The sequence below is a fragment of the Mytilus trossulus genome, chromosome 3 (genome assembly GCF_036588685.1).
Source record: "Mytilus trossulus isolate FHL-02 chromosome 3, PNRI_Mtr1.1.1.hap1, whole genome shotgun sequence".
NCBI lineage: Eukaryota > Metazoa > Mollusca > Bivalvia > Mytilida > Mytilidae > Mytilus > Mytilus trossulus.
This window is the reverse complement of record NC_086375.1, coordinates 93,151,424-93,217,907: the sequence shown is the minus strand read 5'-3', so window position 1 is coordinate 93,217,907 and position 66,484 is coordinate 93,151,424. Positions and strand designations below refer to the sequence as shown.

General features: G+C 32.2%; 2 protein-coding genes and 1 long non-coding RNA gene across 3 annotated transcripts; 2 read left to right on the top strand and 1 right to left on the bottom strand.

The window, feature by feature from the left end:
• The first annotated feature begins 6,831 nt into the window (after nucleotides 1-6,831).
• Nucleotides 6,832-10,365, top strand: LOC134709862 (uncharacterized). The gene is made up of 4 exons (XM_063569991.1): nucleotides 6,832-7,040; nucleotides 7,882-8,151; nucleotides 9,528-9,629; nucleotides 10,307-10,365. The coding sequence occupies exons 1-3, from the start codon at nucleotides 6,858-6,860 to the stop codon at nucleotides 9,603-9,605; spliced, it is 531 nt and encodes a 176-aa protein (XP_063426061.1). The 5' UTR covers nucleotides 6,832-6,857; the 3' UTR covers nucleotides 9,606-9,629; nucleotides 10,307-10,365.
• A 2,864-nt stretch (nucleotides 10,366-13,229) lies between these two features.
• LOC134711158 (CD109 antigen-like) lies at nucleotides 13,230-34,598 on the top strand. Its single transcript, XM_063571603.1, has 6 exons — nucleotides 13,230-13,417; nucleotides 29,370-29,519; nucleotides 30,873-30,953; nucleotides 31,451-31,511; nucleotides 33,147-33,366; nucleotides 34,430-34,598. The coding sequence occupies exons 1-6, from the start codon at nucleotides 13,265-13,267 to the stop codon at nucleotides 34,596-34,598; spliced, it is 834 nt and encodes a 277-aa protein (XP_063427673.1). The 5' UTR covers nucleotides 13,230-13,264.
• Nucleotides 34,599-57,381: 22,783 nt separating this feature from the next.
• Nucleotides 57,382-61,770, bottom strand: LOC134709861 (uncharacterized). Its single transcript, XR_010106068.1, has 3 exons — nucleotides 61,643-61,770; nucleotides 58,911-58,998; nucleotides 57,382-58,225 (listed from the first exon to the last, which is right to left on the bottom strand). It is a non-coding gene; the product is annotated as an uncharacterized LOC134709861 (long non-coding RNA).
• Nucleotides 61,771-66,484: the final 4,714 nt, after the last annotated feature.

The following is a 66,484-nucleotide window of genomic DNA, read 5'->3' as shown; positions in this document are numbered from 1 at the left end:
ATACTGCCAAAACTTAACAGTTAACACACTTGAATCATATAACCTTCTTTATTCCAGAGTGAAAAGAATTCAAAACGTTTCGATGTTCAACGTGTTGGTGAGTTAGAGCTTAGACAACAATACCTTGTCTTACATTAGGAGCATTAAAACATTGACAAAAGTCGTTAGTAGGTATCAAAGGTACAAAATGTATCAGGATAAAACATTGATAAAAGTAGTTAGTAGGTATCAAAGGTACAAAATGTATCAGGATAAAACATTGATAAAAGTCGTTAGTAGGTATCAAAGGTACAAAATGTATCAGGATAAAACATTGATAAAAGTCGTTAGTAGGTATCAAAGGTACAAAATGTATCAGGATAAAACATTGATAAAAGTCGTTAGTAGGTATCAAAGGTACAAAATGTATCAGGATAAAACATTGATAAAAGTCGTTAGTAGGTATCAAAGGTACAAAATGTATCAGGATAAAACATTGATAAAAGTCGATAGTAGGTATCAAAGGTACAAAATGTATCAGGATAAAACATTGATAAAAGTCGATAGTAGGTATCAAAGGTACAAAATGTATCAGGATAAAACATTGATAAAAGTAGTTAGTAGGTATCAAAGGTACAAAATGTATCAGGATAAAACATTGATAAAAGTCGTTAGTAGGTATCAAAGGTACAAAATGTATCAGGATAAAACATTGATAAAAGTCGTTAGTAGGTATCAAAGGTACAAAATGTATCAGGATAAAACATTGATAAAAGTCGTTAGTAGGTATCAAAGGTACAAAATGTATCAGGATAAAACATTGATAAAAGTCGTTAGTAGGTATCAAAGGTACAAAATGTATCAGGATAAAACATTGATAAAAGTCGATAGTAGGTATCAAAGGTACAAAATGTATCAGGATAAAACATTGATAAAAGTCGATAGTAGGTATCAAAGGTACAAAATGTATCAGGATAAAACATTGATAAAAGTAGTTAGTAGGTATCAAAGGTACAAAATGTATCAGGATAAAACATTGATAAAAGTAGTTAGTAGGTATCAAAGGTACAAAATGTATCAGGATAAAACATTGATAAAAGTAGTTAGTAGGTATCAAAGGTACAAAATGTATCAGGATTATAATTTAATACGCCAGACGTGTGTTTCGTCTCCATAATGTAAGACTCGTCAGGGACGCTCAGATAAAAATAGTTGTAAAGCCAATAAAAAGTGGAATAGCCTAACCCAAAATTCCAAGAGTCTACAATCCTATATAAATTAGACTGATTGTAGTAATATCTCTGTTTATTCGGTGATTTAAATGTCAGTTTGTATGATGTTCATCTATTGTTAGTCACCTATTTATGTCTGTAAACTATCAATTGATATCAACAGGTGTATTTTAAAATTTCATATTTGAAATCATTCACTTTACTTTTGAATGTATTTATATTAAAAAAAAAATAATACTGATTGCTAATGTGTTTATATTTAGTTTTACCTAAATTTGAAGTGAACGTTGTATTGCCACCATTTGAACTGAAAACTGACAGATTTTTCACAGTTACTATCAATGCGCTGTAAGTAATCATTTAGTGTTGATGCGTCTTTGATATCTTTGTTGTTAAGGATTGTCTCATGACGTATATAGTAACATCACAAAAATACTGAACTTCGAGGAAAATTCAAAACTGACAGTCCCTTATCAGATTTCAAAATCAAAAGAAAAATAAACACCAAACAAATGGATAACAACTGTCATATACCTGTACAGGCATTTTCTGAAAATGGTGAATTGAAAATGGTTTGATAGCTAGCTAAACCTCTCACTTGTCTGACAGTCGCAATTTCATGATGCATAATCAAAACAAACAGACACAAAAAGGTATGTCTTAATAAACGCTAATTATATTAGGGTGTGTAACTGACAACGAACTCATTTTATACTAAACAATTTTTGTTCACAAAAACTCTATTCAAATGATACTATGCTTTTATTTGCATACAAGTAGTACTTCTGTGGTAATTCCCAGAGAAACAAATAAAAAACATTGGACGTTAAAAGTAAAGAGCTTTTTATGTCATGAAATATTTATCAAAAAAATACAATTACATGCAAGACGATATGCCAACTGGGATCACGAGAATAATTTGTCAAAAACAAGTATATATGTACAAATGAAGTCAACTTTGTTGTGCGTAACAAGCAAGATTGAGTCTGGAGGTTTTGAAATAATGGATTATCATTTTAATAATTTTTTGAGAAATATAATCACTTACAATAACCCTTTAAATTTTATTCTTCCTTACTATTTTCTAACCTATCTGGACAAAAAGAGGCAAACATGCATTAAGGTAGCAACATTACCTTAGATAGTATTATCTTTTTTAAATAATTGATACACTGTTTTCAGACACAAATGTTACTTTTGTTTTATATTACCAAAATTATATAATACAATTATCCCTCAAACGTAGCATACGTAGGACAAATTCGCACAAACATAATATGCTAATGATTGTTGGTACAAGTTGATGCCATTTTCTGAAAAAAATGTAAATATTACTTACCAAAATCGATTGTCTACATCAATTGTTTACTATAACTTATACATGGAAAAATGGTTTATGTTTAGTTTTATCAATAACTCTCTAATTTGAATAAGCAGCTATTGTCTTATTTAAAAGATGATATATTGGCTTTTCGAGCATTTATCCCAAATTTGATACGTTATACAAAGGCTGTGTTTTTCGTAATATGATTTCCTTAATATAGGAATGCTGCTTAAAAGTTAACTACTTAAACCAAGAACTCAAACTTGTGAAGTTGAAATAATTCCTACATTTACGGACGCCATATTGAAATACTTGATCGTTACGGAATACCTGTATCACAGATGACGGCAGAAAGTGTTCAAATGCCGTCGTCTGTTTCCCTAATTTGTGCTATACCAAATAAGACCCATAACAATATTTGTACCGAGATAAGCAACAGTCAAATTGGCACATATGGAGCCTGATCAACTCATTCTTCCAGAGCATATGAAATCCCCACGATTTTTCGATTGGGCGAGTTTGATTCTCTCTTTGTGAAAAAAACATTTCGAACCGTTTTAAACATGTTTTATCATTTCATTTATTTTCTATCTAAACGTGGCCTATTTGTGTACACTTTCTTTTGTGAGTTCATACTTTCCGGTTTTTTGTGTAATGCATTGTGCGAATATATATTCATTTATTTGTAATTCTTATCGTTAAAATATGTACACAAGTTATACTTTATCATCTCAAAGAAAAGTGGACATTTAAAAGTACAGCTTACAGCGGATTGGGAAAACTTGACACAATCAAACATATTAATCAACACAAAAAGTGAGAAGAACTGTTTTATTTCCTAGAATTAATAGTTGATTAAACCTGGTCATATGACCAGTTACACCTTCCACTTGTATGGAAACTGTGTATAGCTCCGAAAGAAGCTACCAAGTGGTAAATGTTTGTTGTTTTAATTATATTTTTTCTCTTCATTGAGACATAACTCAAATAACTTCCATAGTCCTTGTAAAATGTAACCTTCCATTAAACTGATGTATAAAATGCTGTTGTATTATATATTAACCTTTACGTAAATCATTCATATTCAGGTATAATTTTGGGAAACCAGTTGAAGGGGATGCAGAACTGATCATTGAAAGTAAATGGAATACAGAAGATCAGATTATAAAGAAATTAAAGGTATTTATGAAAGTAAATGGAATACAGAAGATCAGATTATAAAGAAATTTAAGGTATTTATGAAAGTAAATGGAATACAGAAGATCAGATTATAAAGAAATTTAAGGTATTTATGAAAGTAAATGGAATACAGAAGATCAGATTATAAAGAAATTAAAGGTATTTATGAAAGTAAATGGAATACAGAAGATCAGATTATAAAGAAATTAAAGGTATTTATGAAAGTAAATGGGATACAGAAGATCAGATTATAAAGAAATTTAAGGTATTTATGAAAGTAAATGGAATACAGAAGATCAGATTATAAAGAAATTTAAGGTATTTATGAAAGTAAATGGAATACAGAAGATCAGATTATAAAGAAATTTAAGGTATTTATGAAAGTAAATGGAATACAGAAGATCAGATTATAAAGAAATTAAAGGTATTTATGAAAGTAAATGGAATACAGAAGATCAGATTATAAAGAAATTAAAGGTATTTATGAAAGTAAATGGAATACAGAAGATCAGATTATAAAGAAATTAAAGGTATTTATGAAAGTAAATGGAATACAGAAGATCAGATTATAAAGAAATTAAAGGTATTTATGAAAGTAAATGGAATACAGAAGATCAGATTATAAAGAAATTTAAGGTATTTATGAAAGTAAATGGAATACAGAAGATCAGATTATAAAGAAATTTAAGGTATTTATGAAAGTAAATGGAATACAGAAGATCAGATTATAAAGAAATTTAAGGTATTTATGAAAGTAAATGGAATACAGAAGATCAGATTATAAAGAAATTAAAGGTATTTATGAAAGTAAATGGAATACAGAAGATCAGATTATAAAGAAATTAAAGGTATTTATGAAAGTAAATGGAATACAGAAGATCAGATTATAAAGAAATTAAAGGTATTTATGAAAGTAAATGGAATACAGAAGATCAGATTATAAAGAAATTAAAGGTATTTATGAAAGTAAATGGAATACAGAAGATCAGATTATAAAGAAATTAAAGGTATTTATGAAAGTAAATGGAATACAGAAGATCAGATTATAAAGAAATTAAAGGTATTTATGAAAGTAAATGGAATACAGAAGATCAGATTATAAAGAAATTAAAGGTATTTATGAAAGTAAATGGAATACAGAAGATCAGATTATAAAGAAATTAAAGGTATTTATGAAAGTAAATGGAATACAGAAGATCAGATTATAAAGAAATTAAAGGTATTTATGAAAGTAAATGGAATACAGAAGATCAGATTATAAAGAAATTAAAGGTATTTATGAAAGTAAATGGAATACAGAAGATCAGATTATAAAGAAATTAAAGGTATTTATGAAAGTAAATGGAATACAGAAGATCAGATTATAAAGAAATTAAAGGTATTTATGAAAGTAAATGGAATACAGAAGATCAGATTATAAAGAAATTAAAGGTATTTATGAAAGTAAATGGAATACAGAAGATCAGATTATAAAGAAATTAAAGGTATTTATGAAAGTAAATGGAATACAGAAGATCAGATTATAAAGAAATTAAAGGTATTTATGAAAGTAAATGGAATACAGAAGATCAGATTATAAAGAAATTTAAGGTATTTATGAAAGTAAATGGAATACAGAAGATCAGATTGTAAAGAAATTTAAGGTATTTATGGAATACAGAAGATCAGATTATAAAGAAATTAAAGGTATTTATGAAAGTAAATGGAATACAGAAGATCAGATTGTAAAGAAATTTAAGGTATTTATGGAATACAGAAGATCAGATTATAAAGAAATTAAAGGTATTTATGAGCAAGTTTGTAAAATTATTTAGTTTGTCATTTTCTTTTTGTGTTAATGTTCTGACGAATTGATTAAGCACTATATCATAAAGTCATTATTGAATTGTATTTTGTAAAACGAGTCTCTTTCGAACAAATTAAATAAAGCTTGTGATGACAAACTATGTATGCACTTCAATCGACCAACAGCAAATTACTAGCAAATTATGTTATAGTGATTTATTATTTATTCTTGTCTTTCAGGTTTGCTTATGTACTTTGTCTTTACGTACTTTTGTGTTTCCTTGTTATCCATTTGTTTGTTTGTATAGTAATTGAGATTATCATAAAATATTTTAAAGTGTTGTACCCGTGTATTGACATATATAACTATAATATATGTATGTTTTGTTCAGACAAAGGGTCAATGTGTTTTAAATGTAATTGATAACTGTGAAGTACAATTATAAAATCTGCAATTTCATTACACCTTAGTGAAATTTGACCACTTTTGTCTATGTAATTAAATAGTTTCCAATTACTTTGCAAATGTAATTAATTACTTTCCAATTACTTTGTAAATGTAATTAATAACTTTAATCACTTTTGAAAGGAACATTCAGATAAAATATTTACATACATGTATTTATTATATAATATGTATATAAGTAACATAAATCGAAATAACAATCGAGATCTACAGCAAATATTTTTAAATTCAGCTAGTACCAAAGAAGTGATTATAAAAAACCTATATGGTGGGTAAGAGGACAAAATTACATAAATAGATGCATACATAACTATTATTTAAAATAAGTACACACAATGAATAAAGAATCGTTCGGGCTACATGCTTATCTTAATTTAAACGCATTATTATACTAGATACAATAACACATTTAATACTAAGTGCACAGTACATTTGATAGTTTAAAATTTTGATTTTATATTCTTACAACAAGCCTTATGTTCTATTGTTTCTTTGTACTTCATTCTGAAATGTCATTTTCGCGGTATTGTTAAAATTGAAACATCAGTGGCCACCAATAAAGCTATGTTTAACCCATCATTTTTTCTTAACATATCGTGTACCAATAAAATTGAAAATGAAAATAGGGAGTAAGGAATATTCCTGATGTTATCCAATAATTCGTTCCAATGTAGGTTGGGGTTTATTTTTGTTACCGTTCACTGCTTCTGTTGTTTCGTTGTTTTCTTCTTAATAATCATGTGTTTTCCTCGGATTTGTTTTTGCGTAATCGATTTAGGACTATCGAACAGTGGTTTCCTATTTTTGCCTTTATTTATAAAGATAACTGCATATGCTATATTTGTGCTTACCTTTTATATAGATAAATGGAAAAGCAACAATTAAAGTCTTGATGAGTGACGTTGTATCTAAACTGGGAACCTACATAAAGGTTATCGCTAAAGTGAATGAAACAATAACTGGGATTTCGGTAAATAATACAGGAAATGTTGAAATATATGACAGAGATGAAGAACTAACGTTTTCCTCAAGTATGTCGAATGTATTCAAACCAGGACTAGATTATACGATAATGGTAAGTGGCTGTAAATCCAGTGAGATGTTTGATGTTTAATACTGTATCGCTTAACATAAAACATAAAACAAACAATAGGTGCGTCACATATTTTCTCTCAGATGTGCACATTATTGATATATCTATATAAAGTCTTCATATCGTAAGACGCTAAAATATCAAACCGAACGAATTACTAAATTTCAATAGGAAGGAAGGAATATTTACAGAAGCACGAAATCCAATCATTACGAAAAAAAGGAACTTGGTTTTCTCAAAACTTATTGAGTCACAATAGTTAATAACATTATTTTGATGTGACTAGATGTTAAGTAAAATTATCATCTTTCAAATACAGCAAGTCACACCCTTCCAGTAATGTGGCATTTACTGTTTGACAAACGAAAGATAAAGCAAACGATGCGAGGCAATACTTGACCAACACAAGCTTAAAGTCAGGTACATTGCCTAGGGCGACAGCTATATATATATATGTTCTGAAAATGTAATTGAAGCAAAGTTTCAAATCCTGTTAAAAGTGTTTTAGCAAAATGCATAAAATGCACAAGGGTGTTGAAAAAATGTCAATACCGGCTTATATTAAAAGGAAAACATTTTAAAACTGTTATTTAATGAAATACTTCATCTTTTGATACAAGCAATGAACTAGTTATGCTGAACTTTTAGTGTATGTATTATACAATAAACATAACCGAAATCTAAACACACGAGGATTGTTTTTATATATAGTACATTTGTTAATTCCTGCTGAGTTCAATTCTTAATTTGTTTTGTTTAGAAAAAAAGACATCTCACTCTTTTCACGTTTCTTATGCTTTTTCTTTGAATGATGGTACTTTAGTTGAAAGCTACAAGGCGAGATGGAAGTAATTTAAAATCATCATTAGACTCTGTTAACATAACGGTCAAGTATACAGTAACAGGTACAAAGAAACAACCAAAGTGGTCTCCAACTGGGGGCAATAATCAGGTTATGCCGTTTGGACGATTTTCTCAACGTATCAACGAGGACACAAAAGTATTGTGGACACGTTTGGAACAAATCCCTAAATCAGGAATAATTGAACTCTCAGCTAGATTCCCTAAAGCAGCACTATCTGGTAGATTTGAGGTATTACATGTATTTACCAAACATATAGACAAACAAGAAAATTAACAGATATATGTCCTTTACATCATTGCTCACTTTGCTCAGTTTGATAAACATCACCTGACATTTGTTTCTTGAACATTAAGGACAAAATAATTTACAAAAAAATCGTCATTTTGTGCATTTTGTCAACTAGAATGAAGAGTAAAACACTTAGAAGCACCTTAGTAGCAATATATCAAACTTCACATGAATTAGGGATCTATATTTCTCATATTATTCGATATCCCAGAGTTTTCAGCTCCTACTTAGATTTTGTAAAACGTAACCAGCGTCTAGACAGAGAGCTGATAACCAGAGATATGTAAAAGAACGCCTTATTCATAAAAGAGTTCATCGGAAGGTTAAAAGACCATGTTGACAAATATTCTAAATCAACTGCACAAATATTACACGATGGTCTTGAAGAATATATTCTGCGTACTATCGTTGTTTATCATTTAAATAATGTGTTATTATATTGTTTTATTTGCCTTGATTAAAATTACTGTCAAGTCTCTGTTTGTGATATCCATTCGACGTGATTATAAATAGTTTTTAAAAGTACCAGGATTAAAATTTAGTACGCCAGACGCGTGTTTCGTCTACATAAGACTCATCTGTGACTCTCATATCAAAATAGTAGTAAAGCCAAACTAATACGAAGTTGAAGAGCATTGTGGATCCAAAATTCCAAAAAGTTTTGCCAAATACGGCTAAGGTGATCGATATCTGGAATATGAAAATCCTGAATTTTTTGAAAAATTCAAAGTTTTCTATTTCTATTATGTATCTTGACGACAAACTTGTTTTTTTTTGTTTTTTTTTGTAATTTTACTTTTACTGGTAAAAGTTTACTGTTTTTGTGATATCCATTTTACACGACTATCTACTTATACACCCGTCCTTTTTTGAACGTTAACATTATTTTATATCTAGCTTTGTGGCGTAAAACACGCAGCTCTACGCCTGTACTTAAATCTTACTATCCATTATAGATAAATAAAATCGTATAATAAAAAGGCAAAAGAAGGATGCAGCTCGAAGTTTAAGCGTTGTTAATTGACATAGAAAACACAAAAAAATGTATATTTCATCAAATTTGATAAGGGACTTTCGGTTTTAAATATTCCTCGAAGTTCAGTATTTTTGTTATTTTACTTTTTGCACTGACACTGGAAATATAGTTTGATAGGATAGGTAATTGTCCAGCAAAAGGTCTCAAAGCATTTGTGCTTGATGTGTCTAATGTTGCGTATAGATTAGCAATCTTTATTTACGGGATATCAAATTTAATCTTCAATTCAGACCGGACGAAAGAATAAATTAATAAAAGCACTAATTATTTTTCACAACAGGCATTTTATCGCAAAGCAAGAACGTCAAAGTATTTGTCCCGAGCAGAATCACCAAGCAGAAACTTTATAAAAGTGTAAGTTAAAGACAACAAAAATGCAAAGGTAAAGTGCAAACAGTGAAGGGGTACAGAGCTGTCAGGTCTCATTTACATGTAATTAAAATCAGAGAATCAATTTTGAAGTATTGCTTGGTATATGACCCATATGAATTAAATCTGACGTAAGTGTAAAAGATGAAATAGATGCACAAATCAGAATATTCAAATCGTGTTCATAATATATATATATAGTACTGAATCACATTATATGAGCCATCGCCCTGTAAAATATTTTGAATTGTAGATGAAAATTATTTTTACAAATACAATATCTTTGAAGTAAAATTATCTTACTGGCATACTGTAGCATGAACTCTGAACTTATTTGTAACAGCATGTCGACATTGAAACACTAAGATGCACCTGAAAAAGATGAATAAAAAACTGCCTAAAAGTACAAAAAAACTACTTTTTATAGAATAACACATAAAGAAAACAACAAAGAAATGATTATGAACAATAGAAAAACACAACAAAATAATATTTTCCCGAATCATAAAAAGGACTTAGTATAAATCATTATCCTATTAGATATAAATCTCACAATGAAAAAAGAACAAAATAAAATGTCTCTTTGTTTGTTTGTGTAATGTTGCATTGCAGTATTACAATGAAAGCTGTGAACATTATCAAACGTGTTACCAACAAGTCGTATTATAACTTTTATAAATTTATTTTCAGCCTGGAAGAAGATTACCATTAGTTATACAATGTACAGAAAAGATCCGCGTCTGCAATTACAAAGTATGTGAATGAACTACTAGTATAACAGAAATATAAATAAATTAGATATTTAATATTCAAAATTATAATTTTGAGTCTAATACAGTGGCAATATGTCTATCCATTTGATCAAGCAATGCGTTCAATGATACGGTATATAATGTTTTTTATGACCTACGGAAACTTAGAAACTCCGTATTAATCTTCAGTAACGAGGATTTACACAACAATTTGTCAATGAGAATTATAAGTACAACGACTGAAAACGACACTTAAAACGTCACGATTGGAATGACTAATACAAGGGACAGTCACATACATACAGAATTTTGCGAGGTTACACATGTCAGCGGGATCATAACATATGACAGTTGTAAAACAGTACAACATAATACCGAACTATTAAAATCAGTTGAAAAAGGCTTAACTCATCAGATGGATAAAAATACAAATGTCAATGGACGTGGCCTGTACTTGTACATCCCAACAACAAAAATACATTAAGTACAGATCTGAAAGTATTTGCAGTTACTGACAGCTAGTCCAAAGCCACTAACAACTAATAAAAAAATTCATACATCTAAGACTAAATTATCAATCAGTACACCTTCAACATCCAATGGATTAAGTGTAAGGATGTCATAAATATTGAGAGAAAAAAAGGTATCAACAGATTGTAGATCCAAGAATGTGAATAGGTTTATAATAATAATATTTAGTTTGCTTTTAATTTACTGATAAAAAAATCAATATTAATACCAATAAAACAATATTTAATGATCTAATTACATTTTTGAAATTGTTATATTTTAGAATAAGTCTATTTAAAGGGTCGTTTCTATGATTCCGAATACAGTAAACAACATTTCCATAGCAATTAGGAGGTACTATCCTGTTTGAAATAAGTTTTGTACAGATAAATCAAATTTCAAAACCAAATATTTATATCTATGGAAGAATTTAGTAAAGGTTTTAAATAATTTGTGATAACGAAATCCCTGGTATCAATGATAAGTTTATATGCTATAACTTCGACTGAAAAAAAACAGACGTCGCCTTGGTGACGTTATTATGCCCCACCTACGATAGTGGAGGGGCATTATGTTTTCTGGTCCGTGCGTCCGTCAGTTCGTTCGTCCGTTCGTTCGTCTGCTCGTCCGTTCGTACCGCTTCAGGTTAAAGGTTTTTGGTCAAGGCAGTTTTTGATAAAGTTGACGTCCTATCAATTTTAAACTTAGTACACATGGTACCCATGAGATGATCTTTCTACTTTCAATGCCAAATTAAAGTGTTGACCCCAATTTCACGGTCCACTGAACATAGAAAAAGGATAGTACGAAGTGCAGGTTAAAGTTTTTGGTCAAGGTAGTTTTTGATTAAGTTGAAGTCCAATCAACTTAAAACTTAGTACACATGTTTCCTATGATATGATCTTTCTCATTAGAATGTCAAATTTAAGTTATGACCCCAATTTCACTGTCTACTGATCATGGAAAATGATAGTACGAGTGGGGCATCCGTGTATTATGAACACATTCTAGTTTATTTTGTAGTGTAAAAGAATTCTTGGTATATACTGTGAAAGGACTTTAATTAGTGGTTATCAATTTTCTTGGTTTGAACAACATTTACATGTTCTTTGGTTTTTAAATTCTTAGTCCTTTGTTTTCTAAAAAGAATAATTGAAATATTGAAAAATTGAAGCCACTAGAAACGAAGGTTACAGATACTCTGAAATGGAAGAAATTGCAAGATAAACATTGACCCGTGTAAATCTTAATTATCACACTACAGTTATCCTGAGAAAGAGTGATCAACCTCAGTTGCCTGAAGATTTCATAATTATAGTGAGAAATAATACTACTAAAAATATTTTATTCCCATCATTTTGTCGCTATAATTATGATAATAATACTACTAAAGATTTTTATTTCCCCCTTTTTTCCACTATAATTATGAAATCTTTCAGCGACTGTAGATCAACGAATAAAGAGTTATCAAAGGTACCAGGATTATAATTTAGTATGCCAAACGCGCGTTTCGTCTACATAAGACTCATCAGTGACGCTCATATTAAAATATTTATAAAGCCAAACAAGTACAAAGTTGCAGAGCATTGAGGATCCAAAATTCCAAAAAGTTGCGACAAATACGGCTAAGGTGATCTATTCCTTGGATACGAAAATCCTTATTTTTTCGAAAAATTCAAAGTTTTGTAAACAGGAAATTTATAAAAATGACCACATAATTGAAATTCATGTCAACACCGAAGTGCTGACTACTGGGCTGGTGATACCCTCGAGTAATTATCAAATAGGTCATAAACATGTCACCTAGAGAAAACAGTTACATAAACGAATGCTATAAATGTATTTTGAATTGTAAAATAATTCTTATCAAAAGCAAGCGTACGAATGAGAAATATGAGGATATAAAATGAACACTTCATCATAGCATATCAAAAACCTGAAATCTGAATTTCATCGATCAAAAATATATCTTTTATGAGAATTAAGGAAAAAAGTCGACAGTTTATGTTTTTAAATATTAAATGGGTATAATCCTGCCTGCAGCTGTAGTTTATAGTGCGTTTGTCTCTCGTCTTCTATTGTTATAGTATACTCAGATTCTGAGAATTTCAATATATTCTGTAGATTATAGCAGTAGAGAAACCTACAAAGGGATCTTTCCATGTGTTCATTTAGACAACAGTTGTTTTATTTTGTTGAACACTTTAATTCGTTGATAAGGTCATCCACGAAAACCACGAAAATTGGTTCCCACGTATTAAATTACTTTCACAGCATATATTGAGTTTAATTATTGTGTACTTTTAGCAAATGTTTTTAAAGGACTTTCTTTTCTTGACAATAGTTTTTTTTAAAAGATTCACTTATAACACAAGGGCGATTTAGAATGAGAAATAGAAAACAGCAAGACCAGAATCTTAGAATAACATATGCAATGGTTCCTCAAGCAAAGTTACTAATTTATTATGTTAGACGAAGAAATGGCGAAGTTGTAGCTGATGCTATAACATTTCCGATTGAGGACATATTTGATAATGAAGTGAGTATATGTAAGACTAAGATCGACACTGACTCCCTTATCTGGGTAGTCATAGGTCTGTTCTTAGTTTCTTTGGAATTTTAACCAAAGATGATGAACTGGATCTTTCATCACTGTATTGGATACCAAAACTGCATAAATGTCCTTTATAAACAACGATATATTGCTGGGTCTTCCAAGGGCTCCACGAAACCTCGTTCTAAATTATTAAAATCTATTTAATCAACAATCAAAAACGGGCCTTAAATTTGCTGTGAAACTGCCTTTTCTAGAGGTGGTGTGAATCAGATGTGGATACTTAAAAATTCCAAATATCTTTTAGAGTGCTTACAATTTAACTCTCTTTCATCCTGTAATAGTATTAAAATAACATGAACGGTACCAATTTTCCTGCACTTGCTCATTCCAATGGGAATGAATTGTGTCCCTCTTCTTGTCTACTTGTGTCTTTATTATTCTGAGGATGACTTCATACAAGAACTTCTTAGGAAAAAAGATAAGATAAGATAAGTTAGCAATATCGTTTAACTCACTTTCCGCTAAATAGATGATTTTTTTTCACTAAATAATTCAAAATTTGGTGACTATGTCGAACGCATCTATCCCATTGAACTAGAGATAAAGGATATAATAGATACAGTTAAGTCGGTCTCATATCTTAACATATGAGGGTCGATTGAAAACAAAACTTCACGACAAAAGAGATGATTTCAGCTTTATAATTGTGAACTTTCCATTTCTAAGTAGCAACATTCCAGCAGCACCTGCATACTGGGTATATATCTCTCAATTAGTACGATATTCCCGTGCTTGCATTTTCTATCAACAATTTATTGATAGAGGGTCGTTGCTCACAAGGAAGATTTTAAAACAAAAGTTCCAAATGGTGAAGTTGAAATCATCTCTTTGTTAATTTTACGGACGTTATCACGAGTTGGTTGTCTGTTATAGAATTACCGTTTCACATATGATATCGGATATGTTCCTTTCATCGTAACTTCAATCCTCTTCACGTTAATGAATATGACCTACTGAATACGACTATTTACCGGATTTGTTATAACATAAACAACATGATGGGTGCCACATGTGGAGCAAGATCTGCTCACCCTTCCAGAGCACCTGAGATCACCCCTAGTTTTTGGAAGGATTATTCTTTAGTTTTCTATGTTCTGGACTGTCCCTCTGGTATCATTTGTCCTTCTTTCACATTCTTCTGTACTTATATATATATATATATATATAAACGAGTCTAAATTGAAAACTACGTTCAAACCTATGACTGCGTTGGATAAAAACCGCAATTTTTATACGTGTGCATGTCAAACAAATTTCGTTGTAGAAGGGTCTAAAAACAGCACAAACAACATTTTCCAAAAGACCAAAAGCGTGAAAAAGTATATTTAAACAAAACGCATTTGACTAACAGGTCGAACAACTGATGTTCTTTAACCCTGCTGACTGCCATTGACGATTGCCAAATAAAACTGATCACAAGATGTTAATATAAATTTAATACGTCACAGAAAAAAAAAATTGTTAACTTGTGGACAGGATGTTGTGCCACAAACATTCGGTGTCAATATTTCTTTAGTACACCATATCCGGATTTCGACAATAAATGTCTCTTCAGTGATGTTAGGGATCGAAACGGTATTTGGAAGGCCATATAAAAAGTACCCTCATTTTTTAGAGAATATACCCTCATTTTTAGATTAACTCTTGAATTTTAAGAGTCAATATATAGGATGAACGGATCATATAAACCGGAGGGAAAATATGATACATGCCCAAACAAAAAATATAAACGAGTCTAAATTGAAAACTACGTTCAAACCTATGACTGCGTTGGATAAAAACCGCAATTTTTATACGTATATATATATATATACAACTCGTCTAAACATCAACCCAACAATGTTAGATCTGTAAATTTGCTTTCGCAAATTTTTGGTTCTTCCCTCGCCGGGATTCGAACCCATGCTACTGTGATATCGTGACACCAAATCGCCTGCACTGCAGCCGTCCCGCTAGACCACACGACCACCTGGGCTCTCAAAAAAAGAGCTTTCGGTGGGCATATGTTACCTTTCCACGTCAGTTTTAATCTAGCGGCGTACTACAGTACATGATATATAAGGCATATATATATATATAAACGCCTAAAAAGTGTACATAACAACACCAATAACACAAAAAGGAACTATAAATGTAATTATTTATAAATATTTCGGATAACTGATATCCTTCGTCAGTCAGATTCTGATGTTAAATGAATCATCTTTAAGTCTTCTTAGATTAAACTTTTACTAAATCTTGAAATTTATACAATAAAAAAGGCAAACCGAACATCAGTTTAGACGCTTGCATCATTGCAAAAATATGTTGAATATGAAATAGGTTATATGACTAATTATATCAGAGAGTTCAAATAAATGTTTTAAATAAAAATAATAATGTGCGATATGAACTAGCACAATTCTAAAGCTTTAACAGTGTCGATTATTATGATGTTACAAGAAAGATTGCGTCAATAAGAATTCCAAATAAACAGCATTGAACGGTCTTAATTCTAAATTAACAGCACTGAACGGTCAAAATTTCTAAATATTTCAGATTTAACAACTGTAGTGTAGTTACATTAGAGTCTGCGATGTTTAAAACAAACGGCGGTTTAAAAAAAATAACAAATTTTGACTAAAGTAAAATAGTTGGACGTGGCTTGGTACTTATACATCCCTCAAAAAATTAAGCAATTTAGATTGTTATATTCAACAGATATATTTAAGAAATGAGTAAGGATAGAAATAAAGACGGGGACTGTAATAATAAGTAATATAACCCAGATGTGAAGCACTGCATGGTGTCGAATTACATCTTTTCATTTATCCCATTTGGTGCCAAAGTTGTTAATTTTCTTATCCAAAATCTTTCCCGAGTAAGTCTATCCTCCCTAGACCAAGCAGAGGTGTGGTCCAAGATAGTTATGGTCAGTCGATTGAGATCTGCCTTAGTGTGGACAGGGGATCTCAAATGTCGACTAAGAGGGAGGTCTGGCTTGCATTGGTAGTCGCTACGATGACCGTTCATTCGTTTGTGAAACGGCTGTTCTGACTCGCCAACATACTGTTTACCACATTTACACTGTAGGAGATACACAACATTTGTAGTCTTGCAATTAACATTGCAAAATATGGTGTATTCTGTACCAGTGGAGTGACTGTTAAAAGTCTGGGTATCCAGTATTTGTTTGCAAGTCAGACATCGTTTGTTTCCACAACCCTTACAAGAGCCCACTGACGAAGAGCCTGCTTGAGAGCATAACTCAGCTCTCACCAGCAAGTCTTTAAGGCTTTTGGGCCTGCGGAAAGCCAGTACAGGTGGCTCGGGAAAGATCTTGAATAGTTTAGGATGTTTTTCGATATCTTTCCAACTTTCGCGGATAAGGTGAGACAAGTTGTCAAATTTTGATTGGTAATTCAACACAAAAGGCACCCTCATGTTGACCTTTTTGACTTTATATTGTAAAAGTTCATCTCGGCTGATGTTGCTAGCACGAGAAAAACCTTTATCAATGTCTTTCCTTTTGTAGCCCCGATGTTTTAGGTGACCGCGAAGTTCTTGTAGTCGTTTTTTGGCAACATCGTTGGTGGAGCAAATCCTTTTTATTCGTATGGCCTGGCTGTAGGGAATGCTCTTGGTGCAATGTTTAGGGTGACAACTTGAAGGAGACAGATATTGATGTTTGTCTGTGGGCTTGCAATACAGATCTGTAAATATGTTTCCATCCCTCAATTGCGTTGTAGTGTCAAGAAATGTGATCTTAGAGTCAGAGATTTCATATGTGAATTTTATTGAGGGATGGGCATCGTTGGCATGTTGAATAAACAAATCTAGTTCTTGTTCAGTATTATCCCACTTCATGTCAATATCGTCAATAAATCGGAACCAAGAGAGGGGTTGATAAAGAAAAGAATTGAGAATTCTCTGTTCTAATTTCCCCATAAAAATATTGGCATAAGACGGGGCCATCTTTGTTCCCATTGCTGTTCCATTAACTTTGAGAAAGTGCTCACCATTGAATGTGAAGTTATTGCATTTTAATACCAAAGTAAGAAGCTGGATGAGACATTCAGTTGGTGGATGTAAGGTGTTACGAGAGTTCCAGACTTCCCTACAGGCTTCTATACCATCGTCATGGGGGATATTAGTATAGAGGGAGGTAACATCAAGCGAGACAAGGATCGTTTCAGGTGGGAGAGGGTTCAAAGATTCCATTTTTTTAAGATAATGTGTTGTGTCTTGAATATATGATAGTAAATTTTCTACGTGTGGTCGGAGATGAAAGTTAATTAATTCTGATATTTTTTCTGTAGGGTGGTCATTGGCGGAAACAATTGGTCTACCTGGATTATTGACTTTATGTATTTTGGGCAGTAGATAGAAACGCCCCGGCTTTGATTTTTCCGGTTTTAGATATTTAAATGTGGTTTCATCAATGTGTCCCTGTTCACACATGTTTTTCAGGTTTGTGGTGATCTCTGTGTTAAATTGAGGGGTGGGGTCAGAGTCTAATTTCTTATAGAATCTCTCATCAGAGAGTTGACGTTCCGCCTCTTGAATGTAGTCACATCTGTCCATGACGACAACAGCGCTACCTTTATCTGCTGGTTTAATTATAATCCGGTTACTTAAAAACAGAGACGACATTATAATTAAACCAGCAGATAAAGGTAGCGCTGTTGTCGTCATGGACAGATGTGACTACATTCAAGAGGCGGAACGTCAACTCTCTGATGAGAGATTCTATAAGAAATTAGACTCTGACCCCACCCCTCAATTTAACACAGAGATCACCACAAACCTGAAAAACATGTGTGAACAGGGACACATTGATGAAACCACATTTAAATATCTAAAACCGGAAAAATCAAAGCCGGGGCGTTTCTATCTACTGCCCAAAATACATAAAGTCAATAATCCAGGTAGACCAATTGTTTCCGCCAATGACCACCCTACAGAAAAAATATCAGAATTTATTGACTTTCATCTCCGAACACACGTAGAAAATTTACTATCATATATTCAAAACACAACACATTATCTTAAAAAAATGGAATCTTTGAACCCTCTCCCACCTGAAACGATCCTTGTCTCGCTTGATGTTACCTCCCTCTATACTAATATCCCCATGACGATGGTATAGAAGCCCGTAGGGAAGTCTGGAACTCTCGTAACACCTTACATCCACCAACTGAATGTCTCATCCAGCTTCTTACTTTGGTATTAAAATGCAATAACTTCACATTCAATGGTGAGCACTTTCTCCAAGTTAATGGAACAGCAATGGGAACAAAGATGGCCCCGTCTTATGCCAATATTTTTATGGGGAAATTAGAACAGAGAATTCTCAATTCTTTTCTTTATCAACCCCTCTCTTGGTTCCGATTTATTGACGATATTGACATGAAGTGGGATAATACTGAACAAGAACTAGATTTGTTTATTCAACATGCCAACGATGCCCATCCCTCAATAAAATTCACATATGAAATCTCTGACTCTAAGATCACATTTCTTGACACTACAACGCAATTGAGGGATGGAAACATATTTACAGATCTGTATTGCAAGCCCACAGACAAACATCAATATCTGTCTCCTTCAAGTTGTCACCCTAAACATTGCACCAAGAGCATTCCCTACAGCCAGGCCATACGAATAAAAAGGATTTGCTCCACCAACGATGTTGCCAAAAAACGACTACAAGAACTTCGCGGTCACCTAAAACATCGGGGCTACAAAAGGAAAGACATTGATAAAGGTTTTTCTCGTGCTAGCAACATCAGCCGAGATGAACTTTTACAATATAAAGTCAAAAAGGTCAACAGGAGGGTGCCTTTTGTGTTGAATTACCATCCAAAATTTGACAACTTGTCTCACCTTATCCGCGAAAGTTGGAAAGATATCGAAAAACATCCTAAACTATCCAAGATCTTTCCCGAGCCACCTGAACTGGCTTTCCGCAGGCCCAAAAGCCTTAAAGACTTGCTGGTGAGAGCTGAGTTATGCTCTCAAGCAGGCTCTTCGTCAGTGGGCTCTTGTAAGGGTTGTGGAAACAAACGATGTCTGACTTGCAAACAAATACTGGATACCCAGACTTTTAACAGTCACTCCACTGGTACAGAATACACCATATTTTGCAATGTTAATTGCAAGACTACAAATGTTGTGTATCTCCTACAGTGTAAATGTGGTAAACAGTATGTTGGCGAGTCAGAACAGCCGTTTCACAAACGAATGAACGGTCATCGTAGCGACTACCAATGCAAGCCAGACCTCCCTCTTAGTCGACATTTGAGATCCCCTGGCCACACTAAGGCAGATCTCAATCGACTGACCATTACTATCATTGACCACAACTCTGCTTGGTCTAGGGAGGATAGACTTACTCGGGAAAGATTTTGGATAAGAAAACTAACAACTTTGGCACCAAATGGGATAAATGAAAAGATGTAATTCGACACCATGCAGTGCTTCACATCTGGGTTATATTACTTATTATTACAGTCCCCGTTTTTATTTCTATCCTTACTCATTTCTTAAATATATCTGTTGAATATAACAATCTAAATTGCTTAATTTTTTTAGGGATGTATAAGTACCAAGCCACGTCCAACTATTTTACTTTAGTCAAAATTTGTTATTTTTTTTAAACGGCCGTTTGTTTTAAACATTGCAGACTCTAATGTAACTACACTACAGTTGTTAAATCTGAAATATTTAGAAATTTTGACCTTTCAGTGCTGTTAATTTAGAATTAAGACCGTTCAATGCTGTTTATTTGGAATTCTTATTGACGCAATCTTTCTTGTAACATCATAATTATCGACACTGTTAAAGCTTTATAATTGTGCTAGTTCATATCGCACATTATTATTTTTATTTAAAACATTTATTTGAACTCTCTGATATAATTAGTCATATAACCTATTTCATATTCAACATATTTTTGCAATGATGCAAGCGTCTAAACTGATGTTCGGTTTGCCTTTTTTATTGTATAAATTTCAAGATTTAGTAAAAGTTTAATCTAAGAAGACTTAAAGATGATTCATTTAACATCAGAATCTGACTGACGAAGGATATCAGTTATCCGAAATATTTATAAATAATTACATTTATAGTTCCTTTTTGTGTTATTGGTGTTGTTATGTACACTTTTTAGGCGTTTATATAATTTATTTTATTGTGTACATGTATCGTTACTTGTAACGATCCAGCGCCCTCGTGGGAAAAATCGTTGACTATTATTCAGACGTTTTATATATATATATATATATATAGGTTTGAACGTAGTTTTCAATTTAGACTCGTTTATATTTTTTGTTTGGGCATGTATCATATTTTCCCTCCGGTTTATATGATCAGTTCATCCTATATATTGACTCTTAAAATTCAAGAGTTAATCTAAAAATGAGGGTACTTTCTCTAAAAGGAGGGTGCTTTTTATATGGCCTTCCAAATACCGTTTCGATCCCTAACATCACTGAAGAGACATTTATTGTCGAAATCCGGACATGGTGTACTAAAGAAATATTGACACCGAATGTTTGTGGCACAACATCCTGTCCACAAGTTAACAAATATTTGTTTTCTGTGACGTATTAAATTTATAATAAGATCCATTTTGTTACAACCTGTGATCAATTTTATTTTGCAATCGCCAATGGCAGTCAGCATGGTTAAAGAACATCAGTTGTTCGACCTGTTAGTCAAATGCGTTTTGTTTAAATATACTTTTTCACTCTTTTGGTCTTTTGGAAAATGTTGTTTGTGCTGTTTTTAGACCCTTCTACAACGAAATTTGTTTGACATGCACACGTATAAAAATTGCGGTTTTTATCCAACGCAGTCAGGTTTGAACGTAGTTTTCAATATAGACTCGTATATATATATATATATATAAACGCCTAAAAAAGTGTACACAACAACTCCAAATACAAAAAAAAGGTAACTATAAATGTAATTATTTATAAATATTTCGGATAACAGATATCCTTCGTCAGTCAGATTCTGATGGGAAATGAATCATCTTTGAGTCTCGTTAGATTAAACTTTTACTAAATCTTGAAATATATACAATAAAAAAAGTCAAACCGAACATCAGTAAAAACGCTTGCACCATTCTAAAAAAATGTTAACATGACATAGGTTACATGTATATGGTTTATTACAACAGAGAGCTCATATATATGATTTAAATACAAATAATAATGTGCGATTTGAACTAGCACAATTCTAAAACTGTATCGGGAACGACAATTATGATGGTATAACATGTATACGCATGATAACGTCTGTAGAATTACCAGATAGACAGCACTGAACGATCTAAATATTTGAAATTGAGAGTAAAGTAGTTACAACAGAGTCTGAATATTTAAACATCGTGAACAAACGGCCGTAAAAATGTAATAATATTTTTTTACTAAGTATAACTAGAAGAACGTGGCTAGGTACTTATACATACCTCAAAAAATTAAGCAATTTAAATTGGTATCTTCAACAAATGTATTTAACAAATGAAAAAGGTTAAGAAACAGAAACAGAGACTGTAATAATAAGTAATATAACCTGAATGTGAAGCACTACACGGAGTCGAACTACATCTTTTCATTTATCCCATTTGGTGCCAAAGTTGTTAATTTTCGTATCCCAAATCTTTCCCGAGCGAGTCTATCCTCCTTAGACCAAGCAGAGTTGTGGTCAATGATTTTAATGGTCAGTCGATTGAGATCTTCCTTAGTGTGGCCAGGGGATCTCAAATGTCGACTGAGAGGGAGGTCTGGCTTGCATTGGTAGTCGCTACGATGGCCGTTCATTCGTTTGTGAAACGGCTGTTCTGACTCGCCAACATACTGTTTACCACATTTACACTGTAAGAGATACACAACATTTGAAGTCTTGCAGTTAACATTGCAAAATATGGTGTATTCTGTGCCAGTGGAGTGACTGTTAAAAGTCTGGGTATCCAGTATTTGTTTGCAAGTTAGACATCGTTTGTTTCCGCAACCCTTGCAAGATCCCATAGATGATAAGCCTGCTTGAGAGGATAAATCAGCTCTCACCAGCAAGTCTTTAAGGCTTTTGGGCCTACGGAATGCCAGTACAGGTGGTTCGGGAAAGATCTTGGATAGTTTTGAATGTTTTTCGATCTCTTTCCAATTTTCGCGGATTAGGTGAGATAAGTTGTCAAATTTTGGATGGTAATTCAACACAAAAGGCACCCTCTTGTTGACCTTTTTTTCTTTATATTGTAAAAGCTCATCTCGGCTGATGTCGTTAGCACGAGAAAAACCTTTATCAATGTCTTTTCTTTTGTAGCCCCGATGTTTAAGGTGACCGCGAAGTTCTTGTAGACGTTTTTTTGCAATATCGTTGGTGGAGCAAATCCTTTTTATTCGTATGGCCTGGCTGTAGGGAATGCTCTTGGTGCAGTGTTTTGGATGACAACTCAAAGGAGATAGATATTGATGTTTGTCTGTGGGCTTGCAATACAGATCTGTTAATATGTTTCCATCCCTCAATTGCGTTGTAGTGTCAAGAAATGTGATCTTAGAGTCAGAGATTTCATATGTGAATTTTATTGAGGGATGGGCATTGTTGGCATGATGAATGAACAGATTTAGTTCTTGTTCAGTATTGTCCCACTTCATGTCAATATCGTCGATAAATCGAAACCAAGAGAGGGGTTGATGTAGAGATGCATTGAGAATTCTTTGTTCTAATTTCCCCATAAAAATATTGGCATAAGACGGGGCCATCTTTGTTCCCATTGCTGTTCCATTAACTTGGAGGAAGTGTTCGCCATTAAATACGAAGTTATTGCATTTCAATACCAAAGTTAGAAGCTGGATGAGACATTCAGTTGGTGGATGTAAGGTGTTACGAGAGTTCCAGACTTCCCTACAGGCTTCAATACCATCGTCATGGGGGATGTTAGTATAGAGGGAGGTAACATCAAGCGAAACAAGGATCGTTTCAGGTGGGAGAGGGTTCAGAGATTCCATTTTCTTAAGATAGTGTGTTGTGTCTTGTATATAGGATGGTAAATTTTCTACATGTGGTCTCAGATGAAAGTCAATAAATTCTGATATTTTCTCTGTAGGGTGGTCATTGGCGGAAACAATTGGTCTACCGGGATTATTAACTTTATGAATTTTAGGCAGAAGATAGAAACGCCCGGGCTTTGATTTTTCAGGTTTTAGGTATTTAAATGTGTCTTCATCAATATGCCCCTGTTCACACATGTTTTTCAGGTTTGTTGTGATCTCTTTGTTGAACTGAGGGGTGGGGTCAGTGTCTAATTTCTTATAAAATCTCTCATCAGAGAGTTGACGTTCTGCCTCTTGAATGTAGTCACATTTGTCCATGACGACAACAGCGCTACCTTTATCAGCTGGTTTAATTATAATGTCGTCTCTGTTCTTAAGTTTCCGCACAGCTTCATTTTCTTCAGACGATAGATTGCTGAATGTTTGGGAAGTGGCAGTGGACAGATGTGTTACGTCGGATTTAATTTTGTCAATTATATGTTCCAAAGTTGCACATTTACTGGGTTTCGGAATCCATGAACTTTTTTTCCTGAATCTGGGAATATCGACATCTGCTTGGTCGTCATCTGAGTCGAGATCACTTGTGTCACTTTCAGTGGTACCATTTGTGGTGTTCTTATAAAAATATTCCTTGATTCTGAGGGATCTTGCTAGCTTGTCTAGGTCATCTTCCAAAAGTATAGAATCTATTTTGCCCGGCGTGGGACAAAAATTAAGACCTTTTGACAGTACCTTAGTCTCGGTCTCCGACAAAGCAACTGTAGACAAATTGACTACAGTGTTTGTGGAGTTCATGCAACTTTGTTTTTTTCTCTTGAATCGGCGATTCCGGGGTTTTTTACCGGTTATGATGTTACGATTGAGAGTTAAGGTGGTCTGCTCTCTTGCAACAGTGTCCAAAAGTACGCCGTCTCGTGTAAATTTATTAATTTGTTTTTTGTGTAATTTCCGGGATTCAATGCGTAAGATGTCATGGAGGCGCTCGTTGATGTTGAGCAATTCAGGACCGGAAAGTTCTTGACATGATTTGTTGTAAATGTTGTTATAACTACGTTGTAAATTTAAATGTTTATGAGACGCTTCAGCGTGTAATAGATCCATCAATTTCACGGAACTACTGTGGAGAATATTATTCCATCTATCCATAAATCTGATAGATTTTGCACCGGTGGTAAGGGGTGAAGCTTTCAAAATAAGCCCCATCGGAACAATACCCTGAGACAAATAAGTTTTTAAATTTGATACATGATGTTCGGTTTTAACTATTTTTAGACTCAAAGCTCTAAGCTTTTTAAAAAATGACATAGTTTGCCTGATGTTAAGGCTGTAAGAAAAATCGGATCGCGTAATAAATCACTCGATACAGACTAAGAATAAAAAACGTCTGTATAGTAGTCAACGATTTTCCCCACGAGGGCGCTGGATCGTTACGAGTAACGATACATGTACACAATAAATAAATTATATAAACGCCTAAAAAAGTGTACACAACAACTCCAAATACAAAAAAAGGTAACTATAAATGTAATTATTTATAAATATTTCGGATAACAGATATCCTTCGTCAGTCAGATTCTGATGGGAAATGAATCATCTTTGAGTCTCGTTAGATTAAACTTTTACTAAATCTTGAATTATATACAATAAAAAAAGTCAAACCGAACATCAGTAAAAACGCTTGCACCATTCTAAAAAAATGTTTTATTCTTAGTCTGTATCGAGTGATTTATTACGCGATCCGATTTTTCTTACAGCCTTAACATCAGGCAAACTATGTCATTTTTTAAAAAGCTTAGAGCTTTGAGTCTAAAAATAGTTAAAACCGAACATCATGTATCAAATTTAAAAACTTATTTGTCTCAGGGTATTGTTCCGATGGGGCTTATTTTGAAAGCTTCACCCCTTACCACCGGTGCAAAATCTATCAGATTTATGGATAGATGGAATAATATTCTCCACAGTAGTTCCGTGAAATTGATGGATCTATTACACGCTGAAGCGTCTCATAAACATTTAAATTTACAACGTAGTTATAACAACATTTACAACAAATCATGTCAAGAACTTTCCGGTCCTGAATTGCTCAACATCAACGAGCGCCTCCATGACATCTTACGCATTGAATCCCGGAAATTACACAAAAAACAAATTAATAAATTTACACGAGACGGCGTACTTTTGGACACTGTTGCAAGAGAGCAGACCACCTTAACTCTCAATCGTAACATCATAACCGGTAAAAAACCCCGGAATCGCCGATTCAAGAGAAAAAAACAAAGTTGCATGAACTCCACAAACACTGTAGTCAATTTGTCTACAGTTGCTTTGTCGGAGACCGAGACTAAGGTACTGTCAAAAGGTCTTAATTTTTGTCCCACGCCGGGCAAAATAGATTCTATATTTTTGGAAGATGACCTAGACAAGCTAGCAAGATCCCTCAGAATCAAGGAATATTTTTATAAGAACACCACAAATGGTACCACTGAAAGTGACACAAGTGATCTCGACTCAGATGACGACCAAGCAGATGTCGATATTCCCAGATTCAGGAAAAAAAGTTCATGGATTCCGAAACCCAGTAAATGTGCAACTTTGGAACATATAATTGACAAAATTAAATCCGACGTAACACATCTGTCCACTGCCACTTCCCAAACATTCAGCAATCTATCGTCTGAAGAAAATGAAGCTGTGCGGAAACTTAAGAACAGAGACGACATTATAATTAAACCAGCTGATAAAGGTAGCGCTGTTGTCGTCATGGACAAATGTGACTACATTCAAGAGGCAGAACGTCAACTCTCTGATGAGAGATTTTATAAGAAATTAGACACTGACCCCACCCCTCAGTTCAACAAAGAGATCACAACAAACCTGAAAAACATGTGTGAACAGGGGCATATTGATGAAGACACATTTAAATACCTAAAACCTGAAAAATCAAAGCCCGGGCGTTTCTATCTTCTGCCTAAAATTCATAAAGTTAATAATCCCGGTAGACCAATTGTTTCCGCCAATGACCACCCTACAGAGAAAATATCAGAATTTATTGACTTTCATCTGAGACCACATGTAGAAAATTTACCATCCTATATACAAGACACAACACACTATCTTAAGAAAATGGAATCTCTGAACCCTCTCCCACCTGAAACGATCCTTGTTTCGCTTGATGTTACCTCCCTCTATACTAACATCCCCCATGACGATGGTATTGAAGCCTGTAGGGAAGTCTGGAACTCTCGTAACACCTTACATCCACCAACTGAATGTCTCATCCAGCTTCTAACTTTGGTATTGAAATGCAATAACTTCGTATTTAATGGCGAACACTTCCTCCAAGTTAATGGAACAGCAATGGGAACAAAGATGGCCCCGTCTTATGCCAATATTTTTATGGGGAAATTAGAACAAAGAATTCTCAATGCATCTCTTCATCAACCCCTCTCTTGGTTTCGATTTATCGACGATATTGACATGAAGTGGGACAATACTGAACAAGAACTAAATCTGTTCATTCATCATGCCAACAATGCCCATCCCTCAATAAAATTCACATATGAAATCTCTGACTCTAAGATCACATTTCTTGACACTACAACGCAATTGAGGGATGGAAACATATTAACAGATCTGTATTGCAAGCCCACAGACAAACATCAATATCTATCTCCTTTGAGTTGTCATCCCAAACACTGCACCAAGAGCATTCCCTACAGCCAGGCCATACGAATAAAAAGGATTTGCTCCACCAACGATATTGCAAAAAAACGTCTACAAGAACTTCGCGGTCACCTTAAACATTGGGGCTACAAAAGAAAAGACATTGATAAAGGTTTTTCTCGTGCTAACGACATCAGCCGAGATGAGCTTTTACAATATAAAGAAAAAAAGGTCAACAAGAGGGTGCCTTTTGTGTTGAATTACCATCCAAAATTTGACAACTTATCTCACCTAATCCGCGAAAATTGGAAAGAGATCGAAAAACATTCAAAACTATCCAAGATCTTTCTCGAACCACCTGTACTGGCATTCCGTAGGCCCAAAAGCCTTAAAGACTTGCTGGTGAGAGCTGATTTATCCTCTCAAGCAGGCTTATCATCTATGGGATCTTGCAAGGGTTGCGGAAACAAACGATGTCTAACTTGCAAACAAATACTGGATACCCAGACTTTTAACAGTCACTCCACTGGCACAGAATACACCATATTTTGCAATGTTAACTGCAAGACTTAAAATGTTGTGTATCTCTTACAGTGTAAATGTGGTAAACAGTATGTTGGCGAGTCAGAACAGCCGTTTCACAAACGAATGAACGGCCATCGTAGCGACTACCAATGCAAGCCAGACCTCCCTCTCAGTCGACATTTGAGATCCCCTGGCCACACTAAGGAAGATCTCAATCGACTGACCATTTAAATCATTGACCACAACTCTGCTTGGTCTAAGGAGGATAGACTCGCTCGGGAAAGATTTGGGATACGAAAATTAACAACTTTGGCACCAAATGGGATAAATGAAAAGATGTAGTTCGACTCCGTGTAGTGCTTCACATTCAGGTTATATTACTTATTATTACAGTCTCTGTTTCTGTTTCTTAACCTTTTTCATTTGTTAAATACATTTGTTGAAGATACCAATTTAAATTGCTTAATTTTTTGAGGTATGTATAAGTACCTAGCCACGTTCTTCTAGTTATACTTACTAAAAAAATATTATTACATTTTTACGGCCGTTTGTTCACGATGTTTAAATATTCAGACTCTGTTGTAACTACTTTACTCTCAATTTCAAATATTTAGATCGTTCAGTGCTGTCTATCTGGTAATTCTACAGACGTTATCATGCGTATACATGTTATACCATCATAATTGTCGTTCCCGATACAGTTTTAGAATTGTGCTAGTTCAAATCGCACATTATTATTTGTATTTAAATCATATATATGAGCTCTCTGTTGTAATAAACCATATACATGTAACCTATGTCATGTTAACATTTTTTTAGAATGGTGCAAGCGTTCTTACTGATGTTCGGTTTGACTCTTTTTATTGTATATAATTCAAGATTTAGTAAAAGTTTAATCTAACGAGACTCAAAGATGATTCATTTCCCATCAGAATCTGACTGACGAAGGATATCTGTTATCCGAAATATTTATAAATAATTACATTTATAGTTACCTTTTTTTGTATTTGGAGTTGTTGTGTACACTTTTTTAGGCGTTTATATAATTTATTTATTGTGTACATGTATCGTTACTCGTAACGATCCAGCGCCCTCGTGGGGAAAATCGTTGACTACTATACAGACGTTTTATATATATATATATATATATATTTTTCTATCTGATGAGTTAAGCCTTTTTCAACTGATTTTTATAGCTCGTTCTTATGTTGTACTGTTATACCACTGTCCTATATTATAGTTTTACTGCTATTATCTTCAATATTCACCACGCTGAATTTGTTTTTATCTTTATTTTTATTGTCAACTTCTTTATTATTTACACGTTCCTTGTGGCGGAATTTACCTAAATTGGATGTACACAAATCAATGTTTATATTCTAGGCTGATTGCCTTTCATCTGTTGTTGAGGTGCCATTCGGGATATTTCCAATGTCCATGTCACATATTTACACTATTTGAAGACTGAGCATCATTATCCGATTATATCGTTCCTATATTATAATTATTTAAACAGTTCTCATCATAGTTCCTTAGTCTTTTGTTATCACGGCTTATTGTTGAATTTGATGTTTTGTTCAAACGATTTAATGAGCATTGCTGCAAAGGAGTCACTAAACGACACTAATATAAGTTTTTATTACCAGGTGTCTATCAAATTCAACACAAGACGAGCGAATCCTGGTGAGGAAGTTCAGGTTGAATTAACGGCTGATCCATACTCATTGGTGAACGTTCTTGCTGTTGATAAAAGTGTTCTTTTACTGAAATCAGGAAATGATATCACAACACAAGATGTAAGCTTTCTCTCTATATATATCTCTGACTATATTATTTCATTTGTAAAATACATTTTCCTACTTGATATAAAGATCTTTAAATATTTTTTATATTTCTAAATGGACAGATTTGATTTTCAGTTCATATGAACTCAATTTAACACTAAGTCTAGTCAACTTTGGGTTATATAACTCTCACATAAGTTGCTTATATCTTATTTCGTATATACTTTTTATTGACATGTTTTCTTTATTCATTCCTATGTCTTGGACGTGAAATAAGTAGAATGGGATTATTCTATCCAACAAAAGTTTTCTTTTGATATCTCATGACTGAATTTAGGCAGCGCTAAATTGACTGACTCTGACAATTATTTACCACAATTTGATATGATATATGAAACCAGAAGCCCATGAAAGCCATATACTCACAAAGGACTACAGTAACTAGCAGTTACTGATATTCCAGCTCCATGCCACAATGTCACCCATTAAAAGATTGTATCTTCTTCAAATGAAAATCGTGCACATTCCCTTTCGTAAGGTGTTTATTATCATACCATCATAAATTATATTAGAAGAGAAATTCCTTTCACTTAATAATCTTTTAGTGACATATGTATCTTATTCCTTGTTTACACTTTTCACAAACTCGCCATTAAAACAATCATTTGCTGATACATGTGTATCTGGAATATAATTTATATCATTTTTACCTTGTTTGTATCATATGAATGTTGAACGTTCACATCAAACTATAAATGAATAAATAAAGGCAACAGTAGTATACCACTGTTCAAAACTCGAAAATTGGTATCCAACGAAAAATAATGAATCCACAGTATAAAAAAGATATATGATAAAACTGAAGTATTAACTAATGACAGGAAACAACCGAAATACATTACATAACCCGACAAAATGCATCACAAAAATAGACACATCCGAATAAATTCAAACCTCAACGCCAACGTCATATTTGAAATTTTAAAAACTGACAAAAATGACGTCATATATGAATTTGTAAAGCAGATCATCAAAATATAATAAATAACGTCGCATTTGAATGAATAAGATAGAATTAGAATTGGTTTACGATTGTACTTGAACTAAATACTGATATTACATTTAATAACAATGCACATTTCAATACTTATTAAGAGCAAACTGTGGTAGCAATTAACTATATTATATAGCTATGTCCGGTTTGTTTTTAATCTAACTTCAAATGTTAAACATCGTACAGATTACGTTGAACCAAATGAAATCTAATAAATGAAGGCGGTGATCAATTTTCCTTACCATAACACATGAATATAATAGAAAATTTGCCAAAATGGTTAACAGAACAATTGTCTTAAACATTAAAAGGTATTGAATGAACTTCAAGAAGATAGATCTACTGGTCAATTTGATGGTACAGATGGCAAGGATGCATTCTCGATTTTTAATGCAAGTATTAGTTTCAACCATAATTATTGAGAATTTTATTTTAAATTTACTCTTAAATATTATAAAAAGGAGATGCTGAAGCTCTATGTTTTGGTCTGTGGTCTTTTTTGGTAGACTGCTAATACAAATAAAAGCCATCTTGCTCCATTTTTGTAATTTTACTTATTCGAAATCGATCATCACTTTTGAAGAGTTACTTATTATCAAAATAAGCATCTTGTCAGTAAACAATATACCGTTGATATTAAATTACCAGTCGTAAGCTATCTCCGACCAGTATATGTATACAGTAGTTGACTGATACCAATAAGATGGTGTTCGGCAGCATTACATTAGTAAAATTAGTCAAATGAATAAATAAAAAATAACAAAACAGGAGAGCTTGATCGAAGTCGTAATTACATGACTAAATTATGTTAATAAAAAAATGAAAATTAATTAAAATTATTGGATTTTAATTAAATTATGATCTAAATCTTTCAAAATTTTGATAACAGGGTGCTGGTGTTTATGTGTTGACAGATGCTTTGCTTTATCAGTACATTCCGCAAGCAAGATGTAAGTATTTGAAACTACAGACCAAAATTCGATGTTGTAGGTCACATGGTATAAAATTTTACAATGGGTATAAATAACAGCTGGGTGCCGTATGAAACTATTACTTATCGAAGACATAAAAAAAATAATAAAAAAATGTTAACATTTCGAGTTGAACTCTTAATGTTCTCCTACTTGTTATTGTCATACAAATGCAAATTATAGTTGTCACTAAGTTGTAAATATTACTGTACTAGTCGATCAATTAATTCGTGAAAATGTATGGAGGAAAGCGTTAATTTTCAAACATGAAAGGACTCTGCTGAGTAGAAGTAAACCAACTTAACAATAACGGTTCCCCTTAGAGCTTTCTGAAATACGAACATTACGTATCATACAATGGTAGATTACTCGTCAAGAAAATGCCAGTACCAGGTAAGAAATACGACAGTTGTTATAAATTCGTTTGATGTGTTTGAGCTTTTGATGTTCCCATTTGATTAAGGGATTTCCGTTTTACACTTTCCTCGGAGTTCGGTATTTTTGTGATTTTAGATGCTGTCTCTTAGGTGTTGATACCAAATTACCAAATTTACAAACAATCAGTTATACAAGGAAGCAATGGTATTATCACATAATGTTCTTAAATACTTATATTTGATTTATAGCATACCTAAACGTGATTCAAATAACAAAAAGGTAAAAGAAACAAATGTGAATGCATGAAATCGTTTTAATGGAGAAGCTTTTCACGCGTATTTAATTGGACGCCTTCGTATTATAATAAAGGTAACTTCCGAAGACTGCGATCTAAAAAAGGAGCCCGTAAATCAGTGGTTGTCGTTTGTTTATTTGCTACATCTTTGTTTTTCGTTATTTCTTTTTTATATAAATAAGACCGTTAGATTTCTCGTTTAAATTGTTTTACATTTTCATTTCGGGGCCTTTTATAGCTGACTTTGCAATATGAGTTTTGCTCATTGTTGAAGGCCGTGTGGTGAGTTATAGTTGTTTATTTTTATGTCATTGTGGTCCCTTGTAGAGAGTTGTCTCATTGGCAATCATACCACATCTTCCTTTTTTTTTTTTATATAAACATAGATAGAATAAAAACACAACCCACGTGCACTTTGCCATTTCGAGTTTCTAGGTCTGTTTCATTTTATGTTATAATTCAATGAAAAACATAATCATCGTTTTAATTGTACACCAAAGAAATAAAAAAATTAAAAAAGAGGAATTTCCTATGGCTTTCAATGTTGACATTCATTTCTTTTTGAACAGGGTCAGCACATGTGTTACCCGGGGTCAAATTAAAGGTTGCAGGGATACAAATTCAGTTTAGTTGTTTATGATTTTAAGTGTTCTTCGTAATTGACTGTTTGTGTTATTTTGTGTCGAGCATAATGAACCATGTCTGTTTTATTCGACTAACCAGTATTAAGTTAAATACACATTAACGTATATTGTGTTTTCCGTTTGTTGTATTTTTGTAACCTGTAATAGTTTTCCAAGTATTTTTCTGATAAGTTGAAATAGGAAATTAAGTTGGAATATATATTATTGATCGACTTGTAAAACTCATCTCAGAAAGGAAATCTTCTCTAAACAAATATACAAATATATACTGCTAAAATTAAACGCATTTAATTTCAGCCGAAAGTTTGGGTTATAGTGTTGGGGAACCATATTTAGCTGGGGGTGGAGGTCGAAACGGAGTAGGGAGTGGGCATGGAGATGGGAGTGGGAATGGAGATGGAAATGGAAATGGGAATGGAGATGGGAGTGGAAATGGAAGTGGAGGTGAAAACAAACATGGGACACGAACACGAAAGAACTTTCCGGAAACGTGGATATGGGTAAACAGAACAACAGGGTAAGCATATATAAATATATACTAATGGGTATCTATTATAGTTTTGTTGCGTGAATGTAATTTAAAAAAAAGTATTAGGACATAATGATAATCTATTATTTAAAGCACGGTATTTGATTTCGTTTTCTCCAACAAATAGCTCATTAGTCTAGTGACATGCCAGTCTTAGTTTAGACACACAAACGTATCATGCAAAGTCAGAATAATCGTAAGTAATTGTTACAATAATGGTTTACTTTTATAATTTGTTATTTGCATGGAGAGTTGTCTAATTGGCATCCACACCACATCTTCCTATATCTATTATATATAATTATCTCTATATTTGATATGTACCAGCTTTGATAATGTTTGGTATAAATATAAGTTTTCAGTTCTGTTCTCGTAATATGAACAACAAATTTATTTATTTTGTAAAAAATATTTCTGTTCTCAATTTATTCTGTATATCTTACAATTTGTTTTCACATACTTGTATACATTATTCTAACTTGGGGCTTTGTTCAAGTTGATGGTTGTCTTCTCAAAACGTTTAACAACATATGAAAAAATAAGACTTAACAGTGACGCTCATATAAAAAATAGTTATAAAGCCAAACAAGTACAAAGATAATTGAGGATCCAAATTTCATAAAAGTTGTATCAAATACGGCTCAGGTTATCTATTCCTGGGACAAGAAAATCCTTAGTTTTTCGAAAAATTCGAAGTTTTGTAAACCGGAAATTTTGAAAATGACCACATAATTGATATTCATGTCACTACCGAAGTGCTGAAAACTGGCTGGTGATACCCTCGAGAACTAAACTTCAAACAGCTTAAACTACCTAAACCCGCTACATTAGTTATTAGGCCTATACATGCTGTTGTCATTCTTAATTCATTCTTTTCTTAAACATGCATCAGGTATCTGCTAGCAACCATCAATCAATTATTTTTGTTAATAGTTCTTAATCGACCCTGTCCAATATATAACTATCTCTGTTTTTCTAACGCCACGTTTCAATATGGAATCTATTCCATACAAGTCACGGCATTATATAATAAGTTTTTGTTTTATTTCAGTTCGGATGGAAAGGCAACAATTAACACGACAGCTCCTGACACTATTACAGAATGGATTGCATCAGCATTCGCTGTTAATCCCAGATCAGGTCTCGGAGTTGCTGCAAATACCGCAAATGTAATCAATTTATCTTACGAGTTTACAATTAAATTAAATTATGAATTATAAGACAAAGGTCTGTTCATGAATCGTTTATTCGTCTGAGTTTTATGAAAATCGTGTATACATTTTGCACGAACTCAGAAAAGAAAATTACGTATAGAAAAATATAAACACTGAAATTGTAGTAGAAAAATCTTCAATGCGATTTAACGTTTTATGTAAGGTCATCATGTAATTTTGAAGCATCCAATTAATTTTATGTTATGCAAAACTATTTGAAGGAACTTTATAATTGTTTCCTTTAAAAGGCATTACTTATAACACATACCAATAGTAACAAAAACACAATATATTTTAGTTAACAACTTTCCAAAGGTTTTTCATGCGTTTTGAACTTCCATATTCTGCCATACGAGGGGAGGTTATTATAGTGCAAGCCACAGTATTTAATTACTTAGAACAAGATCTACAGGTAAAAATATATACACTTGGTTTTTTTTTATTATCAAATGTATAACTTGATACTAAAGTAAATTGGTTTTAAAGTTTCTGCCATAAATTAGATGAGTAATACTTTTAATGTAGAAAATGCACTTGTTCATTTATCTTATTTGACAACTAAAATTGTTTCTATGACCTTCCACCCAGCAGATGTATAGAAAAGCAATAACATTACGGGTGTTAGCCGGACAATTATTAATGGATTTACACGGAAGATTTTGATGAAAAGAGTCACTTGTGCATACACTGAGTTCATATGCACTTTATCGTCCACCTTGTGACCTGATTATACTGATTTTATAAATATGATTTCTATGAAAAGTGTTTATACTGTTTAACATTGTCTTATGGGGGCCTTTTATATAGCTGACTATGCGGTATGGGCTTTGCTCATTGTTGAAGGCCTTACGGTGACCTATAGATGTTAATGTTTGTATCATTTGGTCTTTTCTGGATGGTTGTCTCATTGGCAATCATACCACATCTTCTTTTTATATAAAACCTACAAAGGTTAATTATTTCCAAAAAAATCTGTTATTAAATGAAGTATCTATGAAGTTAATGACTTCTAGAGTTTCATCCCCTATAACATTGTCTCGTGCTTAAATGTAGCAGTTTAGTTGAAATTGATAACCTCTAGAGCGAACTATATGATAGTCCCTCTCAACACTTAGCTGAGTCAAATTACGATAGCACAAATGTAGTCCACCAATTATAGATATAGATATTGATCGATTATCAAATTACAATACTGCAAAGAAAATAAAAAAAAAAAAAAACCAAAAAAAAATTGTTGTCAAAATAAGCTTTCATTGATTGTTCTTTTCCATTAAATACATTAAAGTATTTTTATACTTGTACACGTCGTTGAATTGTTACAAGCTTCTAATCTGCTATTCAAATTTCAATTTATCGCTTTTTTTGTTGTTATTTTTTTTGTTTTTTAGTTGATTGGTTTTTGTTTTTGTTTGCGGATTATAAGCCGTGAAAGGGGGCACCTTGGAAATGGGGGAAGGAGGAGGTAAAATATATTTGCTATGCATTTTTATTTGGTGTTTAGGGGTTTGTAATAATGCAGGTGCGTTCGAGCCTTGACAGTGGATACTAATTGCATTAAACCTGTAAAGATAAGGAACTAAACCCCCACCCCTCTTTAGCAATGTATTCGTTAGAAAACATTAAAAAAAAAGTCTATTTCTTTACACATTTCCCATTTTAATTATCATTTGTGTAAGACTTTCCTGATATAAAATAAGAATCAATTACCGTTTCTCATATTAATTAGACCGTGTTTTCCTGTTTCAATGGTGATATACAAGTGATTTAACATTACAGCTTGCTTTTTGGTGTAAATTGTGACATTAATGAAGATATATTTCAATGGCACTGATACCACATCTTCTTATATCTAAAACTTTTTTGATTGCGTGTTACTCAAACAGTCTACTCCTTCCTAATTCCTTACAGGAATAACAGTACAGTTGTCACCGTCATTTGGCGATTTGACGGTCGATAACTACTGTTTTGCTGATTTTAATGGATTAAAAAAAGAAAATACGTAAGAGCTTGAAAAATGTATAATTTTGAAATAAAATAAATTTCCGCGAAACTTCATGAACGATTTTGGCGCAAAGGCTAAACGTAACGTCATGCAAATGATAACTTATTGCGGTAATTGGTTACTTTTTTGCGCTAAATGGCTACATTCTTGTGGTAAAAGGCTACAGCCTTGCGGTAAATTGGTACTTTTTGGGCGCAAAATGGCTACATTTTCTTGGTAAACGGGTACATTTTGTGGTAGTCATGTACCAAAATTTTGTAGCCATTTACCGAAATTTTGTAGCCATTTACCGTTGTTTTGTCGCCAACAATAGCTAGCGGTACATGATTACATATTTGCGGTAAATAACTTCATATTTGCGGTAGATGGCTACATTCTAACATTGATTAACTGACTGATGATACGGAGATTAAAATCACCTTACTGCACACACGCACTGATATAGAACACCCACTAAATGGTGGGTGTAAGTCTGCGTGTATGTGTGCTGATGTGTGGGTGAATGTGTTGGTTTGTTGTGTGAATTTTGACAATAAAAGAGCAATTTATACCACTACTCAGCCCATCACCTTACTGCATACATGGAATGATATAGACCACCCCACCAAATTGAGGGTGTATGTTTGATTGTATGTGTCCATATGTCTGTGTTGGTTTGTGTGTTGTGGGTTGAATGCTGTCAGCAAAAGATCAATTCTTCTCTAAAAAAAATAAATTCAGTACAGTCAAAACTATGCGTTGTACAAAACTCAGTGGCATCTCTAATGAAAATCATAAAGACAAGGAAATCAGTGAGGATATTGAACACTTTCCATCACTTAATAAGAATCACAAACATATAAGAAGTCAAGTACATCAAATTAGCAGATATATTACAAGTTTTAGTCATAACAAAAAAAATATTTTACGGTGAATGGCTACTTCTTTGCGGTAAACCGCTACATTTATTGCGGTAATTAATGACTTTTTGGCGGTAAAGTAGCGACAAAGTAACCAATTACCGCAAATAAGTACCCATATACCGCTATCTTTTTGGCGGTAAACGGCAACATTTTTGTGGTAAACTGCTACATACTTGCGGTACATGGTTACTTTCTTGCGGTAACTGACAACTTCCATGCGGTACATGGTTACTTTCTTGCGGGAAATGGCTACAGTTTTGCGGTAATTTGTTACTTTTTTGCGCTTAATGGCTACATTTTGGTGGAAAATGACTACATTTTGCGGTAAATGGCTACATTTTGCGGTAAATAATTACTTTTTGCAGTTTATACTACTGTTTCGAAGTTACAGGTTTTTTGGTCGTATCTGTAACGGTTGAATTTCTATGAATTTATTCCGGATTTATTTTCGTTTTTTTCACGTTTGGACTGTTTCCATGACAACGGTAGCCATTTTAAAAGTTCTTAAGATGGATGTCACGCCTTCTAACGATGAGTTATTAGTTCTGAAAGTTTTATGTAATTTGGGTTTTTTACATTTTTGCCGTTTCCATGGTAACGGCGGCCATCTTGAACCATTCCATGCTTCCTGCAACTTTGCACATGGGGATTGTCATTATGGTGCAGTTTTATAAATACATGTCAAGGCATCTCCGAGAAATCGGCTGGACAAAAAGTGTGGAAGAAAAAATTCGTAGAATAACAATATATCCCCCCTTTTTCAAAGGGGTGACATAATAATACGCAAAAGTCGATTGTTCAACAGATAATTAAAGGTATTTTGTTTCATAAACTCAACGTGAAAGATATGTGGATTGGTTGATTGATGGTTTGTGATCATGATTGATCAATCATTGATTGATTAATCGTTTGATTGATTGATTAATCGATTGATAGGCAGTTTGTAAAATGGGAAGGGGACTTTTTTTCCGATATCTGCACTTGACTCATTACTTGTTTGATATCAAAACTTGATTGATTGATCATGGAAAATATTTATTGATATTACCCAACAATGTACACTTCTTATCTTATTTCTATAAAGGATTCACTAACTTTAACATGCGAAAAGATGAGGCATTGAAACTGTTTCCTCTAGGAATGGAAACACTGATTAATCATACTAAGCGGTATAAAGCATTTTTAAAAGCAGTAAGAGAAGCAAAACTTCATCATTTAGACGTACACGATTATTTTGTAGAGTGTTTTTTACTTAAAAACATTAACATACTCGATCCAAACATTGACCGTTTTGATGCACTTATGTTAATTTAAATGATGGACTATTTCTAAAGCATCTATTCAATCTTTATTTCATAATTTAACTGTTGCATTATTCTTCAAATCAATGTCATGCACATACGCAAGCATGCGCATACGCTAAATTTCATGCATTGTTAGTTGCTTCAATAGATTTCATCAAATTATAACGGAATTTTATACCAATATTTTATACATTACTTTATTCTTGTAAAGCATAAATTATAAACACTAATGCCAAAGTATCTAGTTTTTCGTTAAATCCAGGGTAGAATACCGATGTTCAAACATGGTAAATCGATAGAGAGAAAATAAAACCGTATACAAACCGAAAACCTCGGAAAACACATCAAGCACTAGTATTAGAGGTAAACAAAGAAACAACAGGAATACCAGATTGCAACAAAAACAAACGGTAATACACATAGAACGAAATCAGATAAGAACTGCCAATTTTCTGACTTGATACAAGATGTTTTTGCAATAAATTGTAGGTTGGACCTGATATAATGGCGTGCGGAACCTCCAACTTTATGGCATTGTTTAAAAATATCGCTAAAACACTACGTGGCAGAAATACATCACAAACCCACAGACAAGAACTTTCATTCCTGAGAACCGCACACACAAATAACATAATAGTCGACACAACATATAAACAATAGAACAACAACAACTACACATTCGTCAATGACAAACAGCATATACACAACAGTCACGCGCGTACGTAACTAACATGGAATCTAGAATGTCGAATACTTTGTAGCCGAAATGCCCGTCTGGCGTATCAAATCATGAGTCCGGTACATTAGACATGTTAGATAACTATTTATACAATTATTTACAAAAAAATAGTCCAATCAAACTATTTAAAAAAAGCAGTTTCTAATATTTATATATTTATAAATGCAAGCTTTAAATCAAACGTGGATGTCCAAACAGCTGATAAAGATAATAATCTTAAATATAGACGCGCTTTTTTCTACCTAATAAAATTGAGAATGGAAATGGGGAATGTATCAAGGAGACAACAACCCGACCAAAAAAAACAACAGCGGAAGATCACCAAAAGGTCTTCAATGTAACGAAAAAATCCCGCTTCCGGAGGTGTCCTTCAGCTGGCCCCTAAACAAATATATACTAGTTCAGTAATAATGAACGCCATACTTTCCAAATTGTACACAAGAAACTAAAATTAAAATAATACAAGACTAACAAAGACTCCTGACTAGGGACAGGCGCAAAAATTCGGCTGGGTTAAACATGAGACGTGAATTGACAGAAAATAAATATAAATAATATAACATGTCACCACAACAATGTCGTATAAAACAAGACTGAAACCGAAATGTAAAAAGAAAAACAATCAATTGCAAAGGAACCCAAAGTGCATTATGATATTAGATATAGCTGTACATTTTCAGTGGAGTTACAAGCCAAACTATTTGATAATCAGACATTTTATGCCAACTTCAGGTGAATGATCAAAATCATATCCTTTCCTGTTTTTTAAATAAGAACTTTGCTTGAGATAAACGTTACTTTCTTTACGTCCATTTGCAAGATATGTCTTGACCATCAACAAAAATATAAATATAATAGTTATTAATCACTTGTTGTTCTGAAATGAAATTAAAGCATTTTGATACTAGTCATTATCAGGATAAATAATATTAACAAAAATCTACCATCAAACTTTAAAGATATACTGGTCAATCAGAGTCATCTTCCATTGAATACTATGACAGTATAAATGTGTAAATAAACATGATAAAGGCAACACTAGTATATCAATGTTAAAAAGTCATAAATTGTTAAAGAGAAAACAAATTCGGTGTAAAAACTAAACCAGAGGGACGCACATCAATGATAAGAGGGACTCAATGGGTAACGGAAACACTGAGCTGCTTCAAAACAAAACAAAAACAAACGTAGAATAATTGAAAACAATTGTCATAGTCCTGACTTGGTGCAGGACATTTTAAGAAAATTTGGTGGGGGGGGGGGGGTGTAACCTGCTTATATGGCTATCATATTCGCCCGTTTATCAGTTATATGGCTATATAAACTAATTCCGCTTAAATGACAACATGTCTTGACAGGAGTACAATACAGAACACTCACCACAGAGAAATGTATAGATAATAATGGTTTATAGTACAATACAACATGTTAACCGCAAAATCACAACGAAAATCTCCCATGAAAAAAGGCAGAACAGGACCCAAGACAGTGCGCGCCACATGAATAGGCAAATGCCATAAACATTGACATATTTCTTATTTCAGGCAATCTTGAAATTCATACAATTATACGAAACGATGTAAGAAAACAACAATAGTCTAATCAATTTAACATAAATTTGAGCCTAACCCAAAAGTTTTAATCTTTAGCATTATACCCCAAATATACACAGAAAAAAGTTTCATTAAATCTAACTTGAGAAAGACTTAATAAACCACTATTTAAAATTCCTATGGAGATTTGCATTGAAAAGAGAGATAAATCTTGCAAAAAAGACAGAAATATAAAAGAAATTGATACAAAATTATAACTTTACCATTTCTAATCATTAGAATGTATTGATTCTGTATTTTTTAGCGGTCTTTATGGTATAACAAACAACATCAAAGGTGTTTTCATATCTTTTAGCAAGCTATAATCTAGATTTCGTAATTCATTAGTTGACCGTTTATTGAATTTTTCAACATGTCAAGGCAGAGAATCTCAAATTTAATGTAAAAAATAAAGCATGTATTCTTCTTTTTGTGGTTTAAATTTTCTTTAGATTAGTAAGTAGCTGAAAAAATATAACATACAGATATAACCAATACCAAAGTTTCAAAATTGTTACAAAGCATCAAATTTGCAATTTATTTAAAAAAAAAATGCATGAAAAAGATAAAACTACCCATAACACTTCGGTTTTGTGCATTTTATGAGCAGGAGATTAAATAGTTTAGTCAAATACAAACTTATAACCCCCGTCAAAGTATCATATTTAACATAAATTCCAAGAAAAATAACAACAACAAAAATGACCAAAAAAGACTCATTCTTCCAAGAGTTATCTTCCCTTCTAATGTTAACTTTCATAGGAAATTAAACATGCTGATTTTGAGTTTTTCTCAAGTTAGATTTTATGGGACTTTTTTCTGTGTTTACAAAGTGCATAATGCAATAGATTAGAACAAAAACTTTTTCTGTTGCAATCAGTTTTTATCTTAGGCTTTATCTTAGTTTGACTGGACTTCAATTATTTCCACAAAAGTAGTCTCATTATGACGGTCTTAAAAGGCTTTTTTAAATTAATCATTCGACAACATCATACATACTTGAACTAATACAATACTATATCTACGGAATGTGTAAATTAATTAGAATATAATGATTAATAAGACATGCGAAATGTACAGAAAATATAGTATTCAAGCCATAACGATTAGATATAACACAAAAATCAAACGTTATATCAAAAACATAAATGACGGATGTGTAATACCGAGAAACGTCAGTCTTTAAAACGTCAAGATAAATGATCGATGTTTAAAGACATCAGCACATGCGCAAATCTTTCTATTAATTTCTAGATTAACCTTCACCAGAAGGCACATCACATTTATGTATTAAATTATTAACTTATGATTTTTATCAATTGTCTCATAAAAGGAAACGTCTTTATTTTATTCTGTAAGATGATTGATCAAGCTATGACAAATTAACACCTTAACTGTTGTATGGAGTAAAACAAGTCTGACTGTAGTGTTTCTTTAATTGGTAACACACACCAGATGCATGTAAGATTTAAAACTACTAACATATTTGATAATATTATTCACTGGCAAATATGAACTTATACGTTAATGATATGATGATCTTATATAATAATATGATCGAATAAATCTTTTATATCATACATCCCTGGCGAGTAAGATTGCAAACATCTATATATGTTATATGTAAAATCTTATATAACTTTACCGTTTTCAATCTTATACTCTTCTGACATGAATGATCTTTGACAATATTTATATTCATGATCTGATGCATAACTGACCTATATGATATAACGAATCATAGACTCAACCACAATTTGTTAATTACATAACAAGCTTACATTGACTGGAACCTCAAACACGTCCATTTCAGACAAAACTTCAAGAAAAAGATACAAAACTATGACAATTGTCTGCACGAGGGATTAGGCACATATTCTGGATAGTTGTTAACCTTCGTACATGTTTATCAAAATTGATCTTCCTGTTCCTATATCATAAATAGTTTATCAGTTATTTATCATGCATTATGAATCTTATTACGTCTTCTCCCTGTTTACACTACACGGAGTATTATAATAGATAGTGTCACAGGACTCGACTTTATAATTAAATAATACACAAAATGTGAGTGTTAGATACATTCTGTCGAATTTTATATATATAGACTTAGACGTTATTGTCGATATCCGGATCTGGTGTACTAAAAAAAGCTGTATGTTTGTGGCATAACATCGTGGCCACAAGTTAAAAATGTTTTTCTGTTTAGTATAATTTTATATTAAGATCCATTTTGATACATCTTGTGATCAATTTTATTTGGCAATCGCCAATGGCAGTCAGGAGTGTTAAAGAACATCAGTTGTTCGACCTGTTAGTCAAATGTGTTTTGTTTAAATATACTTTTTCACTTCTTTTGGTCTTTTGGAAAATGTTGTTTGTGCTGTTTTTATACCCTTCTACAACGAAGTTTGTTTAACATGCACACGTATAACGATTGCGGTTTTTATCCAACGCAATCATAGGTTTGAACGTAGTTTTCAATTTAGACTCGTTTATAATTTTTTGTTTGGGCTTGTATCATATTTTTCCTCCGGTTTATATGATCCGTTCATCCTATATTGACTCCTTAAATTCAAGAGTTTATCTGAAAATGAGGTTACTTTCCTAAAAATGAGGGTACTTTTTATATGGCCTTCCAAATACCGTTTCGATCCCTAACATCACTGAAAAGACATTTATTATCGAACTCCGGATCTGGTGTACTAAAAAATATTGACACCGTAGGTTTGTGGCATAACATCGTGGCCACAAGTTAAAAATGTTTTTTTGTTTAGTATAAATTTTATATTAAGATCCATTTTGTTACATCTTGTGATCAATTTTATTTGGCAATTGCCAATGGCAGTCACCAGGGTTAAAGAACATCAGTTTGTCGACCTGTTAGTCAGTGCGTTTTGTTTAAATATACTTTTTAACTTTTTTTTGTCTTTTGGAAAATGTTGTTTGTGCTGTTTTTAGACCCTTCTACAACGAACTTTGTTTAACATGCACACGTATAAAAATTGCGGTTTTTATCCAACGCAAACATAGGTTTGAACGTAGTTTTCAATTTAGACTCGTTTATAATTTTTTGTTTGGGCTTGTATCATATTTTCCCTCCGGTTTATATGATCCGTTCATCCTATATTGACTCCTTAAATTCAAGAGTTGATCTGAAAATGAGGTTACTTTCCTCAAAATGAGGGTACTTTTTATATGGCCTTCCAAATACCGTTTCGATCCCTAACATCACTGAAAAGACATTTATTATCGAAATCCGGATCTGGTGTACTAAAAAATATTGACACCGTAGGTTTGTGGCATAACATCGTGGCCACAAGTTACATACGTTGACATACGTATTACGATTTTCGCATTTCAGTCTTTTCTACAAAGAAAAATATATCATTATACTTCATATATACATTATATTTATTTATTTTAAAGAAACATGTAAATATTTGCTATTAAAATCAATCAATGATTCTGTTGATCAAGAAGTAATAAAATAAGATATTCGAGATGTAACAAGTGTAACATCCAGATGTATATAATTTGCATAATCAATTTGATAAACGAAGAAAACCAAATCTGTTACAAATCATTGTTGCAACACTCGTGGTTTAAGTAATTTAATTAGCCTTAACTTGCAAATACAACGAAAAATTACTTTTATAAACATATCATAACAAAATGATATACTACCAAATTAATGAAAGAACACAGTTTCTGTAAACGATACCCAACATCAATAACAGGCAAGAATATTTGTAATAATGATCAATATAAAAATAAGAAAATGTGGTATAATAGCCAATTTAACAACACTCATCTAGAGACCAAATTACATAGTAATTAACAACAATAAGTCATTGTTTAGACGTCAACAATGAGCGAAGCCCATACCACATATTCATGCACTTATAACGGGCGTCGAAACATATCAAAAGAATGGTTACAAATCATGTGTCATATCTGCAATGGCTTGACAAAATCGTATATTTATGAATAAAAGAAAAATTACAGTATCTTTAAACCTTATTATAATACTTCTTTACCACACAAAAAAAATATTAATCATCAAACATGTTATAAAACACTGATGTCAACATGCATAAATTCTGTTGATGACATCCCTATCTGCAATGTCAGGAACACATATTATATTAATGAATAAAGGGAAGATAGCAGTTTAAGAAAACCATACTCTTCTATCTATATCAGGTGAATATATGTATATTTAGGATTAGACATGTTAAAAGAATAATCACAGCTTCGATAAACAGCATGTTTTATGAATGCAAGGACAACATATCATATTACTAAATAAAAGATGGATCACATGATCAGAAATATGTGGTCCATTAATTGTATCATCGACAAATAATTTTGCCATAAGCAAGTAAAGAAGTTTTAACAAAATGTATAAACTACAACGTATACTAATTTGAAGGTAAGTTATTATATATGAAAAATGAACAAAAAATATATAGTGTGAATTTTGGTGAGTGGTAATGAAACCTTCATTGTAAGTACAATTCAGCTGATTACAAAAACATTTCGAATAAAAAATAAACTTATGTCACGAATGAAAATATACCCGCTTATTCACAGAATCCATGGAAGACAATAACTGTGACCGTTCTCTGAAATGTAACATTTAGTGAAACACCGGTTTATTACACATTTAATTTTATGGACGCCATCACGAGTTGACTGCGTTATGGAATAACCGTTTCACAAATGATATCGGATATGTTCCTTACAATCCCCTTCCCTTTCATGAATTTGACCTACCGAATTAGACTATTCACTGGATTTGTAATCATATAAGCAACACGACGGGTGCCGCATGTGGAGCAGGATCTGCTTACCCTTCCGGAGCACCTGAGATCACCCCTAGTTTTTGGTTGTGTTCGTGTTGTTTGTTCTTTGGTTTTCTATGTTGTGTCATATGTACTATTCTTTGTCTGTTTGTCTTTTTCATTTTTAGCCATGGCGTTGTCAGTTTGTTTTAGATTCATGAGTTTGACTGTCCCTTTGGTATCTTTCGTTCCTCTTTTAATATATTCATATTCCATTCTAGACTAAAAAGGAAATTAAATTTGCACTTTATATAAAGATAAGAACAAATAGGTCTTCAACACAGATAGACAATTCCGCTCCCGTCGGAGGGACTAAGCTGGACCCTAAACAAAAAAAATATGTACTAGTTAGTTGACAATGGACGTCGTGAGAAACTCCAAAGCATATAAATGATCCAAAACGATAGAAAAAACTTTCAAGTAACAAAGGCAAGATGCTCCTTACTTGGAATAATCGCACATATGCGGCCGGGTAAAAATATGTGAGATCTCAACCCCCTTTTAACCCTAACCCTAAAATGAAGATGTAAAATTTTGCTGATAAAATCATATTGATTATGTTATTAGATATTCCCGATATTACAAATGCAATATCAAGAAGTACATAGTTTGATATAATCAATTTTAGAAACGAAGAAAAACAAAGTATGTTACAAATCAATGTTGCATATCTATTCAATATTCTTGAGTACTTTAATTAGCCTTGATTAGCAAATATAACCAAAACAAAAACTTTATATAGATACCAGGACAAACTGATATATAAATGAAATAATAGAAAGAAAGAAACTATTTCTATATCTTTACAAAACAAAATTATTTGTATTGATGACTAAATATAGTTAAAGGATTATCACAACATATATAAGTCATATCTCTATGAATGTAAGGACAACGTATGGTATAAACAAAGAACCTCAAGATCACTGCTTTAGAATTCGTTGGTCTATGCACTATATCTTCAAGAGAACAACTCTTGTTTTTATTACAAACAAATATTGTTATATAATGCGTTTAAAAATTTATATTAAAGAAACACTATCAATCATGAAAAATTAAAAAATAATATAAAGTGTGACCTTTAGTGATTGCTTTATCAGATAATCTTAAATGTTTTTCTTATTTTGTTGTCGCTTTATTTAGGTTTTAGAATACTGTAAATTCATTTATTCGTTGATAACCAATTTTCGTGGATTTCGTTGGTACATTGAAACCTCGAATTTAAATGTTCGACGATTTGCAAATTTACTGTATGATTAAATGCATACTTTTGAAAAACCACGAAATCAAATATCCACGAAAATGCAAGTTTTCCAAATCATGAACAAAAATAAATGAATCCACAGTACATGTTTGTTATATATAGATCGATATGACTGATTCAAATTTCATACCGACACTGTAGCAATTGGCCGAATTAAAAAAATTTACTAACAAAGGTCAAGGACGACAGTAATTTCGTCAATTTCTGAACATGTATATTGTAAAGTTTACATAAATACCAGTTTATCACACATTTAAGATTTCACAATGGACCAATCATAAGAATAAATAAACCATTGCTTTGATATATGCGGTATCATAACTTTAATTAACTTAGTCTAATCTTATCTAACAATGTAGAAGTCATAGTTTCCTTAGTGTTATACTTCATCAATAGCCCTTCAATAGTAAAGTTAAATTCTTCACGTGCCAGCTGCGCTCGACTCCAATCCTAATTGATTAGGATTGTTAGTTTTCATACCACATGTCGATGGTTGACAGCCATGAAAAAACTAAATAGTGCCTTAAGGGCTTACTCCTGGTTTGCCCACTTTTAATTCTACCTATTATCTATTAGTTAAGAAAACAAAAAAGACAAAAGGTTTAATGAGCATACATTATATAGTCTGTTCCAACTTAGGTATAGCATTTTAGTGTTTTCTATATGTTAAATGTTAATTCCGTTTTTATTTGTATAGAAAAATCAAACAGTTTGTCTTTATAATTTTAAATATCAATTCAATCAATTCATTTAACCTACAAGAACAATGATGTGAATATAAATAAAAGTGTCTTTATCATTCATTAGTTTCTGAATTATTTTCATGATATACATTCACCAAAACAAGTTCTCTTTTGACTGTGGTAAAATAAATATTTTTAACTGCAGACTGTATGTAATGTTAACTGGAAGAAAAACTAAGTCCATTTTTAAGTAAAATATAGAAATACATTAACAAAATTTTAACAAGATACTAGCTTTTGATCATAAACAAGCTTCTGTCCAAGTTTGGTACAAATCCAGGATATTTTAAGAAAGTTATTAAAATTTTAAAAACTTTAACCACAGAGTGAATGTTATTTTTTCACACAGAAAAAGTCAATTCATTAGTAACATATCATGAACATACGGAAAAATGGATTTGTTTTTTACAAAATTTACTTCTGGATACTATCTTATGATCACGAAAAGCTTCTGTCCAAGTTTGGTAGAAATTCAGGATTGTTTAAGAAAGTTATTAAAAAAAAATAAAGATTTAAATAACCATAAAATTTTAACCACAGTGTTAATGTAATGTTTCCTGGCAGAAAAACTAAAAACTGTTGTCTTGTAGTAAGTAGTAAAGTTGTGTTATTTCTTGCTGGAGTAATAGGATGGTAGTTGCTCAACAATCTGTTTGGTGTCATGATTTTATATCTATTATCAAATTCCAGAACAATGTACATGCATTTATTAAAAGAAAAATTTAAAAAAAAAATATATAAGTTGAATAAAAAGACACATGTACATATATCCTATTGTTTTCCTCTATATGTCAGATTAGTTACATTTTCCTGCCTCAAAATATATCAAATATGAAAATATTTTTGCCCATTTTCCTTGATTTAATAGGTGATTATAATATCTTTCTTAAGTTTTTACATGTAAAATAAAAGGTAAAAAACATGACTATAATTCAGAAATAAACTATAATTGTTAAAACAACAATTCCTCCTATATTTTCATATGCCAGTTATTAAAAGTGGGCAAACCAGGATGACACCGCCTTAAGTGGTCTTGATTACCAATCAATCAACAAATCAACTAACGTAGAGAGTATTACGTTTATTAATCAACGACCCTTTAGATTGCAGATTTTAATTTTGTCAGCGTAACTTGATACCTAATATTTTTTTTCTTCTTAGAAGGTCCTTAAATCATGATGTTTTGTCATTCTTGGGACAGAAAAGTCCACATGAGGTACTTCTTTGCAGTAAACATATGACAAAAACTACCCTATGCAGGTTGGAGTCTTGTAAACTGCTTTGTAGGCTTACATGCAAAACAGCTGATCTTTGTATATCATGTTTGTAATACTGTGTAATTGTGATTTAATTGAAAAAAGGTGGTCAAGCCACGAAGAATGAAAAGTTACGTATTCCTGAAGTCAAAGCATTTTTGTTTGTTTCTGTTTGCAGTTTCTACTAGACCGCACCACTTCCAGTAATTATGATACCCTCCTACTTCCCTTGATTGATATCCCCCAAAAGATGCAAGTTTTTTTTAAATCTTTAGATATGTTTCAATTAAGCATTACTTTTTAATCAAACAGAAAAAAATGAGGCCAGAACAAAATTAAGAAAAAGAGTGGACTATTTTATTTATCTACATGTGTTGACATGCATCGGAAACTGGAATTGTAATACAAGTACCTAAAACGTTATTTTATTCACATTTTGTGGATTTAAAAAAATACATACTTTAATATTGTCTTTCTGGTTTGAAAGACTACACATACAGGTAAAAATTGGCTGATGTGAAATATATTTGAAGTTGTGAATATGATTTGCATAAGATTACAGATGTTGCACGCACAAACTAAATTTTGCATATTCAGTAAAATTCAACAAAGCTAAACAACATATGTCGCTAATTATTGTTTCACATCTGCAGCATTTTTCGAATAGATACTTTTATTGCATCTGCTATTTAAGAAGCTACTTCATTGAAACAATTTATCTTGTTATCATTAGGTCTTCTATTACAGATTGTGGTAAGTGTTCATTTATTTTCTTAGAAACGGAAATCCGTCTGTCTGAAATTGTCAGCTTTTGTTATTTGTTCAGATGTTTAGACACTGAAAACAGAAATATCCATTATGTAAATAAATGTAGGTTATTGACACAATAAAAACTGTACTAAATAGTTTTATAAGATCAGTTGGCCCAGTGGACCAAGTGAGTTTTTTTCATCACTTAGCGCGGTAGTTCGTCCGTAGTCCGTCGTTGTCCGTCGTTAACTTTCACAAAAATATTCTCCTTTTGAATCTACAGATGGGTGCACTCCTAACCTGTACAGCAAGTTAACTTGATAACCAGTCATTTGGACTGGTCAAAGTTAACCTGTGACCGAATATAGGACTGCTCTGACCAGTCCTAGGACCAAAATCTAATCTTGAAAAGCGGACTTGGTCCTAGGACTGTTTTTATGTCTGCCAAAAAGTTAACTTGGAAACAGGTCCGCTATTGATATAAGTTAACTTCGAACCAGTCCTGTCATAAAGTTAACATAAGTTAACTTCGGAACCAGTCCTGTCATAAAGTTAACATAAGTTAACATGGAAACCGGTCCTGCCACAAAGATAACTTCTGCTTGGACAAATCCGATCAAAACCAGACCTGTTCCCAAGTTAACTTTTGACTGGTCTGCTCAACACTAAGTTAACTTGTAACCAGGACCGCTCTTCGTTGATTTAAAAAAAAAAAATTAATATCTTTGTTTCGTAGTATAAACATCGAAAATAAAGTAATTTGAAAATTAATACTTCCGTTTTATGAACAGGATTAAATACAAATATTTGAAAATAAGTACGCACATAAGTTATGGCCCTTGAACCAAGGTGATTAGTGTTTCATACCTCCGCAAAAAAGTGAATTTTTGAAAGATTGCAGCTAATAATACGGTATGAATTGTTGAAAACGGTATGCAATACATGTTTAAATTCCTTTTGAGACTAAAACATTCAAAAACGGACAAATAGTTTAGTATTTATCGATGTGTAAAGACAAAAAAAATCCAAACGAAGAAAACAAAATGGCCACCTCTTATGCCGAAGCAGCTAGAGATGAAAACAGATACAAAAACAAAAATGATGACTGCAAGATTGGCAATGTCAAACCAATATTTCTTCTCGAAACAGATGTATTTGGTGAACATGATATGAATCATTTAGGTCAACGCCCATTCCTTCTAAATATAGAGGTATATCGAGCAATAGAAGAGCAGGTACCAGTTAGAGCTTTAATTGGGTTACAGAGAGTTCGAGGCATCTGGCGAATATATTTCGACAATGAACAAGAAAAAAAAGAACTACTGTCATTGGGGTTAACCATCAGAAGAAAATCAATAACCCTGTACTTGAGAAACCCAAAAGTAACCGTTAATGAAGAACCAAATGCTATAAAGGTACGAGTCAAAAATGTTCCTCTATCAGCAGATGACGACCAAATTCTAAGAACTCTTGAAACCTCAGTTAGCAAGTGTGAGATAATCACTCACTCTAGGGAAAGATTAAGAATTGACAATCTTGTAACAAACTGCAGAACAGGTGATAGGATAGTCATATGCAAACCTTTTGATCCGCCGCTGCCGAGGTCGATGAAAATAGGCAATTATTGGGCTACTATTAGCCATTTTGGCCAAGCATCTACAAGCAGACCAAATATGAAATGTAGTAAGTGTCTAGATGAAGGGCACACAGCAAACAATTGTCCAAACGGAGGGAAGTGTAAAAAATGTGGTCAGCTAGGACATAGACAATATGAGTGTGAAGAGCATTCTGATGTTGAAGTTAAGGAAGAAGGCAATACATTTATGACCAACGTGGAGAGTGTCTGCAATCCAGACATTTTCCATGAAAGTGAAAATGATGTACAGACCAATCAAGAAACTGAAGATAATGATGAGTCATTCCAGGATAGTGATGTCGATTCCAAATGCACGACAAAACCTCTCCTGAATACCAAGGGTAGAAGTAGGTCAGAGATTGACACGGAACATTCGCATTTGAACCTTGGTACTCAGGAAAGTAAGTCCGCTGGAAAAGACAATTCCCAACAGCATAAGGAAAAACATAAAATCAATAAAAGTGTTGACAGAAGACCAGGTATCTCGAGGTTTTTGACAGCAAGACCGAGTCATAATCAGAGTGACACTACAAATATCACACCTAAACAGTCAAAAACAAAGAACATTGAAAAATCGCCAGTAACCCCAACAGAGAATCTGCATTACGCAACACGAGATGAGGCTGCTAAGAAGCCAAAAAAGAGACGCTAATTTAATATCTGTTATTAAATCAAAATACAAAATATAAGACTATAGAACTCTTTTATTTTAAATTATAAAAAAACAAAAAAAAATGCATTTTGTCAATCATATTTTTCACAAAACAGTATGTATAGCACTGATTTCATTTATTTTTAACTGTATATATTATTCGAGATATGTCTCAAAATGTTTGTTGTTATGTGACACAGCTGATGAAGGTTGTCCACTTAAAATATTCAGACTGACAGATAGTCTAATCAATTCCAATAATGAAGATTATAAATGGTCTGTTCTTCATGAAAGTTTTATCCTGAAAAAGAAAAAGACAAATAAAAATAAAAAGCACATTAATGTATGTGTATTTAATAAAGTGGCAATTTTTTTTTATTGTGTACTAGAGAATCTAGATATGTGCATGATAATATTTATGCCATGTTACTATAATATTAAATTAAAGTATTTACCATCTGCTACTAAATATCCTGATCCAGAAAACATATTAATCCATCTTGAAACGTCTCCATCAAAAACGGATGAAATAACCTTGACCAGAAATTCTATAAATACTTTAACGTTGAGGTCAAAATATAGAACGTTCACAACTAAAAGTAGAGAGCACCTGGACAGCGAAAGTCTAAAACTATTGCAAAACAAACATCATATGCTTGACGAATATAAGCATCATGAGAATAGGTTATCAATGCTAATTATGGAAAAGATCGATAACATAATACATTTTACGGTACGGGAAAATAAACTGCTAAAAATATTGTTCAGGAATACACCGACTATAAACATAGAGATAGTAAACAAAGCGGTATTATTTGAGAAAAAAACAAACACAGACCGAAATTCATCGTTTAAATACCCACGATCTGAAAAACCAATCGCAATCAGTGAGGCGTATAACGGTATTTCTCAGGTAAAACAAATGTTATATCAGTATGTAAACTGTCCTATAAATAATTCTTCTTGGAAAGAAACAAGACTAAAAGAATTTAGCTTTAAGTCAGTCAAAAGAAATAACAAAATAATAATAAATAAAATCAATACCAAATGCCTCATTATTAATGGTAAGAAAGATAACTCACCATGCTATTGTATGAAATTTAAAATATCCAAATATAAACCACCATGAAAAACTATTTGCACATCTGTACGGTCAATGCTAATGGCCTACAGCAACCTGAAAAAAATAAATAAAATAGTAAGTTGGGCAAATCAACAAAAATGTGATATCACTTTTATACAGGAAACTCATTTTACTAAACAAATGCAAGATACTTTGTTTAAAGAACTTGGTAAAAACATTTTCAGAAGTGATGGTACCAGTAATTCATGTGGAGTAGCAATATGGATAAAAGATAGAATTAATTTTAAAATTATTGATGAGCATAAAGATTCTGATGGCAGATTTATTTTGATTAATATTGAAATAAATGAAAACATTTACACGCTAGTAAATATCTATGCTCCAAATAGATCAAGAGAAAGAAATAGTTTTTTCAAAACAGTTAAATCAAATATAAATAAATATGGATTAGGTCAAACAATTCTTGGGGGAGATTTTAACGACATCTGGTCATTAATTGATACAAAAAATAAAACTAAATCCTCTAAAAAATTTGATAAACCAGTAACAGGTTTAAAAGGGCTTATAAAATCATGTAAATTGATAGACATTTGGAGAAGTAGAAATAAAAATTTAAGGCAATTCACGTGGTGTAGAAAAGATAGATCAGAAGCCACCAGAATTGATTACTTTCTGATCTCAAAAGAAGTACAAAAAAATTGTAAAAGCTGCGATATTAGACCTTTAGTACAGAAAATAACTGACCATAATGCAGTCTCTTTGAAAATTAATACTGAAAGAGGAAATAAGGGGCGTGGCTACTGGAAATTAAACTCCAGTGTTTTAAATAATGATGACTATGTAAATGAAATAAACAAATTAATAAACAGATATGAAAACGAATCAATTAACTGTGATGATTTAGGGATACTATGAGACAATTTGAAAATAGAGGTAAGAGATGCAAGTTTGGACTATTGTAAAAGAAAAGCCAAATTTAAAAAAGATAAATTAAATATCCTAGAAAAACAACTAAATGATCTCAATAATAAAGCAAATAATGGTACAGACGTAAATCATATATTACAAAAAGAAATTGAGAATTTGGAAAATGATCTAGATTGTTTATATATAAAGACAAAATTAAAGGACAAAAAATAAGATCAAGGGTAAAGTGGTTCGAAGAAGGGGAAAAAAATAGTGCATACTTTTTGGGACTAGAAAAAAGTCGTCAAACAAAAAAGATTATAACTGAACTATATGATGAAAATGGGATCCCAACAACTGATCAAGATAAAATTCTAAATCTACAAGTAAAATATTATAAAAAACTTTATGAGTCTACTAATCCTTGTGAAAATGAAGTTAAAACATATATTAATGAAACAAAATTAACAAAAACGCTTAAAGATTCCGATAGTAATCAATGTGAAGGGAAAGTAACAGAAATTGAATGCACTGATGCAATTTTTAAAATGAAGCTTAATAAATCCCCTGGTCTTGATGGATTGACAGTGGAATTTTATAGGCAATTTTGGACAAGCCTTAAACATATTGTTGTCAAAGTATTTAATTATAATTATGAAAAAAAAGAACTTACAAACTCACAAAAGAAAGGTGCAATTTCACTAATTTAAAAAAAAAATTATCCTCTTTCATTAGATAATTATCGTCCCATAACTTTATTAAACATTGATACTAAACTATTAGCTTATGTATTAGCTCAGAGACTTAAAAAAGTACTACCATCTATTATTAGTCTAGATCAAACAGGATATGTTAAAAATAGATATATTGGTTTTAACATCAGACAAATTCAAGATATAATAGATTATTCTGAGAAATTTAATATAGAAGGAGCAATCCTTTTCTTAGATTTTAGTAAAGCTTTTGACTCACTAGAATGGACTTTTATGACGGAAACACTAAAACGGTTTGGATTTAAAAGTAGCTTTATCAGATGGGTGGAAACTATGTATAACGACATTAAGGGATGTATCTTAAATAATGGGTGGGTCTCAGGTCCATTTAAAATATTTCGAGGGATACGACAAGGGTGTCCGATTTCAGCGTTACTTTTTGTTATAACAGTAGAATTAATGGCAATAAGACTTAGAAGTAATAAAGATTTTAAAGGTATAAAAATTACATTAGATGGAAAATCTTGTAATTTAAAAATTTGTCAATTAGCTGATGATACAACACTTTTTCTTCAGTCAAGGAAAGAAATAAGTTTAGCTCTCAGTATAATTGAAACATTTGGAAGTTTTTCAGGGCTTAAGCTAAATAGAAATAAAACTGAAGGGGTATGGTTAGGACGACTAAAAAGTTCAAAAGATAAATATGAAAATATAAATTGGACCGACAAACCAATCAAAAGCCTTGGAATATATTTTGGGTATGACAAAAAAGAGTGTCAAACATTAAATATTGAAAAAGTGTTGGACAAATTAACAAAACTTGTAGAAAGATGGGCAAAAAGAAAGTTAACAATACTTGGAAAAATATTAGTAGTAAAAGCTCTTCTTCTACCAAATATAACCTACATTGCGACTAACAGTATCATTACTAAAGAAAATCTACAAAATATAAATAAAATCTTATATAAATTCATTTGGAACGGAGGAAAAGATAAAATAAAAAGGTCAATAATAACAAAAAACTTCGCAGAAGGGGGGTTAAAAATGATTGATATAGAATCCTATATAAAATCTATACATTTAAAATGGATTATAAAAATATTAGAATCAGAAAGTGCAAATTGGTCTGTATTATCAAAACTATACCTTAATAAATTTGGAAAAAACCTTCTTATTTTTAAGATGAATGTGAATAACACAAAATTGCTAGATAAAAACATATGGAACAGTACACCAACCTTCTATCAAGAGATGATAAAAACATGGATAAATGTAAATAATTGTGAAAACAATCATCATGATCAAATCAATAATTATTTAGAAATCAGGAAACAAGTTATATGGGGAAACAAATTCATAAAATTTCAAGGAAAATGTCTGTTCTTTGATAATTGGATTGATAGTAACATACTATATATAAATGACATAATAGATAAAAGAGGAAATATCTCAGAAGAAATTATTATTTCAAAATTAAGAAATAAAAGGAATTGGATTTTTGAATTCTCAAAACTAAACAAATCCATACCAAAGCAATGGACCAACAAATTAAAATCAGAAGAATCAATCAAAACAAAAGTCCATATCAACCGAACAAAAACTAAACTTAGAGATTGTAATGATGTTCTAACTATTAATGCTAAAAACATATACAACTTAGTATTAAGTGTGTCAAAAACAGAAATACCAGTAGGATTTTTGAAATGGGAAAGAGTCTTAAGCAAAGGGAGACTAATAAATTAATTTAAAGACTCAACAGTCTCCGGGACAAGTTTGCAATTCCGCTGAGTGCAAAAGTTGTCACCTTAATTTTTAGAGTTAAGTCAAAACAAAGTTGATAACTTGGTTGGTATTGGTTCCCTGATATTTGTCCTAAAACATTTTGGCTCTAGCACCACTGTTGAAAAAGTTATGCCCCTTTTTTCAACAATTTCCTCAGAGGAAAAGTACTTTTCCTCAAGGGAAATCAAATTTCCCTGAAGGAAAAAGATTTTTCCTCAAGGGAAATTGTTTTTTCCTCAAGGGAAAAAGATTTCCCTTAGGGAATTTGCTGCATAATTATTTCCTTTGAGGAAATTCTATTTCCTTAAAGGAAATTCTTTTTCCTTAGAGGAAATTCTTTTTCCTTAGAGGAAATTCTTTTTCCTTTGAGGAAATTTGCAGCTTCAAATTTTCCTTTGAGGAAATACTTTTTCCTGTGAGGAAATTTGTAGCTTCACATTTTCCTTTGAGGAAATACTTTTTCCTGTGAGGAAATTTTTGACAAACACTTTTCCTTGGAGGAAAATTCAAGACAACAAATTTCCTCTGAGGAAATCATTGTTCTTCAAATTTCCTCTCAGGAAATTTCTGAACATCAAATTTCCCTTAAGGAAATGTTTTTCCTTATTTTTACTTGTTAAACATTTCTTCACTACACCATGTATACAAACAGTATGAATATAATTATTAAAATACTGTAGAATTGATGCAAATGATATTTAAAAATTTAATAATAAATGTTTGACTCAAAATTTTAATGACATTGAAAATAATACAGTCTGACTGTTCAGATCTAGGTATTGTTTATACTTTTTATATAAATTTAACTTTGATTTATAATTTTTTTGGAGCAAATGCTTCTGTTTTCTTTGTAATTGTTTCAATGCGATACAATAATAAGCAACCAATTTGAATGTCATTATATCATTTGTGGTGTTCTAAAAAAAATATTTATATATTTGCAGATTAAATAATAAAATAAACACTTTTCGTGTTATTTTAAATTAGAATTTCTTCTGTGTCAGCTTGTGTACAGTTATTCAATCCACTATGTAAGAATTCAGTGAATACATTATTCCATTCACTAAACAATTCCCTTCAATTCTAAGAGAAATCATTTTTGCAAATTGTTCTTCAATGATCTTCTTCTGTATATTTGATATGAGGGAGCGATGTAAATGAGTGGATAAAACTGGTGTTCCTTTTTTCAACAACAAAATAGTATTTGTTCTGCATTCTCCTTTCTTTTGATTAAGATGTGTTGTTGCTTTTATGCAATAGTGTTTTCGGGTATCTATGATAGAACTCCATTTTGTTTTATATGGTCATTATCACATGTTGAAATTTCCTATTTCTTTTTTGCAGGAAAGCACACATTCCATTTCAAATTGATCCAATTATGCACTATGTAAATAAATTTCAACTTTAAGTTTCCTCTTCAGTAATGACCTATTGATCATGAAAACCGAGATGTCTGATCACCTATAAATACACAAAAAAAGCAAATAAAATGTTATAAATGGAGAGAGAAACAGCAATAAATGTTTTTCATGTGTATCTTTCCTTATTAAAATCGTTAAGTAAACTTGAACTCGAGAAAAATAAATAACTGCGATGTAGACTAGAAAGTATAAAATGCAAGATAAAGTATTCACGAAAATTTAGTTGATTTACAGTAGTCAAGTCCATGTTTGCAGGAAATTTACATCATTGGTTGTCTGGTGGAGAGTTGTCTTATTGGTAATCATACCACATCTTATTTTTATACAACCTTGCCATATTCCTATTGTGCCTGTCCAAAGTTCAGAGCCTGTAGCTTTTATCAGTTTAGTCTGACACTAAAATTTAGTGGTGGTTGTTGTTGTTGTTTCATACCGGTCATATTTATTTTTTGTAATTTATTTTGTTATAAACTAGGCAATTAGCATGATTAGTTTTACAGTTTGAATTGTTTCAATGTTTCATCTTTGGGTCTTTTATACTTTGACTATAGTATAGGGTATTGATTTTCTCATTATTGAAGGTCGTAACAGGCCTACAATTTCTTTCTCAAAGCCGTGATAGTTTTCATATTTAATATACCACATCTTTGAATTTTTATAGTAATCATGATACAAGTAATCATCTTTCAAGTTCAATAACTTTTTAAAATTAAAAGGTGCCTTACCATTTAGGTTTAGTTGGCTTCTGCACATTTTACATTGCCTATCATTTCTGCTGTATATTATTTCTCTGTACCTTCTATAGTTCTTGTCCTATACATAAAAGAGTAAAAGTTGAATGACATCTTGCATCAATATTTTTTCTGTTTAATGTACATTTATATGTATATTAATGTGTGTTTAATAAAAATCTAAACCATGAGTGCTTGATAAGCTTCTTGCCCTTATAGCTGGTCTGTAAGCTTTAAATGAATTTTATTGATCGACTAAAAAACTATGAGCACTGCGCAAATAAGACCCCCGCCCTTCAAAAAAAAAAAAACATGCACAAACAGTGGTATTCATTGACATAAAACATGTATATAATTTGGCTCAATTTATAGATCATTCTTGCATATTATTCAAAGTTTTAAAGGAACATAACTGATGAACGGTAAAAGTTTTACTACAAAAATTTGAAATTGATCTAATTAAAATTGTGATAAAAAGTATTGTTTTAAAGTTTAATAAAATTTGGTTGAGGGAAACTTAAGTTAGAAGGCTGACACATTTTTTTCCATTTTTAAAGAACATAACTATAGAATTTAGTAAAAGAGACACTTCCAAAATTCAAACTTAATCTGTATTTTGTGGTTATAAGCATTGTGTATTGATTTCATAACATTTGGTTGAGACAAACTAAAGTTTAGAAAACAGGAAACCAAAAATTCAGCATATTTTCCCCATTTCTAAAGGGGCATAACTCTGATACTCTAGTACAGTAACACTGACATCACCAAAATTCAAACTTGATCTGAGTATTGTGATAACAAGCTTTTGTAAAAGTTTAATTGAATTTGTTTGAGGCAAACTAAAGTAATGTAAGAGAACAAAAAACAACTTTGGGACAGACGGACAAACGATCAAGTGTTAAACATTATGCTCCCTCCACTTTGGGTCATAATAATAAAAAGGGTGTTTATGTCAAGATATAAAAACAATTCACCAAAGTTTCATAAAAATTTGTGAAAGCATTCTTGAGACTATCCTAATCCCAAGTCATGATAGTACAATGACATAAATCAGATTTTTTTTTTAAATTAAAAGGAAAATTATCATGTTTATGTTATACAAAAATAATTCACCAAGTTTCATTAAAATTGCTCAAAGCATTATTAATGGTATACGTACTGGAAAATCCCCCCTTTTATGAATAACATCCCTAACTTTAAATTAAAAATTTAAAATCCCTAAAAATTAAAAAGGACCTTAATTATCATGATTATATGTGACTTGTTATTTAACATAACAAAAAAACCAAAGGCAATGAAAGAGAAACTGACAATGCCAAGGCAAAACATAAGATGCAGAAAAGAAAAACAAAACAAAACAAAACACTAAGCAACACCAAAAAACTAGTGTTGAATTTATGTGCTCAGTCAGTCAGTGAGAGTTGGCAGATCCTGACCTACTATATCTATGCTTAAAAACATAAAAATCATATAGTTCTAAACATATTTTGTAAATTTATACTTTATTAACAAGTGAAACTGCGAGCTACTGCTCACTTATGATACCCCCGTCGCAAGTGGATAATATAAATAGTGTAAAAATATGCAAGTGTTCGGTAAACAGGAAGTTGTCGAGTGATGAATCTGAAAACGCATCACACGGTATAGCTGACTTATATAAATCCTAAAACCAAATTTAAGAAATCCTTGTATTGTAGTTCCTGAGAAAAATGTGACGAAAATTTTCAACTTGGCTCAGTATCATGTGTAAAATCATACAAGTGTTCGGTTAACAGGAAGTTGACAAGTGATCAATCTGAAAACGCATCACACGGTATAAATGACTTAGATAAACCCTGAAACCAAATTTCAGAAATCCTTGTATTGTAGTTCCTGCGAAAAATGCGAAGAAAAATATTCATGGGACTGACTGACTGACTGACGGACGGACGAAAGACAGACGGACGGACGGACTGACGGACGGACAGACTGACAGACAGAGGTAAAACAGTATACCCCCCTTTTTTGAAAGCGGGGGTATAAAAGTTGTCATAAATAGCATAGACACCTTTGAGTTTTGAGAACCACATGTGTTAATTGTGCGAGTATAATCATTGATAATCATGCACAAGATTGACTTTTTAAAAAAAAGCCTATATATTGAAATTTTCTGAAAATATTGCATGCATTTATTAATATGACCAATTTCAAGAAATGCACAAAGATGCGAGATGATTTATATAATTGTAATTTCAGGAATTTACAGTAAAGGCTTTTATCCCCACTGCATTTTGCACTTTTTCTTATTCAGGAGCCAGAAGTTATGGCCTTTGTGACCTTTGTATAATTTTTATTTTAGTTTCTTTTTCTTTGTATTGAAAAGTTTAGTATAACGTCCTTTATCACTCAACTAGTATACATTTTTGTTTAATGGCAAGCTAAAGCATGCCTCACAGGCACGGATCCAGGGGACTGAGGGTTGGACATGTTGGAACCCCCCCTTTCTTTACTGGACGATCAATGCATTTGAATGGGGACATGTAGTTTAACAATTTTTTCTCGTTGCAATGAAGACCCATTGGTGACCTATGGCTGTTATCTGCTCTTTAGACATGTTGTTATCTCTTTGATAATTCCCCATTTCCATTTCAATTTTCTTTTCAGTTCTATTATAAATATTAGAAACGAGTTTGGCGCGTTTACAAAAATATAATTGTCTGTGCTGACAGGGGAGTATGTGTGCATACCAATATTTAAATTTTCTAGGCCTTCTTTTTGAATATTTTGTGCATTTCTTGGTAAAATACTGTCAGACCTCGAGTGCTGTTGTTTTACAAAAACGGTCAAGTAATGTAGGGGAAAGAAACGAACTAAAAAGAACCAAAATAAGTCACAACTAATGGGGGTCTCATTGGGGGTTCTGTTCACGGATCCCGCTTAGTTACTTTTTATTTTTTTAGATTCCCGCATGATGCCATTACGCTTACACTATATAAGTGAACAATTCTGATATTTTTGTAATTTCCCATGTCCCGCTAAACTTCATTTCGCTTTTTCACGGCACAACAAAAAATACGCCTCGACAATCCCGAGTCCCGCTCAGACCCCCTTATACATACATAATGAATAGTTTACTATGTAGTCAGTAGTCGGGTCAAATACACATGTATATTCTTTTAGACGACCTTAGATTCATTTCACAGCGAAAATACTCATTAATATTGAACATTTTAGATCACTTCACATTTAGATTTTATAACTTTTAAAATGAAGACCTGGCATATAGATTGAAGATCATTTAATCGAAAGATGATAATTTCTCAATGAGCAACTGTAACCAGGTAGGCCTACTGCATTTTTTTTTGCATGCGTCAAGAAACAGTTAAAAGTTAAACTTCTCATCTGGACTTTTTAATTAGTCTGTATACCGGACCTCTTCTCTATTTTGGGATTGAAAAAAAATCTAAAGTTAAAAATGCGGTTTTGAGCCTATTTCTTCTTCTTAATTTGGTAACACGTTAAGCCATTAGTGACACTAATATGGTATATTACCAATAATAAGGCCATATATTTCGGTGTGTAGAAATACTGCAAAAGACTTCTTAGTGCACTAAGAAGAAAGTTTTTGCATTAAGGACACTAAAACGATGTTTTAAGATCACAGCGAGCATGAATATAAGAGGATATGATTAAAAACCTCATATCTATAAAGTTAGGTATCAATAGATTTTGTAATTTTGAAGTTAAATGACTTTTTAATAAACGCGTGCCACTCGCCACGTGACCAACGGTTTATTGCAGATTCCCGAATCATCATGTTCAATCAACCTAATCCAATAAACAATTGTCTTTTGATCGTTACTTATTGATTAATCAATGGTTGTTAACCTAACGGTTTAGCGTGGTATAATTTCAAGTTTATGAAAGAAAAATAAAAAATAAATTTTGTGTTTTAAAACTTTGCCTTTGTTATATATATTTAGTTTTTAAGGAAATTGCTAAGCAAGCTTTTTTTTTAATTAACAAACTCTATTATTAATATACAAATTGAGAAACAAATGCTTTTGATATTTTATTTCCTTACTAACAACACAAGAGTTTACATACTATCATTATTCCTTGAAAGACATTTGAGAGTATGTGGTGTCCATGGGGTTCTTCAAAATCCGATTACAGAAGTAATATAGAAAAACTCCAAGAGGTAAAATTATTTGACGTTTTAAAAAGAGAATTATAGAATAAATCATAACTGTCTTCTATGAACGATAACTTTAAACTGGTGTCAATGCTTTTTTTTTAACAATTCATCTTTATTTCAACAATTGAAGACGAATACCATTTTATTTTATAATGTAATAAGCACTATGGGCAAGCGCGGATCCAGAGCTTGAAGTGGGGGTTTGGAGGGAGGGGTTATGTGAGAAATGTTTAGAACACTAGAGAAGTTTTCTTGTTATACCAAACCATATGTTTTTCAATAAATGGCACACTTTTTGTTCATCCGGCATATGGTTACTCTAAATAAACTTTTAAGTGTATATATATATATATAATTCTATAAGTTTAATTATTTAATCGAAATATTGATAAATGGCATAGTTCCTGACATTAGAAAAATGAATGAAGTATTGGCAACCAAATATCAATCCTCACTTTTCCGTGAAGTGTTCACAATTATTTGTCTTTATAAAATTAAAAGGATGAAAAAATCCCAAACTGAAAAGAGTTGAAAATACGGTATTACTTTAGAAGTAAAAAATATAGCAGACAGAATAAATACGACAGAAACAAACAAATGAAAAAAAATAGAGAACAATTTGAAATACCATATACTAGTACATGTTTAATCAGTATACTAGCAGATTATTCATAGTTCAAGGTTGAGCGAACATGAATTTCTACCGATTATACTAAAGGTGACAATCAACTTTTTGAGGTACGTGTCGAGAAAACATTATAGAAAAGATATAATTTAAAATTATGAAAGGAGTAGGTCCGGTTAGGACCGATTTTGGCCTCAAATTTCAGGTTCATCTGACGAAAGATTTTGACCACTTTTGAAACACTTAAGTGTCTATTTTATTTGATCTATTAGTGTATGTGGAAGATTTTCACTGATTTTGTCATTAAAAACGATCCGATTCAAGCTCAAATATGAAAAATCCAGCAAATATGCCGGAAAATGTCACTTTTCAGATGGTTTTTGCCATTTAGCATGACTTTATGGTGCCAGTACCCGATATATGTGCCATGCATGTATTGTCAAAAAAAGCCCATATTTATGAAGCTGAAGCATTCTACTGTCCAAAAAATAAGTAAAAGTTTACTTTTAACAATTTTGTAAAGCTGCTATATTTTGGGGCCTAAAAGGTGTCTTACCGGACCTTCTCCTTTTACAAAGTCTATTTCTATATATATGCCATATCCTTTGTGACAGTTGTATCATTCCATCAGGTCATTAGTGCACATTTTTGTTCTTAGTGCACTAAGGAGGTTCTTTGCGGTGTTTCTACGGACCCCATATATTTGAAGCTGTTCAAAATTCTGTACATTATAGGTACGTGTATCAGATCGGACAATTATTGTCATATATATAAAAAGAATTACTGTATAAGTTATCTAGTATGAAATATGTCCACTGGACCGACCGTGCAAGGGCTATATATATTATATCATGTATATAACCAGTCAATATTAAAAAAAAGATGTGGTATGATTGCCAATGAGACAACTATCCACAACAGACCAAAATGACACAAACATCAACAACTGTAGGTCACACAAGGTCGTTAAAAACTTCCATTTATTGTTGTCCACTGAAAATAAGCTCATAAAAACACGAATCCCCGTTTACTCAATTTCACCTTTATTTGTTAATATTTCTTTATATTTTTCTTTTGATTTTATCATACCTTTTTTTGTGAAATATTTTGTGTGGTCGGCGAACATGAAATTGCCTCCGATGCTACAAAGAAAATTTGTTTAATGTCATCTGTTGCAATATATGCTAAGTACTACACGTGGACAGGATGTTCCCCAAAAAATAAGTTATACACACCCCGATATAACCCCGAGGGCACACGCTACTGTCATATGGAAAATTACTAGGTCACCTGTAAGATGGTAATCAGCCATGCAACTAATTAGGTTACTGACCATGTCACTTCAATTTAAAAAGTTCATCGTTAGATATCAAAATGATAAATTCATTTTTAATCAAAAATTTAAGAACTAAAAGATTTATCATTATAATGAAGTGAAATAATTCAACCAAACTCGTATAAAGATTATATACATATTTTTTTAATCTATGCCGGAAAGAATTGAAAAACTGTATTTATAATTTTTAATTTGTTTTATAGACATCTGTGTAGGTCTCATGAAATGGAACTCACGAATGCTTAATTAAGATTTTTAAATTTATTGAAAAATATAACAAAAATTTAGGTTTGATATTAAATTAAAGTTTATACCTTTCCGCGCTGTAATTTATTTGATATGACATGAATCAAGCAAATTGTTTGAGGGATTTATGGGTTTGTCCATACAACGTATAAAAAAAGAAGTGTATGTTATTATAGTATTTCACATGCCTTGTTTTCGCCTTAAAGCTCATTATTCAGAGTGTTTCAGACAAGATGATGAAAATAACGTGCAAGATACTTTTTTCGATTATCGTGAAGAGACAATTTTAATTCCAATTCCTCCATGCACTCTACCCCTGTTGAATTGTATATTTATAATTCCTCGTGCTTTTAATTAGCCCTCCCCCTTTCGTGGTTACCGTTATGCCAACAAATACCCGAGGCTTGATTTACATGTAAAAATCATGGGCGGATCTAGTCATGATAAAGGGGGTTCCAACTACATGTCTCCATTCAATAAGGGGTGTCATTGCCGCTGGGTTTCTGTTACCTCACCCTTTTCATATAATTTAGATTTCAACAGTGTATACCTTATTCATATATTGTGTAGGTTAAAACGTTATCTTTTCACATATTGTTAGCGTTTTGATTGGTGTTCAATGCAACAGTGCACTACCTATGTGTCAAAAGAGAATTTTTACCGACCTGTTCACATATATTTAAGGTTCTTATATTAAAACTTTTCCTGATGCACAGGTAACCTATTCCAACGGAACGTCCTATCACCTTGTATATAGATATAGGAAGATGTGGTGTGAGTGCCAATGAGACAACTCTCCATCCAAATAACAATTTAAAAATTAAACCACTATAGGTTAAAGTACGGCCTTCAACACGGAGCCTTGGCTCACACCGAACAACAAGCTATAAAGGGCCCCAAAATTACTAGTGTAAAACCATTCAAACGGGAAACCAACGGTCTAATCTATATAAACAAAACGAGAAACGAGAAACACGTATATATAACATAAACAAACGACAACTACTGTACATCAGATTCCTGACTTAGGACAGGTGCAAACATTTGCAGCGGGATTAAACGTTTTAATGGATCCAAACCTTCTCCCTTTTTTCTGTAGGAACTTGAGAGGATTCCCGAGATTATCATTTATGCAATGATTGCTCACAAAAAGCTAGGGGAGTCCAATCCCGGATTCCATCCCC

Excerpts from the sequence above, each read along its gene's own strand:
- LOC134709862 (XM_063569991.1), top strand. The coding sequence starts at position 6,858 with ATGAGTGACGTTGTATCTAAACTGGGAACCTACATAAAGGTTATCGCT. Across the intron at positions 7,041-7,881 it reads GACTAGATTATACGATAATG|TTGAAAGCTACAAGGCGAGA; the intron begins GTAAGTGGCTGT and ends ATGGTACTTTAG. Across the intron at positions 8,152-9,527 it reads CACTATCTGGTAGATTTGAG|GCATTTTATCGCAAAGCAAG; the intron begins GTATTACATGTA and ends TTTTCACAACAG.
- LOC134711158 (XM_063571603.1), top strand. The coding sequence starts at position 13,265 with ATGAGAAATAGAAAACAGCAAGACCAGAATCTTAGAATAACATATGCA. Across the intron at positions 31,512-33,146 it reads GTACATTCCGCAAGCAAGAT|CCGAAAGTTTGGGTTATAGT; the intron begins GTAAGTATTTGA and ends ATTTAATTTCAG. Across the intron at positions 33,367-34,429 it reads TGGGTAAACAGAACAACAGG|TTCGGATGGAAAGGCAACAA; the intron begins GTAAGCATATAT and ends GTTTTATTTCAG.